This window comes from Berghia stephanieae, chromosome 3 (genome assembly GCF_034508935.2).
Source record: "Berghia stephanieae isolate SIO BIC M18660-M18661 chromosome 3, UCSD_Bste_1.3, whole genome shotgun sequence".
NCBI lineage: Eukaryota > Metazoa > Mollusca > Gastropoda > Nudibranchia > Aeolidiidae > Berghia > Berghia stephanieae.
Window position 1 is genome coordinate 67,430,804 of NC_088362.1, and position 72,089 is coordinate 67,502,892.

Here is a 72,089-nt window from a genome sequence, read left to right on the forward strand (position 1 = left end):
GGCAAACTTTCTCTTTTACAACATTAAAATTAGTCACATTGGTGTAATGGTATTAAAAGATCTGAGTGTCATTCAATAGTTAGTGAGAGTCCCACTAGCTCAGGGTAAAAAGTACTCACAATCAAAGGGGCCAATGTCGATCCCAGGCATAATTGAAATTATTTCTGACTACCCCCTCCCGTTAGATTTTGCGGTAGCTGGGTAAGTAATATTTGGTGGGAAATACTTTGTGATAGATTATCATCATATCCAATGGATTCAATCAATTTTTTTATACTTCTACTTTTATATACTTCGATATAACACTACAGACATCGGGATAAACTCCAGCCTTATGACTCAGAGGGGCTCCTTTTATTTATTCCAGTGAGTAGGTCATTCTATATGTGGAGCGTTTATGGAAAGAATGGATAACCATCCAACCTCATCATTGTTTTGTTTTCTCCTTTTACTTCAGGTGTTGTGAGAAGACGATGCAGGTGATGAGAAATAATGGGGAGTTGTTACTGACCATTGTCCAAGTGTTGATGTATGACCCATTGTCTCACTGGGCCCTCACCCCACAACTCATGTTGGCCATACAAGTAAGTATTTAACTTTTTGGCGGTTTTCTATAACTTTTTGTTTAGCTTTGTTGGAAAATGTAGCATTAAAACTCAGCCATAATTATTTACCGCCTTACGCGCAGCTCAATCACTAGAGCTCCTGACTCGCACATAAATTATTATTGATTAGTTTTGGACAGTGGCCTGTTGAACCTGGAGTCAATTCTATTTAGGCCAGACTGTTTGTTAAATTCAGAGTAGATCCAATAAGTACAATCACTCCCACCTGACCCAACGTTTTCAACCAATTAAAATGATAGTTACAGATTTATAACTCCAACTAATCATCTTTACCATAGCTATTTCTGCTGCAAGTAAATTCCATCAACAAGTAAAAACTATTGTGTCGTTGCTGACTTCAAATGGAGCAAAATGACTGGCTGCTCATGTAACACCAGGTCGGGTTGGAAGTGGTTCCCAATACTGTTGGATCTCGTCTGAATCAATACTGGCTGCTACCAGCTTTTGGCCTCTCATATTCTTGATTGAATTGATTTCTTGGGTAACTTTTTTTCATGACCTTTCTGTCCATCCAGCAGTGATTTGGTAGCTAGATCTAATATTGGATCTTGTTAAAAGTCCTAAGTAATAGCCTAGCTTCCGATAAGCTCTCGCTCTACGGCCTGTTAGCTCAGGACTATTTCACAGTAACAAATTTAATGTTTAAAATGTGTAAACAGTAGATCTGTAAAATGTGTTGTAAGAATGAAAGAAAAGAAGATAGCTACGATGAGGTTTTACTAAAAGTTACAGTGGTCACCAAATGTAATGTTGAAAATGAAAGATGAATCATTCTTATCCATTAAATATTTATGTAGTTATGTCCATATATATATATAGAGGTAGTAGGTGTCGTGTGGCTGAGTGAAGTAAGAAAAAAACCACCAAAGTTTTACCGCCCCAATGTTTGTATCTTATTATTTTTATTGAACAACATCCTAGCACTTATTGCACGCATTGTGCTGGCTCTCGCTTGAGTTATCTCAGTCTTATCATTATTTATTTTTTAAAACAAAACTTTCAACATGGAATTAGTAATAATAAAGAGAATTCTTTTAAAATTATTCATTTTCATTTTTATTCACTTTATTTTTTTCTTACTTGAAAAATGCTGGTATGTTTGTTTTCTTCAGAAAAAACGAGAACAGGCAGTGTCAGACAACCAGGACTCTGTCATGTCCAGTGGGAGTGTGCCTTCCAGTTTCCAGCAACGGTCTGGTACTGACATGACACCAAGGCCTAGTGGAGGTATGCATGTCAAATTTTATAAACAGAAAAATGAAAATGTGTGAGGAGCAGATGCTGATCTGTTGCATGTGAATAGGATCAAGAGTCTTATTTATAGAATGAACTCAAGTTCACGTTTATACAGCATTTCCATGATTTCAATGTAAACAATCCACTTCACAATATTTCATTATTTTTTAAAATCAGTAACTTTTCAGGCAATAATGAGGTTCTCAGTAGATTTATAGTAGAGCAATCACCTCTCAAGCAAAGGGACTGGAATTGTTAATGGAAGATGCTGGGGATATTTTTGGAACTTCCGTCCCTTCCCTTGTTTAACAAGCAGGGATTGGGTAGCTGGGTAGAAAATACTTATGGATAGAATAGCATCCTATCAAAAGGGTAGCAAGCATTTGCTACTTCTGTTTTGCAGATACCAGGATAGACCCTGTCAGAATGGGCCTTATGGCTCTTAAGGATTACTCAAGACAATAATTTTCACAGTTGTTTTGTCATAATGATATTGTCACTGTTCCTTTTTTTTTTTTTTCTTGTCCACGACATAGATGGCAAAGAAAAAGACAGTAAGATGGCTGAGAGAACTCTTCTACGCCTGAAGCAGAAATTAAGCGGTGTAGAGGATGGTGCCCAGCTGGGCTTAGAGGGCCAGGTCAATTGTCTGATACAACAAGCCAGTGACCCCAAAAATCTGAGTTGTCTCTTTGCTGGATGGCAACCCTATCTGTAGAGAAAAAAAAACTTATTAAACTGAGATTTTAAATGACTTTGTTGTCTACTTCACATTTGAGATATATTTTGCTAAAGCACGATGATTGGTAATGAGAAGGAAATCAAGGAAAAATACTCAAATGTGAGAACTATCGTTCTTATAAATACTGAAAAATGTTCAAAACACTTTTTTTTCTTCACTTTAGTCCTCCACTTGTCAAAAAGTCTTGATTTTTATTTTTATTTATTTATATATGATTTTTAAACATTTTTTGGGGGGACAAATTGGTGGTCATCTTAATAGTTTGATATTTGAAGTTACAGTTTTCTAGGCAAAATGGAAAAAAAAAAGTCTTTTGAGAAAATGGCAGAGTTGACTTATATTATTATATTATTATGCCTTGCAATACTAATTCCACCACGAATGGAATGTATGCTGTTAATGGTAATTATTCTAATCATTTTAGACTGGGAATGAAGAGCAATTATTTTAAATTTTAGTTATAGATATTTTTGGTCGAGCAAAACTAATAGAATATTGGATAAGGTGGCATTTCGGTTTGTGAACTTGTCTCCTCACCTGCAGAATGAAGGATAGTGCTGAAGGTCTCAATGATCTGTTCACCCTGCAGTAAATGTATAGCTAGGTTTTTTTTTTGATTTGGCGATAGTAATGGTGGCATAAAAATGAATCGGCCACTCTTACATATGTGACCACTGGCTCAAAGCAGTATAAGTATTTCCACTAAGCTTTATGACTAAATAAGATAAATGCCTCTTTCAGGAAAGTGAATTTGTTTCTTGAATCTGAAATACCTTAAACTCCTTAATTCTTATATTTTGACATTGAACTTAATTTCCTTCAACTAGTTGCTTCAATTATAATACCAGACTGATGTCGTGGAGTATATATTATGTCGTTGACCTTCGCCATTGCTCCATGACGCGATTTTCAGTGTATCTTTCTTACCGAGGTGCTCATTCTCTTTAAAAGAATTAAGATTGACACGTTTGACTATCAAGAGTTTATTAGCAATAGCTAAGAGATTAAAAAAAAGTGACTATTTTATTAATTGTTTTCTATTTGTCTTTTATTACTATTATTATTATATTGTTGTGGTTATTATTATTATTATTATTATTATTATTATTATTATTATCGTCGTTGTCATGTCATCGACATTATCATCATCATAATTATTATTATTTTGCTTTAGTTGTTTTCACAATCCACCCAATTTTCTCTGTATTTGTATATTAGTTTGGTAATGATTTTTATTTAGTGCTTGCCAATGGTTTTTATAAGTATGCTGTAAATTTTTATCAAACTTTGAAAAAATATCTAATATTTTTTTTAATTTTCCAAACTTGATATGACCTAAAATGTTAAAAGGCATATATAACTTCTCAAAATAGACTATGGATTTATGTCTTTGTAGTGTATGTTTTTCGTGTCATTACTTTTTAATTCCTAATGTATTTTCTCAGAGGTACTTGTTAAAGGTAATATACTTTAATGACAATAATGATAAAGATCATATTAATAATAGTGATTCTATTTCATTGATTTAGTGCATTGCCGAAATTTTAGAAGGCTGATGCAGTGCAGCCCACTTATAACTACATCTGTTATAGCGACATCCTCTCTTTAGCAACACAGAGTCCAAGTCCCGTTTTATTTTCTCTTATATTTCATTAGTAATCAAACACTTATCATAACAACATATTTTTAAAATAAAAACCCTGTATAGCCACATCAACATGGCGGTAATTGCAAACTTCAAATCGAAAGCAAAATTCTTTGCCAATGAAAACGTTTGCCTTCCAACCACTGAAATTCCACAGCTACGTAGCCAATGAAAACGTTGTTTTGGTGACCAATGATATCTAGTCCCCTTTTGACCTGTTGATGTCAACATTTTCTATAGATGAGGCAATGAAACAAAGATCTGACTTATTTGGTACTTCACATTTCTCAAGCATCTATTTGCCGGTCAATAGATTGAACATCATGCAGGCCTGTAAATCTTCCGTCTATTGTCGGATTTCTGACAGTACGATTTGCTCTACAAGTGCTAAAAATAAAATAAAATAAAAGATAATAGTAAAAATAAAATTTGTAACGCCAAAGAACAGAACCAATAAAAAATAAAATAAAAGACTTTTATTTCATTCCTCGAAAAAATTAGATTTTATTCCGTTTCAAATGCCGATTTAAAAAAAACAAAACAAAAAAACTTTTTATTTGTCGCATCAAAGACAAAACATGCCGTCTTTCAGTTAGCTATAATATTATCATGCCACCTACACGCTCCACTAGACGTTTATGTATTCACTGCCTGGCTACTGTGCCACAGACAGCGAGAGAGAGGTCGCGAAGTTCGCGCGAGTCGTCTTCACACACACACACACACACACACCTAGTCAGTAAATATTATAACGCACACACAGAAGTGTGTCGAACCGGACCGGAAGGTTTCTCTCTATTTTGCTACCGACACACATGCATATCTCCGGTTCTTATTTATCAGTCTCTATATTTCTTTGGTTCCGTGCCGATATGAGATGGAAATAAATAATGCGAAATAATTATTTTTCTTCGAAATATATATTCTTCTTCGAAAGCTCTCACACCACTGCACCACCTCCTCTTCTCTTCTTCTTCGTCGTCTTCTTCTTCTTCTTCTTCTTCTTCTTCTTCTTCTTCTTCTTCTTCTTCTTCTTCTTCTTCTTCTTCTTCTTCTTCTTCTTCTTCTTCTTCTTCTTCTTCTTCTTCTTCTTCTTCAATAAGAATGAATCCAAATAAACGAAAGAATCAGCGTAAGCATTTAACACAAACAGGAGCGAAGATACGCAGCTTCCCATGTCGAGCACTAGACGTCTAGATACACATCCTTCAAAAGGGTAGGAATTATTCTCTTCCTTTCATTTTACAACTCAGACCTGGGACCTCAAATAATTGGGATTTTTTTTTTTTTATATACCATAAAATAAGGACCTTGTTATAAATAAGTAGGGGAAAGTGACATGATTTGACTAGTTAATTGACGTGTCATATCTGTGTTGTGTCCATATTTTTGTCCTGTTGTGTCTATTTTCGCGTGTTCAAAAAGTTCCGACAATTTTTTCACCAACCATTTACAGGCCTGATCATGGCAGTCCACCAGCTAGCGAATGGTCCGTGGTGTTGAATAATGGATAAGCACTCACAAATATATATATTTCTTTTTCCTGACAAAGGAATGTCTCATACTCACATCAACGGAACACAGTTATAAGATACTGCACTATCCGTTATCTGTATCTCTGATCACTGATCAAGCACACAAATACTGGGTGGGGATCCTGACCTCCCATAGTGGGCAGGGAGGTACACACTGTCTTCTATCCCGTTATATCTGTTTTCCAACATGCTTTCTGTCTTTGTCTTGGAATGAGATTACTTGGTTTTGTACTGGCACTGGCGGGATCCTAGCTGGGAGGGAAACAGTCAAATGCATAGTTATTGTTTTGGGAGATGATATTTTTTTCCTTGTAAATCATCTCTCTGTTATGTATTATTATTTTTATTTTGAATGTATAATGTAAGCATTTGAGTGTGTTCCTCTTTGTTGGATTTTGTGCTTGTGTCTGGATGAGACTTGTAGGTGATTTCAAACTAAGTACATTGGTGGTATGCTCTTGGAATCTACATCTGATTCCTATTTGTTCTCAGTTCCCCTTTGTCTTACTTTTTCTTGGGTGCTTTAATTGTAATTCTAGAACTTTTTACTATACCATTTTCTTCCTTTTTACTGGCGCTGATATAACCTAAATGTGTTGCAAGTGCCGTAAAACCCTTAAAAACAAACAAACAAAACAAGCACACAAATATGAAAATGAATCATAATAGTCACTCTTACTTTTACTAGGATAAAGAGAAAAATGCGGACTATGATACTTTTGGTGTGCTAGCTTTTTTTCTTGCTTTGCATCACCGATGGAACGGCCTCTGGATGTCCCATAACTTGACCAAGATCATCAAGAACTGAGAGAAAATAGAACATGGGTTTGAACCACTGCTATATTTGGTTGCTTTGCTATAACGATAACTCTATAACAACATTTTTTTCATTTTTTTTTCTAGTCCTGACGAGAGGTTGCACACACACACACACACACACACACACACACACACACACACACACACATGTATATATATATATATATATATAAATATATATATATAATATATAATATATATATATATATATATATATATATGTGTGTGTGTGTGTGTGTGTGTGTGTGTAGTGATTTGTATTATATTGGCCCATTATTACAGAAAATAATTTTGCCTACAATGTCGGATGCCATACTGGATGACGGCAACCCACTGTTTGTATTTTCTTTTTATAGTCTCATTGTTTTTTTATTTTACTGTTTACATCAAATTTGTTTTAGTCTTTCACAAAGTGGGACCACCTGGAGAAATTCCCTCTCCCGTCCTCCTCCCCATCTCATCACCGCATAATGTGTTCATTTACTACTTAAGAATTTAAATTTAATACAATAGATGGGATTATTTTAAAAACCCAATGCCACTACCACCATAATCATTGTCGTCGTCATTTATCATTATCATTACAATTGTTATGATCATCAATGTCAACCAGATTTTGGTACTTATTTCTTTAATATGATGATTCTATTGAAATAATTTGTTTTTGTTGGCATGTTGTTACTGTTTACTAACTTGAATGAGTCACAATAAACAACTGTTATGATTCATTCCCTTGTGGTGTTAAATTTTTATAATATTAAGATTCCTCTCCATGGAGAGACTCATCTTTGTCTCACATTTAATTTTAAGTATAATCTCTATACCTTCCCCCATATATCTGCTCGTCACAGACTGGACAAGTTCTTTCGACCTCCCACAGTGGGTGGAGAAATCACTTTTGCTGTTTCTCCTATCCCCCTTCATCTTTTTCCCTTTCCATTTTGCTCTTTATCTTTGTTCTGGATTGATAATGCTCAGGTTTTTTCAGGTCGTGGCAAGGGTCCTTAGTTGGGAGGAAAACCGTCAAATTTACAGTTCCTTTTTTAGGGAGATGATAGTTTTTTGTCCTATTAAATCATCTCTCTGTTAACTACCCACTACTAGGATTATTGTAAACGATGAAAGCATTTGAGTGCATCCTTCATAGCATCGGCACGATTCTTTGCTTGTGCCTGGATTGGACTTTTTTTTAGGTTATTTCAAAATAGGCACATTGACGAATTGCTCGTGGAATACTATGTTCCTTATTTGAACCAGTCCCCACTGACATACCTTTTCTTTGGTAGTTTTAACTTCAGATCTACAAATTTCCCTCTATTATCTTCCTTTTTGTGATGCTGGAATGACCTTAATGTGCTGCAAAACAGACAGAACAACAAAATACAGGCTTACTGAACAGTATAGAGTTGGGGGTGGGGGGGGGGGGGGGGGGGGGGGGGGGGTTCAAATTAAAGATAGCAATTTAAACAAAAAAAATACGTATATATGTAGGTCCCAGATACGAGGGCTTTTGTAAAACGTTGTTATATAATGATTTCAAGCTGTGAAATTAGTGGGTCAATTGTTTTAATTGTATAAAATAACCGTAAATTATAAAATTAGAAAGTTTGAGTCAGTGTATCAGTTAACTGCTGTACTCTGGGAAAAAATTATAAATTTTGCCTGAAAACTCGCCCTTCAATTATCGATTGATTGAAGTGACCCTCATCTTGGCAAAAACTCTCAAACCGGGGATTTCACGAGTATACACCTCGACAGTGTGCCCTTATTTGGAAAGGCATTTTGATGACATATTCATCAACTTAATTAATGGAGATGAACTTTTAAGTCCAAGATCTCGGCCTGGTCCGTGGTGTTGAATAATGGATAAGCACTCACAAATATATATATTTCTTTTTCCTGACAAAGGAATGTCTCATATTCAAACGTTCTTCCGACGCAATGAAATAAGATTTAACTGATTCGATGTATAGAATTTTGAAAATAAGAAAGAAAGAAAAAAAACCCAACTCGATAAGGCAAATTTAAATCTAACTATACCCCCCCCCCCCCAAAAAAAAAATAATAATATTAAAAATAAATCAAGGCTAGTCTCATATATCTCCTTGTCAAAAGCCCTAGAAAGAAAAAAATAAATGTACTTCAACAATGAAATGAAGATTTAAATAAAAGTTTTCTCATATTTAGGTACTAAATGCAAATACATGATGAGGATAAATCTTTACTGAACTTTTCAGCCGCGATTGACACATCCCTAATATTCTTCAGACACATAAACTGGTCCCGCTCTACGTGGACTTATTTGCAGGTCTGATAACCCAATTCCTTATGGGCTCATTGCTGTAAAGGAAATCTAAAAAAAAAATATTTTTTTAAATGACGCAAAATATTGTCCATAACAACCATGTTAAGAAGGCGCGTAAGTTAAACTAGGCCCATCAGTGGGCTCGGATGTCAGACCTGCATATTTGTACACGTCGGTTCCGCTCCAAAATATGTTGTTTTTTTTAATGAATAGATAAACAAAATTTTTAAAAAAAAAGGAAAATAAAGACAAACAAAAAGATTATTATTATTATAAATAATTCGCCATACTATTTTTTTTCCAACGTCATATTATCAGAGCGAAGTTGATATTAGGGGAAAGCAGATAGTAATTAATTGTGGTAATAATAATTTCTACAAACACCGACGCCCACCCACTTCAGACCATAGGTGTATAAATTTAGGAATTTATGTATAAATCTATGCTTCCGACTCATGTCACTAGGTAATAAGTACTAATCGAGTTTACGCCCATGGATCAAGGGTGGCTGTGGGTTACGATTGGTTACTGGAATAACTAACTAAAAACGAAAGTAGAATCTTGGTTTATTTTCGCTTTCAATGTTTTTATTGATTGCATTCGGTATAGATAGTCTTCAGTTGAGTCACCTAATTCAATGGCCGTTTCTTGGTAGGACAGTGTTGGTCGTCAGGTAAAATGGTTGAATTATTAGATGCGTGTTATAATAACGATACAGACAGGAAAATTAAGTACCTACTATACTTGTAGAATTGTCAATTCATTGATATGGAGGCAGGGAACTCTAGAGTCTACTATAAGTTCTAGTCTAGGGACCCTAGCCTACTCTGTCTCTGTTCTGCTATAGATTATAATAGATCATCAGTCACTCTTCTTAAAACTCGAAGTGTTTTAATTCCGGTTGGTAGAGCATTTTCTTCACATGCAAAGGCAAAGGGGGTGGAAGCGATTCCAGGTGAGGATCAGCTTTTTTGGTAGGTACTCACTTTCCACTCAGCAGTGATTGTAGCTAGGAAAAGTACTCTGTAGCTCTGAAGGATTTACTTCACAGACACAAATGCACATACACACACAAAGAGGGAATATGGGTGTCTTTCTCTGTATATGAAAGTGTGTTTGTGTGTACATACAACTCAATTGTGTGTGTGTGTGTGTGTGTGTGTGTACATACACCTCATTTACTAAACACAAGGAACGATTTTTATTGCCTGCTCTCTTCAATCTCTCATGATTTTTCTATGAGAATTGAACTTTGAACCTATAACTTAAACATCGATAAACTATTCCATGAGATCTTCGTCTTCACGATTTGCACCTCAATGTGAGATTCTTCTGTAATGTTGAAATTGAAGGACAGCACAGTGTACCAGGGCATACATATACTCATGGACCAGTCTACGGGGCATGAGAATAGAAGGTAGATCAAAGAGCAATGTGGTCAAAGGCAACGGATGGTTGTGTAACATCAAAAGCCCCATGAACAGGGCGTCGTATCTTGGGTATGTGTGAGTTTAGCGGGAGGAGCTTACTTGACTTACTTTATTGATGGCTGACAGATGGACAATTAAAATTATCCTTTTTCAGCAGCCATTTGAAGGGAGCAATTTTAAGAGGGCCACCTCTATTCGTAGTAGTACTGTGATTTCCTCTATAATAATAGTAGATAGCGTTAGTTTTCATTATTTGCAGTACTATTGTGGATAGTAGATAGCATTCATTTTCGTTATTCGCAGTAGTACTGTTATAGTTTTGATAACGATGTGGAGGTTGCTGCGGTAGTGGTAGTAATGATGATGTGGTGGTGGTTGTAGTAGTAGTGGTAGTTTATTGATGGCTACTATTATTTGCAGGACCACTGAAAATTGAGTCATGCAGTCATGTGCAACGGCGAGAGAGAGAGAGAGAGAGAGAGAGAGAGAGAGAGAGAGAGAGAGAGAGAGAGAGAGAGAGAGAGTTCCTGGAACCTTTATAAGATATATTTAACTAACTGTAACATAAATAAAACAATAAACGGGGACAGAACTATTCTCATTAAATTAATCTAATAGATATAAGCTGATAGATTTCAAGATGTGAACGAATGATCAAGTTGGAGAAGTGGGAACAGGGAAATTTTCATGGATGGATTGGGGTAGTAAAAACAATACAAAACACAATCATGTCAAGTTCCAGACTTGAAGGAAAAAATTGAAAAGCGGGCGTTTAGAGTTGTGTTTTAAAGACAAATCATTCCTTTTTACCAAATAAGCCTAGCATCTCTGTTTCTTGCCATGTTTCTGCCCAAAACTTGCTAGTGGTTCCGAGTTCACTCCCCCATGGTTTCCACCTCTCTTAGCCCTGGGTTTATTCCCTACCTGTGCCCACCTCCCAAAGTCCTGGATTCACTCCCCACTGGTGTCCATTTCTGGTGGTCCTGTGTTCACTCCCTAGTGATGTCCATCTCTCATAGCCCTGGGTTCACTCCCCACTAGTGTCCATATCCGGTGGTCCTGAGTTCACTCCCCAGTGGTGTCCACCACTCATAGCTCCAGGCTCACTCCCCACTGGAGTCCATATTCATAAGGGTTCATTCCCCACTGTTGTCTATCTCCCATTGTCCCGAGTTCACTCCCCGTTGGTGTCCATATTCCATGGTACCATGTTCACTTCCCAGTGGTGTACACCCTTCATAGTCCCAGGTTCACTCCCCATTGGTGTCCATCATCTCCCATAGTCCTGCATTCACTCCCTACTGGTGTCCATCTAAAAAAGTAGTTACTACATTCCTCTCTTGTGTCCGTATTCTATAGTCTCGCGTTGACTCCCCACTTGTATCTACATTTTACAGCCTCCACTTCATTCCCCCATCGGTGCTGCCATCCATAGCCCCAGACGTACTCCCCACTGGTGTTCACATCTCAAAGTTCTGGGTTTACTCTCCACTTTTTATAAGTGCCTGGTTCACTTCCTACTTGTGCCTAAATTCTGTATTCTTGAGTTCATTGACCTCTACTGTTCACATCCCCTGGTCTCTCGGTTTCTTCCTCTAATATATATTGACCCCCCATTGTCCTTGGTACAGTCTCTACAGGTGTCAATCTTAAATGGTCCCTGGTTCAATCTCATGTGCCTACCAATCAGAGTTACAGGGGCAATCCCCAAAGTCACTTTGATATTGATTCGTTGTAGTGAAACAACACAAGGGCCATGCCTCTTTATCCTCTGATAAAAAAATGAGCAATCTATTGCAGTACAGCGGTTCGAAACAGCATGGCAATTATAGAGCTCTTTTTTATAAAAACAGTACAGTGAAAAAATTGCTTTCTTTATTTTAAAATTATTTTTTCTCTTTGTGTGTGTGTGTGTGTGTGTGTGGAAAAATGCGAGAAATTGCAGATTTTCCACAAATATCGTGTCTGCGAATCGTGGGTCACGGCTGCGAAAAATGCAGATGCTAGACAAGCAGGCATTTAGGCGAAATGGGCCCTAAGCTGGTGGACATTTAGGCCCACTGTATTTAGATTCATTCAGAGGAGTTTGTTGTGTGTTAGTTACTTTGCTTAAAACTTCTTGTCGTTCTTGTACTGATGTATATTTAAAGCATTTTAGGAATCATAATGTTTTTACATGAACATTATACCTGGTCTAAAACAATCATTAATAACAAGTGCACATGCACAGGAGGATAACTGTGTAATAGATGACAAGTCATGCAGTCATGTTTAGGGATACAGGCATGTAGGGTACAATGCTTTTGTCTTAAACACTGATGTTACAAGACATTAAAATATTTAATGTTATACATTCTTAACTAGAGGTAAATTATATATTCAAAGATAAAATCAGGGATTTTATAAACTTTTATTACTGATGTCTTGTTATTTCCAAGGTCATACAACGTGATCCTCTTCTGTATACATTGATTGGTTGGTTTTAAAGATGAGTTGGGCTATTTCCCATTATAAAACGGGTTAAGACTCAGGCACTTGTACTTGTATGATTTTCTTCAAAGATCATTCACTTTTTAAGAATAAAAGGTTTAATATAAAACACTAACATTGTGTGCTGAACAAAACTTGACTTGGGCTTAAAGAAAAAAGTGAGAAAAGCTGTCCAAATGAGTTTTGAAAAGTGATGGGATAGCCAACTTGTCCTTAAAACCGTCCGTTTGTCATTTTTCAATTTCATTTTCAAATTTAGCATAACAATTTTAAGTTTGTTTGAAATTGTAAACATTTGTTTACTTAACGATATTCTCCTCAAAAAGTTTGTTTGAAATTGTAAACATTTCTTAACAATGATATTCTCCCCAGAAAGCTTACTTTTTCTGATCTGCTGGTTAGACAGGATGCTTATTGTACTAAGCAACTTCCTGCTCTTCAGCCTTCGTTGGTTTTGTGACAGTTGGAGACAGGCCCGCTATACTGAAATCATGAACAGACTTTTGAATAGGACAAGTGTGCTGATACAAAGATGTCAGACTGCCAGATACACAAGATTAGAGGCTGGTGGCATTCTTAGGAATTCTTTGCCGATGCATGAGACAGAACTCTTGACATCCTCCAGTCAGTTGTTGATGAAAGACGACTTCCTCACAATGCATGAAATTAAATCTTGGGTAAATCTTCTTTGAGAATGTCAGAATTGTTTGGAAATTATGCCAGTTAACTTTTATTTATTTATTTATTTATTTATTTTTGTGTTTGAAAGTGAGCACTGACAAAAATACCAGACTTACCAACAGTCCTGTATTAATCAAGAAATACCTGAGTTTGCCCTTTTCCAGCTTGCTCCCGATTATGGTTTTTAATGATTTACCATTTAAAAAACAAAAACAAAACAAAAACAAAAATAATAAAAGAATCATCATCGTCATCATCATCATCATCATCATCATCATCATCACTTTCATCATCTTTTTCATCATTACCATGACAGATTTGCCCAACACTTTACCCTCAATTTGAACAATTAGAATATGAAAAACATGGCAGGTTTGATGATTATCTAGTACTCATCGTAGCTAATACTGTTGTTTTATATGTTAATGAAAAACATGTATTCAAACTGCAGTGACTTTAATTATCATCACTTGACAATGAATATATGCAATATGAATATCAAGTTGTATCTTCTTACATGAGATTGACCATTGACTGGTTGTTGCATCATGATGATTAATCTATCTCATTAGCATAATGAAGGGAAATGAGTATAGGTGAGATTTTATCATGGGATTTTCTCACCTGCCAGGCAACAGTTGACTTGTCTTCATGGGTTACCTACCCTTACAGTCGATATCAACCTGAAACCCACCAGGTGTCACTAGATTTGAGTCCAGGTACACACCTTGTATTACTGGAGGGTGGTTTGTGTGATCGTTCTAAATCAGCTAACATAAGTCAACCTCATCCAGTACATGATTTGTCTTACCACGTGAGTAGATACTAGATGTATCTTTTTGTTTTCTAATTCTTTGTTCTTTTACTTTTTTCTTTCTTTCTTTATTTTTTTTTTATCTCACTTTGTCTTTTTTTTTTAATTAATATTATTTTAGATATGGAAAAAAGAAATCTTACTCTTGTTTATTTAATTTTTTAGCTACACTCAAAAAAGATCTGTGTGTGTTGTGTGTGTGTGTGTGTGTGTGCGTGTGGGTGGGTGGGTGGGTTGATGGATGTTCCTTTTCAATTTCGATCTCAGTGGGGTTTTTTTTTCATGTTTCTTAAGCTCAACAGTAAATCTACTTTGATATATACTTTATTATTATTATTATTATTATTATTATTATTATTATTATTATTATTATTATTATTATTATTATTATTATTATTATTATTATTATTATTATTATTATTAATTATTATTATTATTATTATTACTATTATTATTATTATTATTTTATTTTTTTTACCTTGTTTTATTTTGTTTGTTCAAGAATCTTATAGTCCAGAGCCTCAGACAGTATAGAATGCATTTACTAATAGCTTTGTGCCTTTGTGTCATCACAGATTCTTACATTTGGAACTCCTGTAGCCTGGACAACCAGAGAACCTTACGGTGTGGTAATGAACTGTGACAGTAAGGACAGTTTAATCAGGATGGTGGATGCTTTTGGTCAGCAGAGACTGGTGGTCAGTGATGGTCTGGAAGTGACCAGTATTGGAAGTAAGCAATCTTTGCTCATAAGCTTTGGCCACCGATTTGTTTAGATAGATTTTGTTGACTATTTTTCACGTTTTTTTACTGGCCATTTGCACTTGACAACATTTCTTCTGTATTATTCAGTTTGTAATCAATGTCTTCATTTTTTCATTGTGTAATATTTAAAATTACAATAACATTATGATATGATAAATTATTGTAATACGTACTTGTTGATTTAGAGACAATGGCTTGAAGAAAACTAATCAGCGCTTGTTTTTTTTTTGTTTTTTTTTTTTGGTGGAATTTACTTTTCAAAAGTTGTATACCGTATATACTGCAGGCTTCATATTCAATAACAACAATATTGATGAGACACATGCTTTTACCATCAGAAGAGCAGCATAGTGGATTTTTAAAACGTCAATAAAGCTCAAAATCAGCTGAACCAGTTGCTTTGAATAAAGATGAATAATAATACTAATAATAGTAATAATAATAATAATAAGAAGAAGAAGAAGAAGAAGAAGAAAGAAGAAGAAGAAGAAGAAGAAGAAGAAGAAGAAGAAGAAGAAGAAGAAGAAGAAGAAGAAGAAGAAGAGGAAGAAGAAGAAGGAGGAGGAAGAGGAATAAGGAGGAGGAGAAGGGCGAAGAGGAGAAAGAAGAAGACGAAGAAAAAGAAGAAGAAGAAGGAGGAGGAGGGGGAAGAGGAAGAAGGTGGAGGAGGAGGAGGAAGAAGGAGAAGGAGGAGGATGAGGAGTCCATTGTTAGTTTGTTTTGTAAAAATGATTACAAAGTAATACTGTGACTATTTTGTTTCAGCTGTGAAGACCACAGGATATCCCCAGGCCCTTTCTAGATCCAGAAAAATTTTCTCACCAGCAGCTGACAAGGAACATGTCTCTTGTAAGACTCTGACCCCTCGATTTTTATCCTTCCCATTATATATATTTTTAAACACTTATGCTGGGTGGGGTTCCTGGCCTCCGATAATTGGCAGTGTGTCACTTACTAGGCCTTCTATCCCCTTATAGCTGTTTTCCAATTTGCTTTATGTCTTGTCTTGGAATGAGAGTACTTGGTTTTGTCTTGGCCCTGGCTGGACCTTGGCTTGGAGGGAAACAGTCAAATTTATATTTATTGTTTTGGGAGATGATATTTTTTTCCTTGTAAATCATCTTTCTGTTATGTACTGTTATTTTTTTTTTTTTAACATATGATTCTTAAACATTTGAGTGTATTCCTCTTAGTGGGATCTAGTGCTAGTGTCTGGATGAGACTTTTAGGTAATCTCAAACTACGTACATTGATAGTGTGCTCTTGGAATCTACATCTGTTCCCTACTTGTTCCATTCTCAATTCCTTTTAATTGTACATCTAGAATGTTTTTAGTATCGAATTTTCTTCCTTCTTACTGGTGCTTATATGACCTAAAATGTGTTACCCTTAAAAACAAACAAAATTATACACTTATGTCTTTTTTCAAAATAATGTGATTTAATTTTGATGTTTATAATTTAGGCAAATCGAGTAAAAATAATGAAAACTCATATAAAAATTTTAATTGTTACAGAATAGATTATATGGAAGATTATTTTTAGAAATTTTCTTTTTATGTTGTTAAATGAGCTTCAGGAACGTCTTGTCCAGTAGCTTATTTGACACTAGATCTTTATCATAAATTAATAAAATAACACGCCTGGAATCAAATATTAATAAACAACGAGCTCGAAGACTAAAACTTTTTAAATTAACCCACGGCTTCTTGGGATTGAAATTATAACATTGCAACATGTGAATCGAATGTCTTTATTTGCAATTTAAAAAATTGTTGTAGCAGACAATTTTTTTCTCTCTCAATTTCTTTAATTATTATTTTTTTTTTTCTTCTTCCCAGACACATCAATGGGAAAGGAATCCACTGATAAATCCCAACCAAAAACAATTTCACCAGATCTTACTTCATTGTCATCACACAAAACATTTGCCACTCCTAAATCAAAAATGAACGGCAAACCACCAAACCTTCTTATTTACTGCGGAGCAAAGGACACCAAGAGGAAGTTTGACGAGGCCTTGGAAAGCATCAAGGGCTGTGTTAATACTGACTCATACACAGTCTATCACTTAAAACACGAAGACTTCTTCACAAGTCCATGGCAAGAAAATGCTGCAGCTGTAATAATATCATCATGTCAGAGATTGCAACCAGATGTTAAACAAAAAATCTCTGAATATGTTTTTAATTACAGTGGAAACTTGATAAGCTTTGGGAGCTCTGCGGACAGTTTATTTGCAAATCATTTAGACATTGTGAAAAACGAAGTGAGCAATAATTTTACCACATTTAATTTTGGTGACTGGTCATCAGTATCAGCATGCTGTGGTCCATTTGTGTATTCAAATTGTCGAGATTATGCTAGAGTTATTGTGCCTGTCATAAAAAAAGAACCATCAGATGAGGATGCAGCTCATGTTGTAATGTTGAATTTAGAGAGAGGAGGGTGTGTTATTTTATCCCAGGTTAGTAGATTTTTAATTTATGAATACTGCCATATTTCATTTTGATGTAGAAGTAGTCCTCTAGACCTGCGAGGTTGACGTATACTCATTTGCTGGTCTGATAACCCAAATTGTTATGATCTCATTGTTGGAATGAAAATACTCTCAAATCGCTGCAAAATATTCATTACAACAATGTTAAAACGAGCCCATATTTGCATTAATTACCAGACCTGCAAATATGTTCACGTCTTTGAGGCCCATGGAGCCAGATTTTATCAATGTTATACCGAAAATAGCATGGATGATATTAATTTGAATATCTACCCATTTCAAGTAAAAAATGTGCTTTGTTGTTCTTATTGTTGTCGTCATCTTCACCATCATCATTATTATTATTATTATTATTATTATTATTATTATTATTATTATTATTATTATTATTATTATTATTATTATTATTATATTATTATATTATTATTATTATTATTATTATTTTATTATTATTATTATTATTATTATTATTATTATTATTAATACTATTATTATTATTATTATTATTATTATTATTATTATTATTATTATTATTATTATTATTATTATTGCTTACAATGCAAAGCGGATGCATCGACAACGCTTATATCGACATGGCATCAAGGTCCCATTTTATTTTCACTTCATAGCATTAGTAAATAAAGATTGCTTATATCGACATACCACGACAAGAGTTTAAGTCTCAGATGAGGCCATTGTTGCCGATATGGAGTCAGATGAGGATAGTGCACCATCTGGACCAGTTTCCAGCCATGCCATATATTAGCTATTGAAACCCTTCACTGCTTTGCACAGTAACTTTAGGAGGGCACTTCCCTATTTGACATCTTTGCCAGTGCTGAGGACAGGGTCCATAAAATGATTCTTGGCCTTCAGTGACAGGCAAAAAAACCCCCCAAAAAAAACACTCCAGAATTTTTAAAGTCAATAAAGTGAATTGTCATAAATTTCAAAAGAGACCCTTTTAAAGGCCACCAAATCATTAAGATTGACTATCCTTGTTATATCTTGCATTTTCTCATATGTTTCCCTTTCACATTTGGAAAGACTGATATATCGATATTTTGCCACTTATATCCGTCCTCGACTGTTTATTGTTCTGTTAGTATTGTGATTAAAGAAAGTGTTGGATGGGACTTTTGTCCTCCCATAGTGGGCAGGGAGGTCGCTTGTTGTGTCTTCTCTTTCCTGTATGTTTTCCAACTTACTTTTTATATTTGTCATGGATTGCGATAAATAACATGGTTTTGTCCTGGCCCTGGCCAGAGTCCTTGGCTGTGAGAGAAATAATCAAATGTATAATTATGGTTTTGAGAGATATTTTTTTCCCCTTGTAAATCATGTCTTCAATGTATTGATTTATTTTTTGTTTTGAATATTATGATTTGAAGGCATTTGAGTGTATTCCTCTTAGTGGGATCCTGTGCTTATGTCTGGATGAGACTTTTAGTGATCTCAAACTAATACACTGAATGTGTGCCCCTGAAATCTACATCTGTTCCCTATTTGAACCATTTCCCTTTGTCTTACTTTTTCCTGTGTGTTTTTAATTGTAAATCTAGAATATTTTGACCATCCCATTTTCTTCCCTTTTACTGGCGCTGAAATGACCTTAATGTGTCAAACATGCTGTGAAAGGCTTAAAAACAAACATAATATTACAAAAAGTGAAGTAGATCTTTAGAGACTTTAAGCCTATGGAGTCAGAGTTTAGCATAGTTTCTTTGACTTTTAATTGGACAACATATTTTGCTTGCTACCCTTTTGATGGGATGCTGTCTGTTGCAATGTACTTTTGCCAGATATAACAACAATCACTACTCAGTGGACAGGGAATTAAGATTAAATATCCCCTACACATAAGATTACTTGTGAAACGGTAACAGACCTGCCTACTTGAAAATTTTGAAATTTGTAGTTTTCAGAGTGAAGAAATAGAACTCACTATAATCAACTTTACAAAATTAATGTTACCCTTACCAGTATTAAATATGCCTTCAAAAAAATCATATTTTTACGAATTTTTCGTAGTTGTAGGCAGGCCTTCAAAAGTTATACTCTGTAAAACTGAATCAATATATTGTTTTATACAGCTTAATGACTGAATTTTTCAAAACATAATAATAAATGGTCACCAATTTTTGTCTTTAGTTGTTCCTAGAACAAGACCCAGTATCCCAGGCAAAAGACAAAGAAAGTTTTAACTTGTTAAAAAAATCGAACACGGCAAGGTTAGGTGTGTTACAGGAGTTACTGGCCTTGATTGGATTAAACACCAGACATGCAACTCCTCCTGCTCTCACCCCTTGTTATCTCTTAAGCAAGAAAAAGGTAAAAGGTTTTGATTTTGTTTTGTTTGTTTCGTTTTTTATCTGTTTGTTTTTAAAAAGTATTACTTGATCCAAAGCAGGAAGAGCTTGTGTTTCCCTATGCATTGGGGCTCCCAATGACTCAGTTGGTAGTGCATTTGCCTCACAAGTAAAGGAACCAGTCTTAGTCCCAGCTGCAGTCAAAGTTTATTCTGAACCCTCTCTCCAGCTAGCAATGATCAGATTGATGTGTTTGATTTGGTAGAAAATACTTTCTGATAGACTTGCAACCGATCCATAGAGAAGAATGCAATTGTTTAACGCTGCAGATTTCGACATAAAGTCTGGCTATATGGGCCTTATGGATCTAAGGGACTACATTTTTGCATAGAGTTTGAGTCTCAGGTCCTGGATTTTAAAAAATTCCATTTAAAAATAAGCAAAATTAAAAAAAATAATTAACAGTTAAGATAAGGTAAACTTTATAAATCCAAAAAGTGACAATTACATTGTGTTCACAAGATCCCCCCCATCCTCTCTCTCTCTCTCTCTCTCTCTCTCTCTCTCTCTCTCTCTCTCTCTCTCTCTCTCTCTCTCTCTCTCTCTCTCCCTCCCTCTCCCTCCTCTCTCTCTCTCTCTCTCTCTCTCTCTCTCTCTCTCTCTCTCTCTCTCTCTCTCTCTCTCTCTCTCTCTCTCTCTGAAACAAAATGGATTATGAAAGATTACTTTGGGGAAAATTCAAAATTTCTAACTGCAGAAGGAATGAAAGAATTATGACATCTTTGTTTTGTTGCTTTTTGGATTATCCATCCCCTTCTTTGGCTAAAGTTAATTTGGAGATTGAGGATATGGGATTCGTCCCTCAGAATACTGTTGATCTTTTTGTTACTAAGTTTCTGGTACAAATGCAAGGGGGGTTGGTTTCATCATTTTTGAAGCGAGTTATTATTATTATGAATATTGTTTTTATTATTGTTATTATTATTATTATTATTATTATTATTATTATTATTATTATTATTATTATTATTATTATTATTAATATTATTATTATGAATATTGTTTTTATTATTGTTATTATTATTATTATTATTATTATTATTATTATTATTTTATTTTATTTTTCACAGAATGCCAAAGAAAACTTCCTCTCGTCACTACAACCAAGACTTAAGGATGGTGTTTTGAAATCCAAATCCATGAACCTTGTCTTCTTGTCTTCCAACCAATCTCAAGTGGATGCTCAAGCCACATCGTTACCCGTCTTGACATATGGCACCACCGACAGTATTAAATTTGACCATTTTGACATGACAGATTACTGGCATCACCTTGAGACGTCAAGTTTAGGTCAGATTGTCATGTACACTGACGTCATCACAAGCACCATGACGGTGTTTGATGGGTAAGTTTTTTAGAGTATCTCTCATTTATTTATTTTGTGTCAACCTGGTTTACAGTTTTGGTTTTTGACTCTGAACACAACCTAAATTAGGTATGAGAATTATGTCTGTGGATTTGACTCTGAACACAACCTAAATTAGGTATGAGAATTATGTCTGTGTATTTGACTCTGAACACAACCTAAATTAGGTATGAGAATTATGTCTGTGGATTTGACTCTGAAAACAACCTAAATTAGGTATGAGAATTATGTCTGTGGATTTGACTCTGCTGAACACAACCTAAATTAGGTATGAGAATTATGTCTGTGGATTTGACTCTGAACACAACCTAAATTAGGTATGAGAATTATGTCTGTGGATTTGACTCTGAACACAACCTAAATTAGGTATGAGAATTATGTCTGTGGATTTGACTCTGAACACAACCTAAATTTAATTAGGTATGAGAATTATGTATATGGAATTTACTCTGCTGAACACAACCTAAATTTAATTAGGTATGAGAATTATGTCTGTGGATTTGACTCTGCAATGATATATTCTTAAGAAAAGCATATTTCATACTGTTTCCTTTGATTTCAGGGGGAGAAGGTGAGGGGGTGGGGGAAAGCTCAGTTGGTTGAGCAGTTGCTTCACGCGCAAAGGGAACGTGATTGGTCAGGGTGCACTCGAAATTTTTTCTGACTCCCTCCCCCCCTGTCCAGCCAGCAGTGACGGGTTAGCTGGGTCTGTTAGATCTGGCAAAAAGTACTTTGCGATAGACTATCCAAAGGATAATAAGTAATAATTGCTATTGTCCGTTTCATGTTACAGAAACTGGGATAAACTCCAGCTCCATGTGCCTAATGGCTCTGAAGGACTAAATTTAAAAAAAAAAAAATTTCCTCTGATTTCCCAGTAATTATTTGGGAGCTGGGTCTGTTTGATTTGATGGAAAGTGCTCTGTAATAGACAGTGTCCAAGTCAAAGGGTAGTGAATCATTTTTATTGTCCATCTAAACTCCAATTCCATGAACCTTATGGGTGTGACTGACTATTTTTTTTAAATTTTATGTATATCAGATATTTGAATGGACTAGCTCAACACAATTTGGGGTCATGGATTTTTATTTGTCCAATCAAGGGGCCTTAAGAAAAAGAAAACAGCTGGCGTAAGACACGAGTGAAACTATTTTCATATGCATGTGAGTGATTTCCTTAAGTCTAAAAGTAAGTTTTAGTTTAGATTCACAATTTTTACATTTCCTTTTTCAGGCTGTTGTTCTGTATTCCTGAAGGAGCATCACCTATTGCTATTGCAGGTCGCCAAGTGCAGGGAAAAGGTGGGATTTTGTAATTAAGATCCTTTTCCTCTTTTTGTCCTCTTCCTTCTTCGACAAAAAAAATATTGAAATTTACTTGTAATAAGCACTTGCCATTTTGAAAATAACTTTTGACAGTGTTTTAGTCCTTCATAGCCATATAATGGTTTATCAAGCTGGAATTTATTCTAGTTTCCATGGCGTTAAGAAGTAACAGTTGCTGCCCTTGATAGAATGCTAGCCTGTTGCAGAATTCTTTCTGCCAGATCTAATAGACCCAGCTACCCAACTACTGCTGGGTTGACAGGAAGTCAGAAAAAAAATCTCGATTGTATCTGGGATTGATTCCAGCCTCTTTCTTTGTTAGGTCATTGTTTATTGTTGAGCTGTTGGGACCTCCTTCTAGTCAGTGTGCAGCAGTGTAATTCCCAATTGTAGCTGAAGAGATAGTGGGGATTGCTAACGTTTGAGACCTTCTCAATCTTGTATTATGTGTGATGAACTAGATGCTTGCTTAAATCTGAATTTAAAGTTTCTATATTTTAATATAATGTGCTTTTTCTTAGGAAAATGAACATAATTTTATTTGAAAAAAAGTCCAATTTCGAAATTCTGTTCATTTGACTTTGAATCTAATTTTTTTTACCATTGGGTTTATTCCGTTGTAGAGGTGATCAGTTACATTTTGGAATCATTAACTACCTTGGGCAGGTAAGGATTTATTGAATCTTTTTCAATCCACACAATTACAAAGGCCCCTTCACACAAGCACAATAAATATGATGTTTTTTATTACGAGATAATCTCTTACTCATTATGATTTGTCTCTGATATTGTTATCTCCCAGGTAGAGCAGGTAATGCTTGGTTGAGTCCTGTAGGCTGTGCCATGTTTACCATGCCTTTGAAGATTAATCTCAACTCCACCTTGGGTCAGAGAATTTCATTTGTGCAACATCTTGTGGCTCTTTCAGTAGTCCAGGGAGTGACGTCATTGCCCGGGTATCAGGTCGGTAATATATTAAGATAAATCTAATTGTAATTTTCTCATTAAAACAAATATTGGTTGCATGGATGCATGCATGTTTTAATTTTCCACAATCAGAGTTTTATTATACTCTGGACTTACATCGTATTTGTGTAGCTTATGGTCTAATGATAGCACTGTCAGCTTGTGGCCTATAGGTTCCAGGTTTGCGTCCTGCTTTTGGCAATGCAAAATTGAGTCCTTGGAAAAAACTCTCACTCACATTTTCTCACCATATGCACAGTTATTCGATGGAGTGCGAGATTTTAAGGTAATGTGAGTTCCACAATAGGTTACCCATGAAGTGTTCATATTTTGTCAAATTACCGTATATTTGCCCTATGACTACAAATTTTTGAAATTTCAAGCAGGCGAGTCTGAGCACACCAATAAATTTATGGTGCTTTGTTTTTTCTTTGTTAAGCTAAATTAATAGAGAAATGATAAATTGGGGAGCAGGCATGATGTAAGATAAAGATCTGAAAAAGTGTAGGAATCAGTCCTGGACAAGATAGAAAGAAAAATACAATCATAAAAGCAATCATTAAAAAAGGTAGGGATCCAATTTCCTCAGCCCAGATTAAAAGTAGGAAAGGCGTCAATAGATATTGTTGACAAGGTAAAAAATCTTGGAGCATTCTTAGATTAGGAACTGTCGATTGACCATCAAATTAAGACAATTATTCAATCATTGATGTGTCATTTGAAAAAGATTGGATCTATTTGAAGGTTCCTTTCTGAGGATGTTACCAGGAATCCTGTCGTTTCTCTTTTATTTTCAAAGCTGGATTATTGTAATGCTCTGTTGTTTGGTGTCTCAGAAAATAAGCTCAAGCGACTGCAGACGGTCCAAAATAATGCTGCCAGATTGGTCTTTTGAGGGGGGAGGTTTGACTCTGCCACAGCTCTCCTTCGAAGATTACACTGGATGCCTATTGAGAAAAGGGTCAAATTCAAAGCATGTGTTCTAGTTTATCATTGTCTGGAAAACACTGCCCCTCCCTCCATCACAGAAGTCCTAAAGAAATATTCGACAACCCAACCTTTGCATTCCTCCAATGACAGCACCTGTTTGGCTATCCCATGCATTCGTACAAAGGCGGGAACAAGGTTCTTTTCTCATTTTGGTCCGTCTGTATGGAACACCATTCTACAGAGCATCCGAGAATTCAAATCATTGTCTGTTTTCAAGAAATCCTTGAAAACATTTTTTTGATGTCATATGCTTTAAATATTGTTTTGTGATGATGTAATTTAAAGCGCCAAGAGTCTCATTGTTGAGGATACAGTGCACCGCATTATTATTATTTTAAAAAAATTTTAAAAATTTTAATTTATTTTTTTTTAATTTATTTTTTTCTTTATTATTATTTTTTTAAAATTATTATTATTATTATTATTATTATTATTATTATTATATTATTATTATTATTATTATTATTATTATTATTATTATTATTATTATTATTATTATTAATTATTAATTATTATTATTATTATTATTATTATTATTATTATTATTATTATTATTATTATTATTATTATTATTATTATTATTATTTGATATTCTTTTCTTCATTGTGCATTTTACAGAAGACAATCTATCTGCATTGCAATGAATAGATTTTATGCAATTTTCTGATTAGTCTATCTAGATAGTTTAAAGTATTTGGACTTGCCTAGTATAGAGCAGTATAATTAGGTGCCCCAAACGTAAACAAAGGTCTAGAAGCACATGGCAAACCACATGTTCCTGTCTTGACAGCTCAAGTTCCAATGTAAATTATTTTAAAAAATAACCTTTAAAATTTGGCTGTTAGGTGGCAAAAGAAACACATATTCATAAATACTCGATCATGCATCAAATAATGTCTAGATATGGTTATTTTATGGAACAAAAGGTAAAATTTATCAAAAGTTACAGTCTATCTATTTTTAGACCAGAGCAAATTATTGCGCTGGTGTGAACAAACGAGAATTATTCGGAGCCTGATTTTCAGAATAATTTAGTCTTATATTATTATTTCTGCAACTGTTAGATTTTATGTTAACATATTTTCAATACTGAAAGTGTATTGCCTACAACTCAAACTACAAAATTGGGAGACCTATATTGTGCGTAAATTTTTCCGGTCCCTAACGAAAATCACTAGCAACTTGTTATTGTTTACGTTTGGGGCACCTAATTATACTGCTCTATAGAAGAAATTGGGGAGATCTCAATCAAGTTGTATAAATTCATCCGTCATGAGGTTGAATTAGAAAACTCTGATTTTTAAAAGAATGTTTTTGAGTACCAAAAATACCAGAGGAAACTGGTCCAAAATATTAATTGACAGATACAAAAAACTAGGATTCGGGGAATTTTGTTTTTATTAATGGAGCAATAAAACTCTGGAACAGTGTAAAGAATGAAACCCCCCCCCCCCCCCCCCCCCCAAAAAAAAAAAATGCTCCATCTATGATCAGATTTAAAGTAATGAAAACAGAGGGTATTTAAAGGGAGAAGTTCTTTCATCTTATCTTGTTGCAATAAACAATGTCAAAAAACTTTGCCATTGACTATCCCGATAAGACACGATTTGACCTCCTCTCTCCACTTACTGTATTTGATAAAAAGTATTCCCATTTCAATTGTTGTCTTGTTTATTTTTTTTTTTAATGGCTGGGGAAGGGTTTTGAACCCAAAATATTTTTTTTGGGAAGCTGTTATATTCATATTTGTTCAATACTTTTTGATGTCAGAGCCTTCATGTGAATGGTGAATTATTTTAATTTTAAAATGTACGAGTGATTTTCAACAACAAAAATATTTTGAAATTAGTGTTACTTCTACTTCTACATTTGAAAGAAAAATAAATTTCAATATTTTTTTTAATCTGCCTGTCTTTTTCGTTGATATATTCTTCTACAATCCTGTGTCTATTACAGTTTTCACATGTATAAAGCAATATGGAGATCTTTGCCAATATGCCATGCCTTTATTTAAAGGATTTGATTTGTCTTTCCCAGGACCTAGACCTGCGATTAAAATGGCCCAATGACATATACTATGGAAAGGAGATGAAGCTCGGTGGTGTTCTCGTTTTATCAAGTGTTATGAGTAACACCATATATATCACTATAGGTAACGTTTACAGTTTACTAAATTACAATCCACAAGAAATTATCACTTTCCTTTTCAAAAAGTTGGATTTTGTATGAATGACATTAAATGTGGTAGACATACTTGATAATGAATTATTGTTGTTTGTGGTGTCAAAATATGTATTGTGCATGGACAGTTCTTGGATGGGTGATGCTATGACCCTGGTGTTGTGTCTTGAAGTAAAACTGTATACTTATCACTCTTGACTCAGATATGAATGAGAACCAAGCAGACGGCAGTAATAGATCATGTTATTATATCAGTTCAAAAGGGTACCTAACTGCTCACTTGTACTCTATGGGCTAAAATATGCCTGTGCTAGTACTAATGTAGTGTAGTAATGAAGCATTATAAAACCATTGTGTAAATTGAGAGTATACAATCAAAATGTTTATCTTTATTTATTTATTTTCGAGTGACATAAAAAGACATATAGATACCATTCTTTCAAACACGAAACTAATCAAATATTGCCAAAATAAATAAATTAGTCAATGAACTTACATTCCTTATAACTATTTCATTCATCATTATCACAGGATGTGGTGTGAATGTGTCAAACAGCGATCCCACCATCTGCATCAATGACATCATTCACCAATATAACACCTCCAACCGTAATCAACCACCTCTGTCAACACTGACCACAGGTCAGGTCATTGCACAAACAATGAATTGCTTTGAGAAACTCATCAGCGACTTTGAGTCCAAGGGACCAGACTATGTGTCTGAGATTTACTATAAATATTGGTTGCACGGGTATGTACATGTTTTAATTCTCCACAGGTCAGGGTTTCATTTAACTCTGATCTTTCATCATAGTTGTGCAGTCGTGAGATCTAAAAGTATCACTCATACCGTGGCCTTCGTAAAGTTATGGCCTGACACTGACCAAAAAATGACGTCAAAATGCCAGTCTTTTGCCACAAAAGAAAACAAATCGTGAGTTGTATTCAATAGTTCAACCAATGAAATTAACTTGTTTCCATGAGCTCTACTAACGACAACTCACTAGGCGGTGCAAAAACCAAATAATGACGTCAAACTGCCAGTCCTTTTTGGATTTCAGTGTCAGGCTATAACATAACGATGACTACGCTCATACTCATAGCATGTGGTCTGTTTGTCCCAGATTTGAGTCCTGCTTCGGGTCCTTAGCAGACCTGCCAACCAGTAAGATTTCGTTTATGTTAGTATGATTTTGGGACCCAAATACGTATTTTTGAATATGTATGTGAATGATGTTGATGATATGTTTGATGCAATGATACACACATGTCGTACACCAACTATATATATATATATAAACTGGCTCTCTGTCTGTAGGTAAGACACTTTTCACATGCATTAACTCCTTAACTTTAGTGTGAATGAGTTCTCAGCTGTAAGCAGTAATGGGACTTGTAGGAATGCTTTTTTAAACAAGAGATCCTAATAGGCAAATTGTACTGTCTGAAATGAAATCATGAGGTCATTATGGAGATAGAAAAGCACTGTAAAGTGCGTTGACCATGGTGTAACTGTGGAAATCATTATTTGTAGAGTGGCCCAGAAACATAGGGTATAATGTGAAAAATTAATTTTCTTTATATTTCTTTGTTTTTTTTTTTTTTGTTTTTTTTCTTTGCCAAAACTCTTCTGACGGTTCTCTATCTTAAAGAGAAATTTAGACCATTCAAAAAAGAATGACACGACGGTCAATAATAATAAACTAGAATTTTAGTCAGTATAACGAATCTGTACCTTAAGTAAACAATGAAAGAATACAGTGTTTATAAGTGGTTTCAAGACTAAAGTGTGAAAGATAGATAATCAAGGAACATTGTATTAAGAATAAATTATTTTGGAGGTTTTGCCCCAAAGCATTGAAAAAATATTCTAACAGTTTTTCTGGTCTCAAATCAGATTTTCCCATGTCACCACACATATAAATGTGCAAAGATGTTTTGTTCAACTAATTTGAATTAACTATGTTTTGAATATTCTCAAGATTACGATTTATTCTGATTTTTATTATATTGATAAGGTTTTCATTTATTTTTTACCAGAGGATGCAAAGTAAAGATTGATCTTGAATTGAAAACGGAAGGAGAGATTGTCGGTCTAGATGAATTCGGATTTTTGTCTGTGAGGACGACAGATGGAGCCCTAATCAGTGTGCAGCCTGATGGGAATTCGTTTGACATGATGCACAATTTGATCTGTGTCAAAACAAGTTGAATTTAATTCAATGAAGTTTTAGTAATAATGTAGCTACTTGTATTTTCACTGACAATGAAAATAGTGATAGAAGTATATCAAATACTGTAGAGGCAAATGATATCAATTTTTTTGATAACAATAATAATAATATTAATAATAATAATAATAAATAATAATAATAATAATAATAATAATAATAATAATAATAATAATAATAATAATAATAATAATAATAATAATAATGATGGTGATGATAATAATAATAATTTAAATAATAATAATAATAATAATAATAATAATAATAATAATAATAATAATAATAATAATAATAATAATAATAATAATAATAATAATAATGATAAATTAGACTTGTAATTCGCCCAACTCCAAATAAACGGACTCTAGGCACTTCTTACAATAGAATGGACCAAATGACAAAAACAACATAACACACACACACACACACGTACACACATACACATTCAAATACACACACTCACACACAAATACATACATACACAAACACTGATTAATAAAATTCCATGCTGAATTATATGTCTCTTTTATCTTTAAGAAGGGAATTCCAAACAGGGAGATTTACAAAAATAAAAGATTGGTTTCAATTTTTCTGTTTATTTTTTGAGAAGATAAGATTCTACTGTTCTGGCTTGAAAGCAAATTTGTTTAGTTATGTAAGAATTTAACAGTTTTTTTCTGCATAGGGGGAGGTAAACACAAAGCTATCTCATATAAAAGATCAAGAAATTGACCTGGATTACAAATACGTAAATATGACCAGATTAAATTTTCTTAACTGTACCGATTTTTAAATATGACAATATTATGTAATTATTAATTATTATATCCAATATTGTCCAGTGTGGCTTTTACTGTAGCAGATTTATGAGGTCTTGGGTGTAAATCTACGATAGACCAACTGAGTTTGTCAAGTGCTTTGCAGGATAAACTCAAAATGACATATATGTCTTATTTGATTTTACTATTTTTACAAAATGTCACTGCCTTCTTATTTAGAATTTTTTTTTTTTTTTGACATAGATCATTTCAAGTTTATAGAAGTTACTAGATATTATTTTCAAATAAAGGTAAAAAACATACCTGTTTTGGGAGGTCATTATTTTTAATTTTGAAAAGAAAACCACAACTAGTCGTATCTAACAAACTAGATACGTTTTTGGATGATTATTAATTTGGATAACTATTCTTGTCTTTGTTTATTTTTTTGTTTTGTTTTGTTTTGTTTTGTTACTTCCACTTATAGTCATATTATAATTATAGCATGACAGTCCAAAAAATCTGGCGAGTTGTTTAGATAATAGTCTTTTGCTAAATGTTTTACATAAAGATTATAATATTTATATTGTTATTGCATTTATGTAACCTTTTTCTGTACAGAACACTATTAGTCTTATAAAGTCAGTCATTGTATTTGAGGAAGGAAACGAAGAAGAGAAAAAAAGGAGAGGGAGGAGGAAGTCTCCATGCTGCATTTTAGGGGGAGGAAGGAGATTGAGACACTCATCATGTAAGTGTTGAGTAGTTTGCATGATTTGCCAGGACCTAATATCTCTCAAAACACATGGTATAATACAAGATTTCCTTTAAACAATGCATGTTTGTATTTGTTGCAAGAGTCATCAGTAAGAGCCATTTGTATTTCGTGTTTTCAATAACTATGTTGTGTAAACCACTTCCTATGAAAAGCAACCCGAGTTATTTCTATTATGCAATAGAAACCAGAATGCTGTTCATGGTTGTTTAACAATAATGCTTTGTGATAAATTGTTTTGTAAATTGATGGCGTTTTGATTGCTATTTTAAAAAAAATGTAAATGCTATTATGAAAACAACTAAATGGTGCAGAAAGATATCAAGTGATTATTCTGAATTTAATGCATTTTGTTTGGCCTTGTGATTATTGATATAACCCTATTTTATTGCAGTCATTTTTGCCACAGATACACGCACATGAGATTTTGTAAAAGTTGAAATGAGTGTGTTAACTTACTAGCAATATGTGTGATTTAATTCCAAGCAGCAAGGTAAATATTTGGGTGAGTCTTCTGACCTCATATGATGGTTAGAGAAGTCACTTTTGCTGTGTTTTCTTTCCCCCTATATCCCCCTGTTTTCCCTTTCCAATGTTGCTTTCTGTCTTTGTTCTGGATTGAGAATGCTGTTTTTTTCCCTGGTCCTGGCAGGGATCCTTTGCTGAGAAGGAGGCAGTCATATATATAGTTGCTTATTTTAGAGAGTTTTTTTTTTTTTGGTATATCTCCTCCCTTTCCCAGTTATACCACCAGGTGCTCAGTCCCTGAGTGATGTTTGACCTACTGCCAGTCAGAGCTCTCAGTAGTTACCAGGATACAGTTGGACTACTAGGAAGTGGTCATGCCTATCATGAATTCTGTGTCAGAGACTGTAAATCAAGGAGGCTCAAATCCCTGAAAGCTCCTTAAAACCCAACAAAAACAAAGGCAAATATATTGCTTTTCATCAACATTTTTGTCAAATGCAGTTGATTGATTGCAGACTTTTGCTTTTTACTCCTCTATCTCAGCGCTGTGGACAGGGAATGTTTTTCGATTACTTTTTATCATAGTCAGAGTATGATACAGGGGACATGTATGATTTCTGAAAATGTTTGTATGATACAGTGCTACAAAACAAAAACAAAAATACCGAAAACTTTCATCACAAAAAAATCAGCCTACCAGATTAATGATGAGGTGGATGGCACAATCTCCATTCAGGCATGATTTTTAATCTGTTTTTTTTTTCTGCTGGGACTTTCATTATATCATACAAACCTTTTCAAACTTTTAAGGAAATGATGTAAATTCATGATCATAAAAGATTTCCTTTCCAGAACGTGAAAGATGTTGCACTATGATAGATTTCATTTTGTTGTTGTTGTTGTCGTTGTTGTTTGTTGTTTAATTAAAGATAAATTTTGTATCTATTCTATATGTTTAAACTGTTTAAAGTTATGCTGATTTAATTTGTAAGTTTTAGAGAACAATATGGAAATATTTGCATTTTTTTTTCTATACAATAAGGAAACTGTTGTTTTAAAATTCATTTTAATATTGCCTTTTGCATGTCTTTTTTTATTCTTTGATGTTATAAGGCAGCTTATAATACCGCAATGAAGCCTGCTGAGGAAACCTCACAATATAGAAAAGGAGGAGTATGGTGTAAAAATTAATTTTACACAGCTAGTAAAATATTTATACCCTTTGTATACAGCTTTAATAGAACTTTTGTCATCAAAGCTGGTTATACAAAATGAATATTTAAAAAACAAAAAACAAACAAAGATAAAACAAACAAACAGAATAAAAAAATAACAAAACAAGCAAAATGGAGAAATTTTCTCGGAGTGTATATACTGATATTTAGGCAAGGGATAACAATCTTTTATTTGTGAGATGAAAATGATTTCCAAACGTTACATAAATCCGTGCCCAAATTTGAAATGTCATTATGTGCCTCTGTTGTATAATTGTATTTTGTACGTTGCTTGTGATGTTTGAAATACAATATCGTTTTATTTCTCCGTTGTGTAATTGTCTTCTGTGAGGTGCTTGGGATATTTGTGTTACAGTATTGTTTTATTTCCTTGTTATATTGGATGTGAGAGAAGAAGACCGAAAAGTTTAGAAGCCTGTAACTGCCAGACCATAACTGATGCCAGTCTGACATTTCAACACAATCAAACCTATCTATTGAACTCTATGTACACAATCTTTCAGGAAAAGGTATTGAAAAATATTAATTTGACAATTGTTTCATTAGACATTCTGCAAATTTGCCACATCGAAGATTTTGACGTAATTCTCAAATATGTCGTCCCACTTTGCTTAGTCTTTTTTCCCATGATCCAATTGATTTTCTATTTATTGTCTTGAATTTTGATTTCATCCTATGCATTTTGGATTGACTCTTTTAACTCTGCATCTGTGTAAACTGTTGTACGAAACTTATAAACCATATTGGACATCAATGACCAAATGTTTTGATCCATTGGATTCAAGTCAGGACTGAATGGAGGCCATCCATCTTTAGAAATAAATCGAATATTATCTGCTTGAACTAAAAATTATGTAGCATTATTAGAAGAAAAAGAAAGTTATTCCAGACTTGGTTCCCATCGGTCATCTGATTTTTAACCAGAGGAGGCAACATCTTCAACTAATAAACTGCACGTCTAAAACAAGATGCAAGTTTTGAAACTTTTGATATTGTGATTTTTATACGACTTTGGTATAACTGCATAGTTTCTTAACCAATAGAGCATTTTTTATTAACTTAGGAAAAATTAACTTAAGGTTTTGTTCTTGTTGCTTGTAAATTTTTGTATATTTCTGATTTCAACTTCGAATTAAGAGCGTCATAATTTTTTCCTTTTTTTACTCTCGTATCCTATATAATTATCATGCGGCTCTGTGGTCTTGTAGTATGACACTCGCTTTCAGATCGGAAGTTCCAGGGTTCGAGCCTTGTTTGGCGCATAGTTGAGTTCTTGAAAAAGGTTCTTTACTTACATTCTTTCACCATACTCAGATGTAAAATGAGTACCTGACCGCTAACAGCGTTCTCTCTGTATAAAAACAATTGTAATATCGCCAAACAGGCGTCATGCCCCATATGATAAGTGTTGCTGTTAGCCAAGGACCTAGCGCTTTGAGCATGTTAAGTAGATATTATGCTATATAAAAGCTCAATTAAAAAAATTATAGCTATGTTGCTTTTGATATTTTTTTATCCATTATTGTTTTATGTATCTCTATTCTGTATCTTACTTGTAATAATTGTGATACAAAGTTATTTTATCTCTGTTATATTATTCTGTATGTTGCTTGTAATCTGTGTGATATTATAGTATTGTTATATTTCCTCGTTGTAAAGCAGTATTCTGTGAGGTGCTTGTCATATTTGTGATACAATATTGTTGTCTTTATTTGAAAAAAAAAGTTTTGTCAGAGTCAGATAATTGAATCAATCCTCCTGTGTTATTTTGTTCGTGCCATTAACACTTTCCCATGATCACTTGCTTTGCCTTCTATCCCGATAAATCTGTTTTCCTCTATTCTTGCTTTTTGTCTTTGTCCCATAATTGGACAATTTAATTTTGCACTGGCCCGTAGAGGAGAGCAATGAAATCCTTGTTTTTTGGGGGGTTTTTTATGGGTATGAAATTATTTTTTTCCTTGTAAACCATCTATTTGCTATGCAGGGTAATTCAATTAAATGTGAAAGTATTAGGTTTTACCGTGTATTTTTACAATGCCACATAATAATGGTGTGTACTTGTGGTCATATAACGTCGAGGTTTTATTGAATTAGGCTGTATTGATTGATGTTTAGTTTATTGATACCTTGTTATGATTATAGATTTTGAGTTTAAGCTGCTCGTGTCCTGGTAGAATTTGTAGGTGGTCTCAGACAAGACATATTTATAGAACGCTCTTTTGGACTTGTTCCCTTATATTACTTCCCATGCGTTTTATTTTTTAATGTTTTTTTTTTTTACTATCCCATTATCTTTCTTTTTTTCCACAATCTTTTCTTAAAACGATCTTAAAATATCGCAAGTGCTGAAAAATTCACAGAAACCAACAAAAATAAAATAATAAAAATACATAAAAACAAAAACAAAACAAAACAAACAAACAAAAATTCCCATTTATTCTGTTGCTGCTATTGATTGTTGTATATCCCATGACTTTATTATTTTATACATTATAACTTTACAAAATAAAAGTTCAATGGATCTTTAGTTTTTCCCATGCCAAGACTGAATTCCTTTCCTATTTCCTCTTGACAATTTCAGTGCATGCCGCTATTTCAAATGATTAAATATCTAATTCATAAATATGTGTCACAGTCAAGAATCAAATGAACGTATTATGTCCATTTGTGAAGCACTCTGTATAACTGTATATGAGACAGAACCACCACAGTTACAAGAACAAAATCACAATACATGTATCTCCACTGAAATGTGAATTTATGGGAGATGAAATTCCCTTAGGTCAAAGGAAAGTGGATTATTTATGTCAAAAGCCTTTATATCTCTTTTATCCCTCTATTTTGTCCTTCCCATGTGACTTTGTGTCCTTAGTCTAGAATGGAGCCATTTTGATTTCATCCTGGCCACCCCTCAACTTTTTGCTGAAAGGAGAACAGGTTGATGGATTTATTTGTGAGAGATATTTTTTCCTTGTAAAAATAATCTACCCATTATTTGTCATTATTACGTTTTGAGATAATGCCATTTCTTGACTATCTGAGTGTGTCCCTTTTGGCAAAGATCTTGTACCAGTCTCAATGTAGACTTTAAGGAGATTTGAGACATACAATAAGGATACACTATTTCTCTAGGATCTTCTTCTAACATCTTTTTTGTTGAACTAGCCCCCTTTATCTGTTTTCATGAGTGCTTGTTTGCTTGATCTGAATCTTTCGACTGTTATGTCATCTTTCTTTTTTCTGAGGAGAACAAGGTGGTATGGTTTTTGCTTCAATGCATGGGGTATTGAGTTCGAATTCCTCCGCCACGCTGTGTGGCACAAGCAAGTCACCCCGCCTTAGCTCACTTTCCAATGCTGCAACGCAGATAACGCTTTGCCTTAGAGTTAATCATAAAGAAAAGTTCCTTCCTGGAAATGAATACAAAAATGATTTATTAATATATATTATTTAAATGACAGAAATATTACAAGCGCGTAGAACTCTTATAGTTGAAAATAAACAGGAATACAGACTTCCCGATTCAAAGACGAGTTAGTTATGACTGCAACACAGGATTGCCCCTTACATAGTTTTCATTGGGATCAGTTTAATGTCCATAATAGAACAAAACCTCAGCTGTTTCGAAACTAATATTCATTTTATCTGAAAAATGAAAATGAAGACCATCTGCAGGGTAGCGTCAAAGCTCTTAGTCTACGTATTTCTTGATGGGATATGGATATTCCATCCAACAAACATCTTATCTTAACAGGAATCAACCATGTTGTCAGAGTAAGAAATTTTGAGTTGGTACTCCAGATTACTCAGAAAAATAATACTGCCAGAAGTAATGTTTAAACCTCTGGAGTCCCCAGGCTTCTATTTAATGTCCAATGCTCTCGGCCACCATCCCCTTTTACATTACTTACGATGCTAATAATGCGCTTGATGAGTAAATACATGACCTTTTCAATGAATTTGTCAATAGGAACAAAGTAAACATTCAGATCAGCAAAATCTTTATTGTTTGTGAATAAATTCTGATACAACGTTTATAAAATCATTGATCATTAAACTGCAATACTGCACAATCACAAACATCAAAATCAACATCTTTTAAATTTCATAATACATTAATTTGCCTTTTATGAAGTTTTAAACAATAATATTATCATATGTATATCGAATGCGCTCATGTCCACTTTCGTCACTTATAAACCCATGGTATTCTGAGTAGTTTCACTAAACATCTTTTTCATTTACGCCAGAGATCTTTTTCTTAATGAATCACAGATTAAGACGACAATAAATCTGTTTAATGTTATTTAACCTAAGACTTCTTTGGAATCTCAGGTTAAGGACAAATTTTCTTATCAATTAAAAAAAATTTTTATTTATTTATTTTTTTTTTTTTGGGTTGTTTTGTTGTTGTTTTGTTTGTGTGTGTGTGTGTTTTTTGTTTTTTTTTTTTTTTTTTTTTTTTTGGTATATATTTATTTATTTATTTTTGTTGTTTTTGTTTTTTGTCTTTTGGTCACATAAAGGTAGCATTGATCTCTTCTTGCCCCTTCCCCCCCCCCCCCCCCTCCCCCAATCTTTCTTAATATTTCTCCCCTCCTCTCTCTCTCTCTCTCTCTCTCTCTCTCTCTCTCTCTCTCTCTCTCTCTCTCTCTCTCTCTCTTTCTCTCTCTCTCTATCTCTCTCTCTCTCTCTCTATTTATCTATCTATCTATATTATATCTATCTATCTATCTCTAGCTCTCTTCCAATCGATTTTAATACATATTCATAAAAGTCTGCTAACTTTTGCATCAAGGACAAAATAAATAAATTACATACATATCACAAAATACTGAAAGAACAATTGAATCTAATATCACTTATCTTAAGGCGAAACATGCCCTCAATTCTGTATTCACCTTTTCAAATCATAAAATTATATGACCCATCGTCTCAAAGTGGTATTATGTGGGAGTGAACCAGATATGATAAGTATTTTAAAATAGAAAATGAACAGAAATGCGACATTTTACTTTTCGTTACTTTAAGTAGAACTTTTGTTCATGTTCCTCAGTAAAATAGTAACACTTAATCCAAGTCTCATAATTTTCAAAATGAATTTATTTTTTTTAGTATAAAGTGATACTAAGCTGCTAGAAACTGTAGACTGTAAAAAGTAATTAACAAATATAAATATAACAGCTTAAAAAAATAACAAATTACCAAAGATTAAACGTTTCGGGCTCAAACCCCATGGTGCTGTTTGCTGGAGGACCCCTTATAAAGCTCTTTGACTTTGAGCACGCATATTAGATGTTGTGCTATATAAATGCTCACGTTTTTAAATTATTAAAAAAAAAACTGAAGTCATCGTTTTCAGAATTAAACGTTTTCAGGCCGAAATGATAAAAAAAATCATGATTGTTTGTTAGAGTAAAGGAGATGCTTTTTCTAAGTTTGATTCTATTTTGTGACTGATCGATACCCTACAAAATAAATTTCGAAACAAATGAAATAAATTAGTTTCTGATATGGTACCCGTCGCCAAAATTTGTTATTAGAGAGGTTTAACAGACCATACGTCTCACGCATTACGTATCTATCATATTATGATCATTCTCATTATACTTAAAAATAGTCCCGCTATGCGATTTTTCGATTTGGTGCCACAATGTAAACATGTCCCATACAAAAATCGCATAGCGGAACTCAAGTTTATGTGTAATGGGAATGGTCATGTGACAGTTACGTGATGCGTGAATCATACATATGATTTGTTTAACTGCTCTATTCTGACCGGTTGAACCAGATTCCGAAAATCGAATCTAAAATTAACCCTTTAAGAATCACACAATTTCAGACATATTATGTAGAAAAGACACTCGTTTTTTTTCTTATTTGGGCGGATTGGTTAAGATAAAATGTCATAATTTAGACCTTTAAGGTAATCAATACCTTGCTCCCCCCGAGACAATATCGTTTTAAGATAATTGGTCACAAATTATTTGATCCATCGTTATAGAACAATATCATATCGGGGTATTTCAGATGCTGATAATTAAAGTCAAATCCAAAATAAATAGAAACTTGCGTTAATTACAAATGTTTTATTAGGTAAAATGAATTGTAGTTGAAATCCCAAATTTTCTTATACCTGACCATTTTAACTTTAAATTCATTTCTTGCATTCGCTTCATCCCGACATAATACTGAATTGAGACGATGAGTTACATATAATAAGTATAAATGAACCTCGGACAAAAGAAAAGCTCGTTGTGTAGTTTTACATGGAATATCTCTCTAGACGTCCTCGAACTTTGCTGACAGCACGTGCTTCGTTCTAAATAAATGAGTTGAAGTCAAAGAATAGGTGAAAAACAGTCACTGTCCAATAGATCAGAACGCACTAAATTTGCTTACTTGTCCAGGCAGTTAATATACGTACATAACAATACTTCAATGGACAGACATGACATTACGTCAATTCAAAAAAACGATGGCACTATTAATATTTAAACTGATGAGTCATGACTTTTAGCAAAACGACCGCCACGCTGTTAAAATCACGTGTTCTGTTTATAAATTGTGTATAATTCTAACAGAATACGTGGCTTTAACGTCAAATGTATCCGCGTTGTCAAAGGCCATTAGCGTAAACGTCTCCAATAGCAGAGTCATTGGAATATTGGAAGTCAATGAATGAATTCTCTAAAGTGATGATTGTCTGGTATAATGGCATAACACTTCAGCCACGTGGCTATTGTGGTGGGGATAGAGTCAAATAAACAATGAGATCTCGTGAGAAAAAAAATATAATTACTACCACTACCAACGAAGAAAATGATAACAAAAAAAAAAAAATCAGATACACTGCGTGAAAATTAAACATACTAATAATAACACGTGAAGTAAACGGTTGATGAAAATCTCGATTTGATTTTACATGATTGATGTGACCCTTGGACTCGGAGTTCACAAATGCCAGAGGCAGCACCGCACAGCACAGAATTACCAGCACTACACAACACAATACCACCAGCACCAAACAGCACAAAATCACCAGCACCACAGAACGTATATAATATTCAGCACCAGTTTTACATGCATGACACATATTACTCGTGTTGCTATGGTTGCAAATACTGTGGGTCCGGACTCTTTTTCTGTCCATGCGAATGGTGTCTGACTCATGCGACCTAATGTGAAGTATGGCCATGTTGTGTCCAATATACCATTACTAAATTATAGTGACTTAGCGCGCAGCCATCGTAAACTTCTAGCCTGACAAGTCTTTTGCCATAAATGAAAACAAATCGTGAGTTGTATTCAATCGTTCAATTGTATTCAATTGGATCACTTGTTTCCATGAGCACTACTAACGACAACTCACTAGGCGGTGCACAAACCAAAGAATGACGTCAAAAGCCAAGTCCTTGTGGGTCTTTCCGTACCATTGTTAACATAATATACACAAGAACCCTCTAGGACTGGCAGTTTGACGTCATTTTTTAGGTTTGTGTAGCGTCTAGTGAGTTGTCGTTAGTAGAGCTCAATGAAACAAGTTATTTCATTGGTTGAACTATTGAATACAACACGATTTGTTTTCTTTTGTGGCAAAAGACTGGCATTTTGACGTCAGTTTTTGGTCAGTGTCAGGCTATAACTTTACTACGATGGCTACGGTCTTTCAGGGTAAAACTTAACGATGGCTACGCTTAGCACCAGATTGCTTACTTCCCGTCACCAGTCGGTATTCGATTGAATGGCGGGAGATGACCACTGGTGCGAATGCATATTTTAGTGGGGATAAATAAGATGAGGACGTGACCAAACTTCATATTGCGATGGGTCACACGAGTCGAGTGTCGTTCACGTGAGGAGACGGACCCACAGTATTTGAGACCAAACACACCATCAAAATATGCACGAAAAATGAACTTTATTTTTTTTTTTTCATTTGGTAAACCAGAAGAGCACACTTATAACAAACATTCTTATAGTAATTGAGGGGAAAAAACGAATCTGTTGGATGTGCCCAATTCCCCCTCCTCCTTACCATTAAATGAAATCAATTTTATTTTATTTTTTAAACTGTTGATATAATTGAACTGTTTTCTGCCTGGAAACGTTGTTTTGTATCCGTTCTCTGCTGGAGCTATAGTATGGATTTCAAGAAAGAGATCAAGTGAATATGCAAATTTCCTTTCGTTTCATTTTCGTTTGTGAGTGTCACACCAATATCGACAACAATTTATTTACATGATAAATATTATTGTTATAAAATGGCATGTTTACCCGATATTGTTCTTAGCTAAAGAAATATTTTTAAGCTTTACTAGGATTAGGATATAAATATTCTTGTCCGTCAAATGAGTTCATATCAAGAATTTTCTTTTTGGGTTTTCCTACTTATATGATTCGTTTTATTGAAATTATTTAATCCGTGTATCGCAAGACGCGCATCGAGATCTTAGCATAGCCTCAAATATAAAGGCACAGGGACATATAATTTTCTGAAACATCATCATCAACAAACATGGGGAAAAAACCCTACAACAACGAATCTCATGGCCTTTTTTCCTTCTTCATTGAAAGTGAAAACATTGATGGCCAATGAAAGCTTTAGATTTTTAAATAATATGTCTAGTACCAGTCGGAAGCTGAGATTTATTTAAAATGTACTAAATAGTGTTTTAATTATTTTCTTTTAAAACTACAAAGACTTGTTGCTTTAGCCCGTCAAAATACAGACAAAACATGCCGTGCGCCACTATGAAGTCAAAATATAACGAAAATATCATCGTGCTTACGTTCTGACACGGAACTGACAAACTACCGTAGTAGGGTTTGTAACCAAACATAAATCTGGCAACTCTATACTGGGCAAAAATCAAGGGATTAGTAACTTCCATTTGCTTAATGTTCAACTTTCTGGTCGAAACACGTCAATCTAAGATATCAGATATGAACATTTTAAAATCCCATTTAGTAGCAGAATTTTGAAACGCGAAAAATTCTCACTTACAAACAAACATTCTCAAACTTAGGCCTACTTCATTGCGTGCACTTTAAACCAATAATGTTATTATTTACATGAAGGTAATAAAATCTATTGCTTGACCTTCAGTGAAAATGTGAAGAGTTAACTAAGATATCGATGTGCTTAAGAGTCAACAAGGCGAATTGCTCTGCCCTATAGAGGGTAATGGAGTGGCATTGTTAGGAGTTGTGCTCGGGCCATGGATGGTTTTAATCTCTGATGACGGTAATAAATCTAACGTCACGCATTGGTCTACGTCTTGGATCACATGACTATCAGGCAATGAAATGTCCCCAAGGCGATGACGTTTGATTAGCCTCCGCCTGACGACTGGAGGGCGATGTGGTGACCCAGGTCGCTTTGTTGGAGAGTTCATATCATCATCTGCTGGGAGAAAACCGTTCATCATCTTTCCTTGTAATGTTAAGCCATCAACAGACCTTGATGTGCGATCTGAAGGTCTGACAGCTGGAGCAAGGAAATTTTTTGAGGCTTTATTGGTAGATGTTCTGTCCTGGGAAACAGCAGCTGTACGAAATGGAACGAATTGTTTAGGCGAAATTTTTCTTAATGAATGGTCGTTGTGGGTGTTTGCTGGGTTGGGGGGGATTTTACCACTGGTGGTGTTCGATGATATTAAACCATTGTTAGTAATGTGTTTGTTTGCTTGTTTCTCCTGGCTGGACTGAAGTAGGTGTGTAGTGTTGTTATTGTTGTCATGTGACCTATCTACAGATTGTCTAATCAAAGCTTTTCTGTGTTGTGTAAAGGGATTTCCGTGCTGTGGGAAAGCATTGCGCGTAGTCGTGCTGTTGTTAGCACTGTCTATTAAAGGTTTTGTAATGTGCTCCGCAATTGCCGATTGGAAATTCCCGTTTCGTCCCGCCAGTTTTGCAGTGGTAGAATTGGCTGAGTGGTTTCTTATCCTTGATCCATCAGGCATATTAGAAGTTCGAACATTTGTCAGACCACCGTTTTGTTTAGAGGTTTGGGTTCCGGTAATGATAGTAGTGTTGTTATTGTTGTTATCGTTTGAGTTGGTTTTGTTATGGTCCACATTACTCGTATATTCTGTTAACGTTGTTGCCGCCGTGGCCGTGGCTTTTTCCATCACCATTTTTCTATGTTTCTCGTCTTTGCAGTCGGAAGGCTTGCTATGTGTTGGGATAACGCCAAGGGCCGTGTTGCCCTTGATTAGGGGTTCGTTCCATGGATGATTGGGATGCTGGTGTTGTCTCTGACGAGCCCTGGCCTCGGAAGATGTGGTACCCGAGTCAGAGAGAGACGGAGATTCGACATGTCGAGATTGAAGTGTGTCCAAACCTCGTTTTGGTTTCTGATTTTCTTTCCGGTCTTGAGAAGTTTCGCCTGAAATAGCATAAATTATAAAGCTATTAGTGACTTTGAGATCTCTCTCTCTCTCTCTCTCTCTCTCTCTCTCTCTCTCTCTCTCTCTCTCTCTCTCTCTTCATCCACTTACACAAAGACACAAACACACACACAGACACACACACACACAGAGAGAGAGAGAGAGAGAGAGAGAGGGGAGAGAGAGAGAGATAGATAGAGCGAAAGAAAGAGAGAGAGTGAGGTATATATATATATATATATATATATATATATATATAAATATATATATATATATATGTGTGTGTGTGTGTGTGTGTAGTAGTAGTAGTAGTAGTAGTAGTAGTAGTAGTAGTAGTAGTAGTAGTAGTAGTAGTAGTAGTAGTAGTAGCTATATTATAAACATTCAAAGTTCAAGAAGACACAAATGGTTGTTTTAGAATAGCTGTTTTATCAATTTGATGATGGTGAAGATGATGATGACGGTGTTTATGATGATGATAATGATGATGATGATGATGATGATGATGATGATGATGATGATGATGATGATGATGATGATGATGGATAATCAAAATCTTATTCCGAAACTTACGGCCAATTTTACTGTTTTCCCTTTCCTTGAGACCCATTCCTGTGGCTATGTCCGCCGCTCGAGTTCGGGGTGTGGATTGTCCAGTGGTGGCTGTTGATGTCATCCGTTGAGATGAAGGTTTAGGTAGGGCCTTTGATCGGAGTTCCTGTGGAATTCATTGTGTTAAAGAAAGCTATTGGTATTTACTTTATGATTTGAAAAATATAATTGCTATATATAACAACTTTTATTTTGCTTCATCCTCGCTCAGTCGGGAAGATAGAGGTTGGGAAAATAATACACACACTCTCTCACACACACACACAAACACATACACACACATATACACACTCACACACACACACACACACACACACACACACACACTGATTGGTGGATGGAGGAAGAGAACGTTAGAAATCGTAAAGGATCAATTAGAATGAAAATCAATTTTAAAAAGTCTCAAGCATACTTCATTCAGTGTTGAGACTTTTTGACAAGTTTCTAAAGTCGACGTAATTCTGAATATTATATTCGAATGTTTCAAATATTTAGGCTTCAATGTAACATCCAATGGAAAATCAGATTGTGAAATAAAGAAAAGAATAGGTATGGCGAAGAATGCATTCAACCAGCTGCATACAATTATGAAAAACAGGAATATTAACATGAAAACAAAAATCAAAGTCCTGGATTGCTATGTACTGTCTGTGCTGTTAAATGGTTGTGAGAGCTGGACCATAAACAAGACCATGGTTAAAAGACTGGAGGCAGCGGAAATGTGGTTTTACAGAAGAATGATGAGGGTGTCATGGGTGGAAAGGAAAAGAAATGAAGAAATTTTAGAAATGGCAAACAGAAAAAGATCACATAACAAAAATCATCAAACGCCAAATGGAATTTTTAGGACACATTATCCGCCACCCTGGTTTGGAAGTACTCGCCTTGACTGGAAAGATGAATGGAAAAAGAATAAGAGGAAGACAAAGAATAACTTATTTGAAAGGGATAAGAACTTGGACAGATGAAGCTGAGAAAGGCGGCGCTGCTTTAATAGAATTGGCAAGAGATAGATCAGCTTGGCGGAAGATGACCTCCGACGTCTGCTTCAGATATGGAACTACATGATGATGATGATGATATTCGAGGGCGGAGAGAGTTGTTGAATGTGACAGCCATTGTTGGTGTTTAGGCTGAAGAATTTTGATAATCTTCGTTTGAATGTTTTTAAATCTGTTGTGGTCACACATGATTCGGGAAGAGCGTTCCAGTCTTTGATTGTGCGGGGTGCAAATGAATGTTTGAAGATGTTTGAATTTGTAGATTGGTGTTTTAGTGTTTTTGAGTGGGGTTTACTTTGAATGTGTGAATTTCATTGTATGTCTAGTTGTTCTGGTGAGGTGGCCGTCATTTTGTTTGTAATTTTGAACATAAGAGTCAGTCGTTGTTCTTTCCGTCTGTCTTGTAAGGGAGTTCATCCAGGCCGTGTGATCATGTCTGTTGCACTGCTATGGGGGCTGCAGTCATTGAAGGCAAATCTTGCAGCGCGGCGCTGGACAGCTTCAATTGCTTTTATGTCCGATCGTAGGTGTGAGTCCCAAACGGTACATGAAAAGTCTAAAATTGATCTTACGACTGTTATGTAGGCGACTTCTTGTAGGTTTGCATGGCAAAATCTGATGTTCCATTTGATAATCAATTGATGAAATTAGGTCTTTTGAATCGATCGTTAATTAAATGAAAGTTTTCAGATCAAAATGAATAACAATTGTTGTTTTGTCAGCTTACGACGGTACTGAAAATCCCAGATCGAGTGGATATATATGAGAATGATGAAATATATAAAACAAAATATGAGTATGAAGAACTATTTTTACAATGATCGCTCCGGTTTTGCTTGGTTATTATATATATATATATGAGTATGATAAAATATATAAAACAAAATATGAGTATGAAGAACTATTTTTACATGCTCGCTCTGGCTTTGCTTAATAAAATACCGCAAATGTAAAAGTGCGGTCGCGGTCATTAAAAGATAGGAATTGAAGAACTTTATTGAACTGTCCCAACGTTGGCACCACACAACTACGAGTAGTTTCAATAAAAGGGAATTTATAATCTTCAGTTGTGCACTCATAAACAGACGACCGCTGATGACTGTGTATATCTATATCAATTTATATTTTAACATATTTTTTGATCGATTTCGATAATAATACTCACTCTAAGATGTAACGTTATCTTTCCCGTGCCGTCATCTGGATTTCCCCTACCAACCAATGTGGCTGGCACTTGTCCGGTGACCCGCATCTCGGCGTTGTGGCGTGTCAGTTTTTCAAGGAACAAATGGTACGTGGAGCAGGCTAGACGAGTGACGCGTTTGTAAAGATGTTGGGAAGGGGGGAGAGGGGGTTAAAGAAAACGGTTACTCGGGAAATAAAATTGTCGATGGACTTTTAAAACTATACCTTTACGAGGAATCAATAATAATAATAATAATAATAATAATAATAATAATAATAATAATAATAATAATAATAATAATAAATAATAATAATAATAATAATAATAATAATAATAATAATAATAATAAAAAATAATAATAATAATAATAATAATAATAATAATAATAATAATAATAATAATAATAATAATAATAATAATAATAATAATAATAATAATAATAATAATAATAATAATAATAATAATAATAATAATAATAATAATAATAATAATAATAATAATAATAATAATAATAATAATCATAACGATGATGATGATGATGATGATGATGATGATGATGATGATGATGATGATGATGGTGATGATGGTGATGATGATGATGGTGATGATGATGATGATAAAAAATAATAATAATAATAATAATAATAATAATAATAATAATAATAATAATAATAATAATAATAATAATAATAATAATAATAATAATAAACGTTTAATGCTGTAGTAATGAAGGATCAATCAAACTCCATGGGCCTTGTGACCCCAAAAGCATAAAATCATTGTTTTTCTTACCAGGGCCCGGGGTGTTACAGGTGACAAACTTGATGACCTCTCCCATTCTGAACCCCAGATTCTCCGACATATGACTCAGGATATCTGGGTCAAGGTCCGCGGTTCGAATCCTATTTGGGCATGGAACTCGTTGGACGATTGATTGACCTGTGGATATACAACGTGTGTATTACTTTTTATCGGATATTTACGACCAAAATGCGAGTTTAAAACATATGATATTTCAGATATAATGCTATATCAAATAAAATACATTGTGCTCAATGCGCTTTACATGGGTCCAAAGCTAACAGTATTACTTGAGACGAGACAGTATTATGCTGTTAAATCAATGTTACAATTTTTTTCGACAAATATAGTTCTTTTATCGTCCAGGTAATTATTTTACACCTGAGAAAATGTGTATAAAGATCCTTTTTCAAAGATTTATGTTTTTGTGGCCCACAGCAGGACTCGTAAGCGAAACATCAAGCCACGATCCGAGTGGCAAACCACTAGACTACAAAGCCACACAATTAATCATTCATGAAATAATTGTATACGGCCTTTTTCAAGGTGAGCGTTATTTAAATCGATCTATATTTGAAGGATGAGTTATCTAGTCAAATTTCTAAATAGGCTACAAGTTTTTCCATACTACGATAGTCAACTCACTCAATCCTAAAGATTTTGTTACTTTTTAAAATTGGAAAAAATGTATTAAAAATGAGCATGTGCATAGATAGTTTTATTATATTGAACTACCATTAACATGTAAAAATGAAAAACATTAGCTTTGATACTACGCCTATAATTTGTCTCATAAAAAATGTAATTAATAGGCATGGGGTAAAAGTAACCCGTGTAAACTACGGATATAGTCGGTGTTAGGGTTGAGTGAGTTAACTGGTTAAACTTGGAGGGCAGGCATAAAATGGTGGCCGTGATTTTATTCTGCTCCCTGTCGGATTATAACGCTGTCGTTGAACACATTATACTCTGCGAGTTCATCGAGTTGAGAATACGATTTAATAGTCCGATGTCACGCCACCCGGCAACGGCGGCCATCTTGGTTCTAAACAAAGAAAATCATTACTTTTTATTTTTCATGTTGGCTAGAACTTTTCATATGCCTTGTGATCAGAATGTGTAAAAGTCAAAACATGATCATATTTATGTGTTTTTTTCCCCTCTGGATACCCTTTATGCTCGCCGGAGAAATATTTCATACGGGCGTCCGCCATTGTTCGGATAGTTTAGAGCCAGTGTTACTAAGTTACCATGCGTCATTAGGAAGGAAGTGACGTTACGACAGTTGAAGAGTATTCGGACACTCCAGACGCACAGGGAGGGCATGAACCATGCAGGCGAGCTCGGTTGATGTCAGTTAATGTAATGGCAAATTTAGATGTTCCACGACCGTACGGATATCCATAAAATGTTGGCGAAGTGAAAATAACTCACGGAAAACCGAGCGTGTAAACAAAGAATTTAACTGATGTCTGACTGAAAATTGTCAGACACCAGATCAGTTAATTTCTTCGTTTAGATGCTCAGTTTTCATGAGTTGTTGTCACTTCGCCTACAGTTTCTAGATAATCGTCCAGTCGTGGATGAATTAATTGATCATATATATAAATGGGCCAATAATATGGATAATGTAGAGCGACTACCAAGGTGTTTGCTATGCATATATAAAAGGCCATGCCGTTTCTTGTATGATGGATATCCTCTGTAAATGAAGCAGGTACTTTAGAAAAGACGTCTCTCAGAGCCGTTAAACTCATGGAGTCGGAGTTTATCCCGGTTTCTATAGCGTGAAACAGATAATAGCAATTGCTTGCTACCTTTAGATAAGAGGCTAGTCTATCGCAAAGTACTTTCCACCAGATCTAACAGACCCGGCTACCTATTTACGGCTTGGTGGACAGCGGGGTCGGGAAAAAATCTCGACTGTATCCGGGATCGATCTTGGTCCCTTTGCGTGTGAAGCGAGTGCCCTACCAAATGAGTTACCGGGGTCCCCGAAGCAGATACATGCTACACTCAAACTTGCTTCAGTTCTCAAAGGGAGGCATTTTTTCTCTTGTATTTTTTTTCTTTTTGCTTTATCTGGCACAGCTTCACAGAAACCTTTTATGTTTATATATCTTAAACCAGTGCCCGCTCTCAAATTTGTCATCTTGATATTTTGAAATCTACTCACCCTGATTAACCAACCAGGGATGCGTCATTGCCTCTCCTATTGTCACTCGCCTTCCAGGGTCAGGGTTCAGGAATTTACGGAGCAAATCTCGACAATCTGACAGGAGCAAAACACAGTAAATGAAAGATAATCACCCTTTATACACTTTAAAATTTATGACCAATCACTTATAAGCGGTGTTATATCAATATGGACACGAGGCTTAAAATCAAATTCATAAATTTAACAAATCTGAGCTTAACCAGATGTATTCATTGAGGAAAAGTGACACGACAGTGTTATTATTATTATTATGTGTTTTTTTTGTTTTTGTATATTTTTTTTCTTGTAATTTTGTCTTTGCTTTGTCTGGCACTTTTTAAGATCATTGCGCTTAGTAATGCAAACTTAAAATTACTTGAATTTCTTAATTTTGATTATTATTACTTAGGTTATATTTTCTCTATCTAGTCCATTTCGTTATAGTACCAGATAGACACTGAGGGTCACAGTAGAGGTCAGTTTCATTTCAGGGTTCGTTTGATAATATATATATATATATATATATATATATATATATATATATATATATATATATATATATATATATAATGCTCAGATTAAGTTTTTAGAATTAAAAAAACAACAAACAAAAAACTACAAAATATTACATAAGAAAAAACAAACAAACAAACAACCCCCTCCCCCAAAAAATCAAAAGAAAACACAAACAAACAACTATGTATGGCAGCCCTGATGTATGGTTATACCAAAATCAAACTCAGCCAGTTATAAAAAGCACTCACTACTTGACTAATCCATAGCCCAAAACGAGACCCATCGTTTCAAAACGCCATTATTATGTCGCAAGGTGACAGGTTTGAGAGTTATTGCCAATACTAGGGTAATTTTAATTGATCGATATGTGAAGGAAGAGTCTTCTGGCCAATTTTTAAAAATACTTGTCTTTCCAGGGTAGAGCAGTTAACTCAATAAGTAGACAATTTAACATCTCACCTCTAGACAAGTCATCTGGGATGGGATTCATTAATCTGTCTCTCATCTTGGCGTACAACGCTTTGATGTTGAATGGTTCCACTGTAAACGGGAGACCTCCGGTCAACATAGCGTACATGTTCACACCTCTGAGGAAAACAAGAGCAACAATAACATAAATCCTTCTCCACTTAATAAATATACACATGTCTTTTAAAAATAAAATCCAGTAATACATCTTAACATACGTGCAATACGTTTGATAACCGAATTGATTATGGACTTGTTTCAGCATTGTGCGGCTATGTGGTCTTGTAGTAAGACACTCGCTTTCGGATCGGAAGGTCCTGGGTTCGAGTCCCGCTCGGCGCATAGTTGAGTCCTTGGAAAGGCTCTATAATCACATTCTCTCACCGTACTCAGGTGTAAAAAAATGCATTATCGCCTTACAGGGCGTCATATCCCGTCCTACATGTTAAGTGTTGCTAGCTGGACAGGGACCCCAAGTAAAGCGCTTTGAGCACATTTAGTGGATATTGCGCTATATAAAATCTAAAAAAGAATTGTTGGGATGGAAAATGTTTTTGTTGGTTTGAGAGTATCTTCCGTCATGACAGCAACGATCCCATAAACAATTTGTGGGTCATAAGACATGCACATAAGTAATCATCGATTTTGACCACTAGCTACCTATCATTCATTCTCGTAACAGAAACAGAACCAAGAAAGGAATGGTAATTTATACTCTTTTAAACCGCGAATTGGTGAGGTTTTTTATGACGAAGGCCAAGAACTGAGACGTCATTCGTTTTTTTTGTGTTTTTTTTTTTTGACTTGTTTATTTTCTGATGCCAAAATATCTCTCTTGCCTATTTTTGAAAACAAACGTATGTGATTCATACGCAAACAAACTGGGATAATCTTTGGCTTTCTAGATAGAGCATGTCCAGAGTGGGTTTTTCTTTAATGAAGAAAAAAAACCCAGGAAAAAATGACCTAACGCTTCAATTTGGTATCTCATCAGGATGGAGCGGGTGTAAGAAAAATAGATTTAAAGTAAAAACTAACAGAAATGCGTATTATAGTTTCTTGATGACCAAGAACTTATTATTTTTATTCATCATTAAAGCACATTAATGAAACACGTTTTATATTTTCAAAACATAGATTCATTTTCGAGCATTTATTCAGTCCGACATACCACCAGTTTGAGTCTACTTACATACTCCACAAATCAACTTGGAGTCCATACTTTTCGTGATTGAGGAGTTCTGGTGCTGCATAGGCTGGTGACCCACACTGAGTGACGCAAAACTCCTGACTTCGCGTACCCTCTGGTGACGTCGTCACTTTGATGAAGTTGCTCAGGCCAAAATCTGAAAGTGAACAAAGAAATATGGAATTAACATTTTAAAAATGCAGTAATTGGAAATTGTTTATTGACGTCGATATTAGAAGTTGCTTATATTAATATTAAAATTGTTTATGTCAATGAAGAAGTTGTTTATCTCAATATTAGAGGTTGTTTATTATGTCAATGTACAATCTTAGAGATTGTGTAAATCTATATTAGATGTTGTCTATAATATGTAAATATTGAAAATTGTTTATGTCTATGTTAGAAAGTTTTTCAGTCAATGTTAGGCATTATTTATGTCAATTTTATGTCGACCTTACTCTGTGTGTGCAAAGTACCTTCTTTGAAAAATATATCGAGGTCAAAGTTTTGCAGTAATTGTTGCCCATATGGTTTCTGATTAGCCTCAATGTAGATTGAATTCCCTTCAAGAAGGAAAAGTGTAGCGCTCGAGGATCGGTATTAAGAAGGTTTCGATCAAAGTCGTTTACTGATGCCATGCAAAATGCTATACCCAAGGACAAAACACCTTGATTAGAGTTCTGCGACGTGTCACCCATCTCATACATTGCCCGCTTAAAATAGTTTGATTCTTTTTAAGCGAAGAGACATCGTTCCATTGAGCTATATTGATGTCATTTAAACATAATCAAAACTTGCCTTCCAAACATACTTCCACCCCACCCCCCCCCCCCCCCCCCCCCCCCGAACAGCAGTTATCGAGTGATTGGCTTCTTAAATTCATATCAATGGGAAAGAAACATGTCCATTGATTTATTTCCTATTATAGCATATATCGGGGTTCCATGGACTGCATAGCTTTAAATAACTGAAGAACTACAGATAAAAAAAAGTTGTAATTGAGTTTTGATTCATCTGACCAATGACTATTTGAGTCAAAAGTCATCATGTTACAACATTTTCAAAAAACACAAAAATATTACTTACCTATTAACTTGATGTCTTTATTTTCATCCAGCAACAGGTTCTCTATCTTCAGATCTCTGAAATTTATTATTATAACAAGTATCATAATAATAGCTGAGTGGTCATTTAGTCGACTTTTTTTTAAATCACAAGTCGTAACAGTTTACAATCCTCATGTAAACCACTGTGACAGTAGCAGTCGTTGTCGTTGTCATCTTTGTCACCACCACCGCCGACATCATCATCATCATCATCATCATCATCATCATCATCATCATCATCATCATCATCATCATTATCATCATCATCATCATAATCGACATCATCATCATCATCATCATCATCATCATCAACAACAACAACAATAACAACAAACAACGACAACAACAACAACAAACATACAACATTAACGCAACCACGATACCAATACCTTCTAATACAACACTATTATTATAAGAAGAAGACGTTACTCTAGCAACAATCTCGACAACGAAATAATCAAAACATCATTAGTACTGCTGCTGCTTTCTCAAAAATAATCAGAGGCCATTAATTATCAAACAACGTATTTTGATTGTCAACATGGGCACACCCAACAACTCAACAACTAGCAACCAAAATCCATCAGTTCATCTGTATTCTAACAAAAGACTTTTTTTCATTTTTGGACATAATAATTTTTACTTCAAATATCAATCGAATTGAAATGACCCCGAACTTGCCAAAAATTCTCCAACCTGACACTTCTCTGAAACATTCTCCCGTAGTCCCAGATTTGAGACTTTTCAACATATTGAGAATCATTAAAGTAATAAATTTATAAGTTGATATTTTGAATTTTCAGGCCAAAATGAAAAATGTGTTTTTAAAGAGTTCAACTGAGTAAGTGTCTGAGCCATCAAGTTCGATACGTCCTTATCTATTATTTCTGAAGACAGGCCAGAGGCATTTCTACTTCGGATGGTACACATAACGATTGGAGCATAATATGTGAATGTCTTGAGAAGCGTTCCGTTAGCAATCAACTGCGTGCGAGTGCATTTTCCTGTCTGTCGCGTTGGTCAATCGATCAAAGTGCGGTGAATTTTTCAAAATCTATATTCAAAAATCGAATCCTGATTAGTTAGAGTTAGACGGAAAAAGTTGAGAATTCGAATCCGAGCTGGGTGAGCAACGTTAAAACCTTGGAAAAGGTTTAAAACTCATGTTTTTCTCAACATAATGTTTGAAATGAGTACCTGACCTAAACAGTTCTGTCTCTGTTGAAAGGCAATAATAATTACGCCTTACAGGCTACATATCTTGTCCTACATGTTTCGGATTGCTGTTGGAATGAAAGTCTTTGTAAAGCGCTTTGAACACAGTTAGTGGATATTGCCCCCCCCCCTCCCCCCCCCGCCCCCTCAGTAAGTGGTCAACTCTGGCGCTTTGTCAATTTTCATGTTTACAATATCAATCACAGCGCTGATTTTGAATCGATTAGACAATATCTGAAAAAAATGATTGGTTTGGTTTGCAAAACCGAAAGTAATGAACAATGCTAGTGGTCGACAGACCTCCGGAAATTTCCTCAAGACGAACTTATACGTTCCCCATGCACGCGTTTAACAACACGGCTTGATTTGCGTGACTCAATCCTGGCTGCTGATCTTTCTAGTCGTTAATATTTCAAAGACGTAGGTAGAGTGTTATGGGGGGGGTAACGGGTCACAGCAGGACGAAGGGCTGAATAGAGAGCATGCATTATAGATGGGTTCCTCCTCTTATGCCATTGTGTATCGTCCTATACACGATAGATACATACCTACGTAAGTACACGCCTTGCATTGACACTACCGTACTCTGAAAAATGACAGTTCATCATAATTCTTGCCACAAAGTTTTTACTGCAAAAATCCATCGATTAAAATGAACTTAAACTTGTCAAAAAAGCCTGCGTGGTGCGGAGGCTTGGTGTCTCGTCTTGTCCCAAAAGTCAAAGCAATGTTAAGTGTGATCAGTGGCCAAAAGATGACATTGTTATTGCAAAATCCTGGTCCCGACATTGTGTCTTTAGGTAAGGCATTTTACAAATGTTACCCCACTCGACTCAGAAATGAATGAGTACCTGGTTACAGTCATTGATCGATATTCTAAGAGGGTTACGACAAGAAAGACGCCTAACAGGCAACTGGTACTGTATGAAATGGAAATAGGATTACATATTTTGGCCTGCTAAGGAATAAATAAAACATTGTTAATCCACGAAAATGCCTTGCATAAGCGTTCATATTTACTGTTAATTAATTAATTAATTAATTAATTAATTAATTAAAATTTGAGACTAAATTTGAAGTATCAGGTTCTGTACTTTTGTCATGTCATTATGAGTGTCATTTTAATCGATCGATATTTGAAGAATATTATGTGGTCTGGCCGACATGTCCTTATTTCCAGGTCTGATAACCCAAATCCTTATGGACTCATTGTTGTAATGGAAATCTCAAAAAATGACGCAATATAGTGTCCATTACAACAATGTTAAACTAGGCCCATACGTGGATTCGGATGTCAGACCTGCATATATGTACACGTCGGTTATAGAAAGAAAAAAAAAAAAGAAAAATGTTTTTGTCAGGGTGAGGTAATGAAGGATAGCGACGGAATCAAATGATAGCCATGACTTGAAAACAGATACAACAACAACAACAACAACAACAACAACAACAACAACAACAAACCCAACATAAAGCAAACATACCAACAAACAAACAAACAAAAAAGAACGAAATTAATATCAATCACGAAACAGAAAAAGAAAGAACAAGTTGTAAACAAAAGAATTGAATTCTCTGGCTTGCTTTGTTGATTTCATTTAAGTAAGATAGATTCAATATTATAATTTGTCAGTTCTGGATATAACAAGCTTGTTAAAAAAAATATTCCCTGATCTCAGCTTTAGTTGAGGTCCCGATTGATAGAGCACTAAATAAGAAGCAAAGCGACCTGTACCGATCCCGGAGTTTTATTTACATATATAAATTGTACAGGTTCACGCCACAAAGTCAGTAAAGCGACAATGAGCAGGACTAATGATTGAATGGATGGAAGTTCAAATAGTGAACGGAAATGTGAGATTTCAGTTTTTTTTCACCTGCAGAAACCATGTCTATTGTCTTCAATGTTACATATAAATCAATTTTTCATTCTTATTTTTTTTTAAACTACAAAATCGATTTTTGATAACGACATCATCCCGATCTACCATTTTGTGACGGTGGGTCACAATTTACTCTTTCACATTTAGAAGAAGCAAAGTTGACGTCACTCAGCTCTTTGTTATTGTTTTTAGACAGTTATTTTTATGATAAGTACTCACAAATTTCTACCAATCAGACTAAAAACGCTAAAGGTTACATATAGTTTTTTTTTTTTTTTGTATTGATACGTTATATCCGGCTGGCGGGTTTTATGAGCTTTTTTTTAACCTGAACACAGTGCATCAATAGTAGAAGTTGTTTGTGCTTGTGCGTTGTCCTTTTTGTACTGCCGTTTATAACCAGCCTATATTCCAAGTTAATTTTAGTGAGGTTATATTTGTAAAGTGTCCTATCCAAGGTCACAAAGTCAGATAACGTGCTTACAAAATCATCCATCCAATCATTCACCCTGCTCATTGTCGCTTCAGTTTTCCATCAACGACCAAAACAGCAAAGGGATAACATTTCATTTAAGTTCCAGATAAATCAAACTGTTTAAAATTAAATCATAGACATTGAGCTTAAAAAAAATAATAGCTTTTTATAAAGAGCAATACCCACTAAACGAGCTCAAAGCGCTTTACAAAGGGTCCCTGACGAAAAGCAACATGTAGAACGAGACATGGTGCCAGTAAGGCTATATTAGACTTTCTTCCGACAGAGACAACGCTGTTAACGGCCAGCAACTAATTTTACACCTGAGTACGGTGAGAGAATGTGAGTAAAGAGCCTTATCCAATGACTCAACTTTGCGCCAAGCGATGCTTGAACCCAGGACCTTCCGATCCAAAAGCGAGTGTCATACCACTCACAAGACCACGTAGTCGCTATAGCTATATATATATATATATATATATATATATATATATATATATATATATATATATATATATAGAGTTGACGCACACAAACACACGTGTATACATACACACAGGAGAACGCTCAAGGACTAACTCACCCACGCACATAAAACGCTGGAACCAAATGTATTGAACTGATGGACATAACTATCAATATTTAATGAAATACATAGAAGCCAGGGCAATACTGTGGTACGTTACTTCAGGCGTGGGTGAGATGATGTGTGTGAGACTACCAAAAGGCCATTAGTACTTACATAGTATCAGCCCCCCCCCCCCCCCCCCCCCCCCACAAACACACCCCCACCCGCCCTACAATTCACAGATGATTAGGTTGTCAGGGCCACTGTAGACATTACCAAACCTTGGATATAACGGAGCTGTTGTGGATACAAAATTATATCTTTCTCCAAAGCATATCAGCCAGAGAAATCATTCAAACTCTAAGATTAAATAGAATACTGTAGAGATGGTAACAAGCATCTTTGGCCTCAGTGATGACTCTTTAAGGTTGCTTTCAATCCTTAGCCGGGAGATGTTTTTTTTTTTTACAAAATTTATGTGACTCCTCGACGCAAAAGGGTGCTATGTGGGGATGAATGGGACCCCGAAAAGTGAATTTATAATTGGAATGATAAGAAATACAAACTTTGAGTGTTATCAAAAGAGATTACATTTACTGTCCAACGTACAGGAAGGAAATAAACCCCAAATTTCAAATTTGTGGCTATACAGTATCCTGCAGTCATATAATTCATTCCGACATAATACCGCTTTGAGGTCATGGGTCATACTTTATGATTTTCAATAATGAGCACGAGTATAAGAAAAAAGCGTTGATTTTGGGAGAACATTACTCGTTACCCCTAACTTACTAGAAAATCATATTATTCTTTGTAAAAATAAAATAAAAACTAGCTAGTCTAGACCTAGACGTGCAAGAAATATTGATCCCAGAAGACATCCCGTCTCGGTCTGCTGAATAGGTCATTGGCTAACGCATGATGACTTTTGGCAACATCGACACAGATAATTTTTGAGAGCAAACGGTCAAGCTCAGTGAAATGATAAAAGAAAGACAGAAAATAGTACTTTAATCAAAATAAAACAAACAAAACAAAACATATATTAATCTATTGGAAAGGTATAAGAGAATTCTTGCACGCTTGTGTTTTAAATTTTAAACTTGGACCTAATGCGGCGATTCAAAGGTCAAACCACAGTTGAAATTAGCTCATAATCTTTGGTCATATGAATATAACAATGAAAACACCGCGCCTGGTCTCAGAAACAGCTTTCATTAATTTATTGCATAGTCATGTGAAGAGAAGAGAAAAAAAAAAAACCCGGGGTAGGCACTAAAACAATATGGCAGTCTGGGAGTTGATTGACGCTATACGTCAAAACTTTCTAATGAAAGAGAGAGAGAGAGAGAGAGAGAGAGAGAGAGAGAGAGAGAGAGAGAGAGAGAGAGAGGGGGGGAGAGGAGAGAGAGAGAGAGAGAGGGGAGGGAGAGAGAGAGAGAGAGAGAGAGAGAGAGAGAGAGAGAGAGCATCTAGATTTTCTACAGCAATACCCCCCTACCCGCATACACACATCAAGTCAACTCATCTCTCACCTGTGAATGATGCCCAGTCTATGAAGGTAGTCGACAGCAGAAACAATTTGACCAATGTACTTGACCACCTCCTGTTCCTGGAGACGTTTCCTGGCAGTGATGTACTCCATCAAGTCACCTCCCCTTTAATAGTAATAAACAAAGCATAATAATAATAATAAATAATGAGTATCACGAATAGATCGACGTTAAGTTATTAATACTTCTACTACTTTAATTACAATCTTGCTAGTAGTAGAAGTAGTAGTAGTAGTAGTAGTAGTAGTAGTAGTAGTAGTAGTAGTAGTAGTAGTAGTAGTAGTAGTAGTAGTAGGAGTAGTAGTAGTAGTAGTAGTAGTAGTAGTAGTAGTGGTAGTAGTAGTAGTAGTAGTAGTAGTAGCAGTAGTAGTAGTAGTAGTAGCAGTAGTAGTAGTGCAACCTGATTATCATCATCGTCGATGTTAACGTTAACAACACCATTATCATTATCATCCTCATCAGCATCATCATCAACAACACAACCATCACAACTACCATCACCATTCCCAACCACAATATCATCCATCAAATTTTCTATCATTATCCTCAACACTTTAAGAGATCAAACCAAGAGTTGAATTATTGCGAAAGTGAGATTGTTATCAATATGTTATCAGGTATCGATCAGAAATATAATAACCACAAGCACTAGATCCAAACGATAAAACCCAAGTACAATTCAGCCCCCCCCCCCCCCCCCCCTTCCCCCATTCAGTTATTTACTTGTCAAGTAAATGGCTTGCTAGTGTTAAGCCTAAGCGGAGTCAGTAACTTTTAAAAATCGTATTTTATGACCGTTTTCTAGCTCCTGACTAGCTACACTTTTGCCTAGAAGTGGGCGTTGTAAGGACAGTGACTATTCGGCTATTTTGTGCAGGTAACATCAAGCTCTCTAGTACACGATGACAGGTAAGATACCAGCCTTCATGCTTTCAACACAAAAGCTTTCCAAAGAGGAAATTAGCAACACATTCGGTAAAGATAAAATTTCGTTCCGTTTCATATTTGAACTTACTTTTGCCATGATGAATCAAATCACGTGACATTGACTATCGACTGATCGGACTACAATGATGTCCATGGTCGACTGTCAATTCTATATTTAGGCCAATGAAAGTTTAATTGAAACTCAAAAAAATTGAACCAAAACAAACAAACAAACAAACAAAACCTCAAGTGTGTTCTGATGTATCACATTATTTCAGTCAGTTACAATGCCAGCAGAATAACGTTTGTCTCCACTATACTTTCTAATTGTTTTTTTTTTTTTCTTTGGTTGTTCTTTGAAGCGAACCTTTCCACTTCGAGTCTCCGTTCACTTGCAACTCGCGAGCCGATTAGATTCGCGTTTTGTTTTTTTAGTTTTTACCCACAAAAATGTGTACTTTCGACGATCTGCACTTATCTTACTGTTTTTTTTTTTTAAAGCCAGTGTCAATAGCAACAGGACACTTTTAGCCTCTGTCATTCGTAACCGACTCATTTCCCTTCCGAATCGAAGGAATCTAAAAATACTTCTATTTATTTATTTATTTATTTATTTATTCATTTTAACATATTTGGCAAAATTTGTCGGGTCTTTTTTCTCCTCTTAACTCAATTTTACAATTATTACTCCTTTTCACTTACTTGCACAACTCCATGACCAGGTAATAAGAATTGTCTGTTTCCATGACCTCAAGAAGGGAGACAATGTGCGGATGTCGAACCATTTGGAGTAATCGCCCCTCGCGGCGGAGGTTTTTCCGGACATAATTGTCGGTTTTTGTCCGTTTCTTGTCAATCACCTTAATGGCCACCTGCAAAAATTAGAATATAAACAAAAAAATTAATATAAACCGTACATGAGTACATTTACAAAACGTCTCTGTATATTTTAGCCAGAAAACTTTCATTTCATTTATCCATTGATTAACGTGATCCTCAATCAAAAAAAAAAAAATAAAATAAATAAAGTTAAACTCTAGACTTCAAAGAAGATAACCACTTCCGATTTTGTCAATTGAAGCTTACTAAGTAAACTCAATCACAAGATGCACAGGTGCATTCTAACCCACAAACCAAAGTGGACATATTTGCAGGTCTGATAACTGAACACAATTATGGACTTTTAAAAAACATTGTTGCAATAGACAATGTTTTTTGTTGGTATGAGAGTATTTCCATGACGACAATGAGACCATAACGATTTGGGTTATCAGACCTGCAAATATCTACTCGTTGCCTTAGACGTTTTTGATTAAGATGAATCTGATTGAAAAAAAAATACCAAAAAGATTTTAATGTTGCAACTTATCTGTCTGCCATATTTTAGTTAAATATACGGCTTGACAGTTTGACATCATAACTTGTTTTCGGTGAATCAATACCAAAGTCTTATCTGTCTGCCATATTTTAGTTAAATATACGGCAAGAAAGTTTGACATCATAACTTGTTTTCGGTGAATCAATACCAACCTGAATTAACTAATTTGCAATTTTATGTGCACGTTGATTTAACCATTCGGCATTGCTTGTATAAGAAGGGTTGAATAAATTGCTTCTTCTACTCTTTTTGGCCGCATTCTTTTGAGCTCATAATGCCAAAGGAGATAAAGAAAAAACAACGAAAAAAAAATAATTAAAAAACCCCCAACAAACCAGCCCAAAACAAAACAAAAAAAATCTACACAAAAACCCCAATGTTTAATAGAAAAAAAAATGCTCAAAGCTCACCCTGTTCTATACACGTATTTTTCCGACGTAACACCAGATAAAAGCAAAAGGCCCCATGTATTCCCAAATCCTTTATTTAATATGGATTTAAACACAATGTGTTTTTTTTTCACAATGGACCTTTGAAAGTCTTGTGCAAAACAATAAAAGCATTCCTAAATTGTTAATTTTAATGTTATTTAGAGACAATTGTGCAAAGTCGAACTCTGATATAAACTAAAGCAAACCCAATCAAGCTAATAAGACAAAGCTAAAAAGTCGGTCGTACTCTGAATAATGCATTTAAAAAACTGGCCATAAAACTCTCCTTCAAATATCGATCGATTAAAATGATCCACATCTTGTCAAAAACTTTCAAACCTGGGACTTCTGGAAAGTCTTCAAGAAGCTCTCAGACGATATTTTTTGACAAGATAAAGGTCATTATAATTGATCTATATTTAAAGGACGAGTTTTCTTGCCAAAATATTTCAAATGTGTTTTTTTCCCCAGAGTAATGCATACATTACTTTCCGGACATTGAAAAGTGCTTTTGGCCAGAAAACTTGTACTTTATACTATATCGATAGATTAAAAGAACTAAATTTGAACCTCCTTTATAAAAAGTCTAAAAGCCCTTACATTTCTTGAAAGTCCCATGTTTGAGATTTCTGATATGTCGTGGATATATGGTGAAAATTATTTCTGGCTAAACTGGAAAATGCACTTTTTCAGTGTACGGTACTATTGCACTGCGGTTTCCAAGACCTTCTAAATTACAGAGAATGTTAAAAATGTATTGAGTTGATTTTTATACGAAAATTCAGAATGAACGAACTGACTCAATAATAATGCTTCTAACTCTGATCTGACAAAGAACTCATTTTAACATTCTTGTAAAATATGAATGGCATTCTATGCATTTGACTCCTATGAACAATGTGGTAATGTGTAAGGAAATGTTTTTATGACGTCGGTTACGAATATTATGTCATTGTTCGATATTTTCATTTCCATTTGTTTTTGTTGTTTTTTGTTCCAAACGTGACGGCAAATTTGAAACAAGTACTACCGTACTCTGACAAAAGACATTGAAAAATAATTTTGGTTAGAAAACGGTTGCTTGATATTATAAATATTATATCCTAATGAACTCAACTTTTCAAAAAATATCTTAATTCTCGGATTTTCTCATGAAATTTAAGTCAGGTCAAAATGTCGAGTATTTAACTGAGCTGTACTGCTCTACTTTGTCATTAAACATTATTTGCATTTTGTCTAGAATTTAAAAAAAAACTTAAAATCAATTAATTAAGTCAATTCTCAACTTGTCAATTAGTTCCAAACCCGAGACTTCAATGAAGTGTAAAGCTTCATACTTTTTCACAAGTTGAAGGTCAGTTTAATTGGTTGATATTTAAAAAGTCTACGGTTATGTCCAACTATTTTTCAGAATGTCCCTCGTTAGAGCATGGGAGATTTGCCAATAATACATTTACGTATCATTAGCCTTCAATATCTTGTTCTTTTTTTTTTTTTTTCTTTCTTTTTTTCTTTTTGGAAAAAAGGGGGGGGGGGGGGGTCCACTTGTAAATGACGCATATTTTCTCTTTGGGTAGATCTAATGATAAACCCAACCCCCCCCCCCCCCCCCCCAATCACACACACACACACACACAGACACACGCACGCACACTCACACACACACGCACACACACCAACTCATAAACCCAAACACTAATACTGTCGTATCATGACAAAACACGTTTAATTCACATAAACACAGCACTTTTATTTCAAATATCGATCGATTGAAAGGAGGCTTTTTTTGTTTGTTTTGAAACGTCAGATTTGAACCTTTTTAAAAAATAAAATGTGAATCATTTCAATCGATTGATATTGAATTAAAAGTTTTCTGTTCAAATTGTCAAAGACGTGTTTTGTCATATTGCTGTCGTACCATAAAAAAAGCACATTTTAAACAATTGGCCAGAATACTCGTCCTTCAAATATCGAAGGATTATTATAATCCTTATCTTGTCAACAACTCTCAAACCTGGGACGTCTTTGAAGACTTCCCTGAAGTCCCAGGTTTGAGAGCTTTTGACAATATGAGGGCCATTTTAATCGCTCGATATTATAATTGAAGGTAGAGTTTTCTGGACAAAATGTTATAAATGTGTTTTTATTCCGAGTACTAAGTTTCGGCAGCATAGATCATTACAACGATATCATAACTGAATTGACGCACAAACACTTCACCACCCATAAACCAACAAAAGGCTTGACTTTAAGTACCCTACTACATATCAAAGTCAGAGACTTTATGATACTCTCACGTTTGCACTCCCCTCCATTAAATCGTCTTCGGTCTGATCTGAAAGGCAAGCTAGGTTGGACATGTCTAATATTCTGATGGGTAAATTGAGTTATATTAGCAAACCGAAATATTACACTTTACAGAAGATCTGGTGCGACTCCCCTGTCGACTGTATAGCTAGGTCTACTAGATCTGGAGGAAAGTACTTTGTGATAGACTCGTGTCTCGTAAGGTAACAATAAATTGTCATCGTCCTAAGATGCAAAGAAAAAACCCCGGATAGAATCGCGGAAGCGAGGACGAGAGACGCATGCGCACAACCAACATGACGTTCTCTCTCTAATAACTTTTCCGCCGGTGACGTCACAGACTATGGGTGACGTCCAATTAAGGGACGCTACTCTTCCGCTAATCTCATTCCCTATTAGTTAAGATTCAATATGACAAGGTTTAATGCAGACCATAATATTATAAGACTAATGCGATTAAAATGTACTATTTTCAGAATATCTGAGCCCATGAAATCAAATTTGTTTAAAGGTTACAAACAACACCAATCGTGTCAATCTAGTGTTGTGTCTGGGTAGGCAAGAAGACGAGAATTGAGTTTAAAGACAAAATTATCAGATTTGAGGGGTGGGGGTTATCAGATTTTTCAATAAACCTAAAACAATACAAAACAAAACAAAAAATATTGTATTCATTCGCCTAGTTGAAAGCATTTAATTTAATATGGCTGGAATTTTTTTCGGTCGCCATGCTCACCCAGGCAATTTACCAGATTGATTCAAAGCGTAATCAATTTAGTGTTGTTTTGTTAGCAAGAATGGGGAAGAGTTTAACTGGGCCACATATTATAATCAATGGGTGTCGCGGTGGTGTAGCGTTTTAAACTCAAATTACGGCCTACATTAGATCTTAGGGTTCGAGCCTGCAATGTGACACCTCGACTGTATGCCCCAAGAAGAATCATTTTTGCACATTTTCCTCTATCCACCCAGGATTGGGAGGCTTGGGTTGTTAGTCCTGGATACATGTCAGTTTGTCACAGGTCTAGTATGTCAAAGACCCAATTTGTCACAGGCCCAGTGTGTCAAAGACCAATTTTGTCACAGGCGACCCCGCCTCGCCTGTGCCCTGTGTGATGGATGTTATTACTGCCTCTTTCAAAAGTAGTAAATGAATGATTGATTGTGTGAATTGAACTTTGTTTTTCAAATTTTATTTAACGGAAAAACTCTCATTGTTGAAATTTTACAGAGTAATTTTCTTTGATTTGGATACAAAAATGAAGAAATTAGAAACAACACAAGCTGAATTGACATTGTAGAGGGACTATATCTACACACCCATTTTGACTGCCATCAATGATTAAATACGTATATAAAATAACAAAGCGATATCAAAGATGATATTATATCGCACGCAATTTAAAACTAGGTCTATTAAATTATTCAAAAGTCAAGCAAGGACGACAGAGAAAAGAGAAGGAGATGGTTCGACAACATCAAAGAGTGGACGGACATTAGCCTATCCTCTTGGTGCATTTTCATGGTGGCCTGTGACAAACGGGGTAGCCCCGATTTTTTTTTTTACGATAAACTTGTATTTAATTCAACAGTTACTATCAATTTCTCTGTTGCTTATTACGCTAGAGAAAACCAGATAAAATCCGACTCCGCGAGCTTATGCCTGTGAGAGATTACTAAAAAATATTACTTCAGACACCACAAAATGGTTCTGAAGTTTTGGAAAATCCAAATCCAATGAATTATAAGAAATCAAAATAGAACAAAACAAAAATAAAATAGAACAAAAGCGAAACAAACAACAACAACAACAAAAAATAGAAAGAAAAAAATAAAAACAAATAAAACAAAAAAAAAAAAAAACAAGACAAAGCGATCGATCTAACTGCCTTCGAATCTGTCAATAAATTCAGTTTTCTATCTCCCTGGGACGCAAGACAGGCAATTTGACACAGCATAAAATAGGGAGTTGATTGATTCTGAAACCACCTTTCCTTTGTAAACACGTGAACTCAACACCTGCGATACAATTTTTACGAGCAAGGGCTGAAATCAATCGTTGTCGGCTCTAAAGCGATTATTACTTGCACCGGCTTTTAAAATGTTGGATCAAATTGTGAAATTACTTCATTATGCTTGAAGAATAACAAGGAGGTGGGTACGAAGAAATGATCAAAAGTAGGTTATATTGGGCAGATTAGATGGAAAGGAGGGGGGGGGGGGGAAGAGGAGGTAGACTACTTCGAAATTCTCGTTCCAAGTCATAAGCTCACTTACTTATTACTGGCAAAATACTTTTATGATTTCGGAGAAAACAATTGTAGGCTCATTTCTGTGTGCATATTTATTATGTTTTGTCATGAATGTGTTTGTTGTTTTGGTTGGTTTCAATTATGTAAAACGCCGCAGAGCACGATAATTAATTGTTGTTTTTCGTGCTAGATAAGTTTACTATTTATTATTCATTCATTTTCAAAATTGTGACGTATCATAATAAAACGGTTTTACAAATCCAGGTGTGCACATTAGCAGGTCTGATAATCGAACACAGTTATGGGTTTGATATAACTTTGTTCTAATGGTGAATTCTTTGCGTCAGTTTGAGAGCATTTCCATAACAATTTGGGTCATCAGAATTACGAATAAGTGCACATCGTATCATGAATTTGATGTTTAAAAATGATTGACTTTTAATTTAATCTTACCTATAAAATACGGGTTTAATGAATATGTACTACTGCATAATTGAGAAAATAAACCAACCCCCCCCCCCCCCCCGCCCCCTCCACCGAAGGGAAAATCCCTTAAATTTCCATCTCTGGCCATTTAGACTTTAGCAAGGACTCAACTTTGAGACGTCTAAGATAAGGATCTGACAAAGTGTGTTTGAAACAGTGCTAGGTAAAGCAAGAAAGAAAATACAAGAAAAAAAAAGCCATCCCAAAAATTCAGTCTTTCCCAACTCGAGACCTCAGACCTTATGATGATGGGATGTTTTTTTCTTCTTGTATTTTTCATTCCTGCTTTGTCCACTGTTTCATACACACCTTTTCAGATCTTTATCTCACACAAGTAATAAAGAGGCCCGAGCATACGCTCCAGTAGATTTTATATTATTTTAATGAGTCAACGGGTAACCAAATCATCCTTAATTTATGGTTTGCAAGTTACACATCATCATCATCATCATCATCATCATCATCATCATCATCATCATCATCATCATCATCATCATCATCATCATCATCATCATCATCATCATCATCATCATCATCATTATTATTATTATTATTATTATTGTTATTATTATTATTATTATTATTATTATTATTATTATTATTATTATTATTATTATTATTATTATTATTATTATTATTATTATTATTATTATTATTATTATTATTAATTATTATTATTATTATTATCGTTATTATTATCATTATTTGTATTCTTCTTCTTCTTCTTCTTATTATTATTATGAATGAATGAATGAATATGGTTGCCCTGTGTCTATGGACGGTTGCTATGAACAATGTATGTGTTACTTCGAGTGTGTGAGTCTGCTTCTAGTATCCAGTTAGTAATTTGTTTCCATACATCTCTGTCCAGTGCAAGTGTTCTTAGCTTTTGAAGGTGATCATGTGCTGCTATGTGGTCTTGTGGTATGACACTTTCGGATCGGAAGGTCCCGGATTCGAGCTTCGCACAGCGCATAGTTGTCCTTGGAAAAGATTCTTTACTCACATTCTCTCACTGTAGTCAGGTGTAAAATGAGTACCCGGCCGTCAACAGCGTTGTCTCTGTCGGAAAAAAAATTGTAATATCGCCTAACAGGCGTCATGTCTCGTTCTACATGTTACGTGTTGCTATTGGTCATGGGCCCTTTGTAAACCGCTTTGAGTACATTTGTGGATATTGCGCTATCTTAAAGCTCTAACTCTAGGTAAGGTGCTGAGGCAGTTGGATGTTTCCTTGTGTTGTTGAAACCAGTTCCTTAGTTGTTGTTTCTAAAAATATTTGATATTTTTTGAGATCTTGATTCAATGTTGTTGGAAGTGAAGCTGGTGTACGCCCTCTGTATTTGGCTCCTTGTTTGAAGTAATCATCCATCAAGGTTTGTGTTGGAATATTTCCATCTTCTTGGAGCACGTTTCCGAACAGTTCCCATATTTGCTGCGTTATTCGCGTAATGACTGGTTGTAATCTGCATCTGTCATATCACATCATCATTACTGATTTGTCTGGCCAATGTACCCCAATAACTCGTCTCAATTGTTTGCGATGAAGAGAGTCCAGGGTGTCCAATTTCCCTTTTTTCTTTTTAACAACCCACGTACCACAGTTGTACATAAGGATTGGCAGCACTGGTGCTTCGTAAAGGTGTATTCTTTTATTTTCATTATTAATGGTCATCCTGTTCCAAACATTGTATAGTTCTCTGAATGCAGTTTAAGCTACCACTTTTCTTTGTTTGTTGTCTTCATTCTCATTATGGCCTGCTGTATCAAATGTGATATCAAGATCGTCTGCGTAGATCAGTTTGCGGGTAAGGAATTGAGGAATTGGGAGTTTTGTCTTAATTCTTTTAGTGCTGCTTCAAAATATACGGTAAAAATAATTGGGCTCAGACTGTCTCCTTGGGGAGTTCCCAGCGATGTTAATTGTGCAACTGTTTCCGCACCAGAGGTAAATGTAAGTGTTGTGTTTGCCAACAGTGATATTATTAGTCGGATATGATTCTTTTGAGAAATTAGTTTAGTACCTTCTAAAGCTTTGTTCTGCATTTTGTAAGCTTTGTATCAAAGGCAGAGCTCACAGCAATGCCAAATATAGTGAACTCTTCTTTGTATTTTCAGCTTTGGCTTTCAACGACCTATGAGCCAGTACAACGTCACTGGCCCTCTTATCTTTTCTGAATCTTCTCTGTGTCGGAGACAGATATTCCTCCAACTTCGATCTTATTCTGTTGAGTGTTATTATGCTGAGCAGTTTTCTAAGTGTTGAAAGAAGAACAATTGGTCTTAGAGTTTCTAATGGTCCCTTTTTCTTGTTTGATTTATTCAACAGAATTAGTTTACCGGGTTCGAACATTCCATTAAACATATTAGCAATGGCGACTAGGTGTGGTTCAGTTAGATATTTTAGCTATGCTTATATGGTGTCAATTCCCGGGGCCTTGAGTTTGATAAGTTGGTAAATAAATAGCTGTCCTAACCTCAAGATCGTTATTGGTTCTTCCACTGTTGATTCGGGGTATTCGAATGGTTCCATCTGTTGGTCCCCTTTGCATTTATTCTCGAAGAAGGTTTTAACAGCTTTAAATATTTTCATGCTGTCTGGGGCTATTTCTATTCCCATTGCCATTCTATTAATATATCTTAAACTAATTGATGTTTTGAAAAAGGAGATTATTATCCCTGGACAAATATAGACTTGTATATTGATATTTCTACTAGCAACGCATATACATCAACTAGTATGGTGTACAATGACCTGACACATTATCTCATTTTAGCCAGAAAAAATTACTTTAAATTTCAGATATCGATCGATCAAGATGGCGTCAAATTTGTCGGAAAAAATTTATGTCTTAAATCTGACCGAGACCTCAAAGAAGTCTCAGGTTAAAATTGTTAGACACTCTGAGGGACACTTTAATCTATCGGTGGGTGATGTAAAAGTTTTCTGGCCAAGATGTCCAAAAAAGTGTTTTATCAGGATTTGTCATTACAGTAGGGAAACTACACACTTTCTTTGTACACGCAAGCTAACGATAAATGAATGGAGCATTGCACCAATGAATGGGCACGGAAACAATGGAACGCCCTGTTTTGTTTCGGGGGGAATGTGTTCCATAAAAGAATGGAAAGCAATGCATTGTTTACAAAATTACATTGATCCTTTACATTTTTTGGTTTGGTTCTACTCTAACTTGATATAAATTTTACATTTTTCAACATGAGACCAGGGATAACATGCTTCCGTGAAGCCGGGGTTGAAAAAAATCTCAAATATCGATCGATATAAATAACCCTCAGCTTGCCCAAAAATCTCGAACTTGAGACTTCCTGGGCTTTCAAGGTTTAAGAATGTTTGAAAGAGGGGTGTCGTTTTATTCGATGCCTATTTGAATGACAAATTTTTGGCCTAGAATTTATAAAATGTGTTTTTTTTTCAGAGTTACTATCTATCCCTCGGTGAAAACGATTGGTTTGAATATAGAACCTGGTACAATCTGGAAAATAATAATTTCAAAGCGTTCACTTTCGTTTTTAAAGAGTTAACGACCTTCCGTCTATAATCAGCCAATAAATAACCAACTTATGTCAAAACTATGCCATTATTCTATAAACAATAACTCACTGCCAGCTCAATATCCGAGCGAAGCTGCCTCTTAAATATTAACCAGTTAACTGCTGGGCTCTTAAAAGACATGTATCTAAAAATTTGGCCAAGAAAAGTCGTCCTTCAAATATTAATCGATTTAAATGACCCTCATCTTGGCAAAAAAGTCGCGAAAGTCCCGGGTATGAGAGTTTTTGTCAAGATGAGGGTCATTTAAATCGATCAATATTTGAAGGACGAGTTCTCTGGCCAGATTTTTAAATACATGTTTTTCCAGAGTACGCAGTTAACTGGTTAAGAAAGTCAAGTTGCAAAGAGCTTGGTCCGTGATTTGACGGACCGCAGCGAAATAATATGATGGACATACATGCCAATCTTAGATTTGCGGCATGTAACTGTGTTCCTAGTTGAACTAAGCACGGATTTGAAGGAATATACAACATCTAGGGTATTGATTGTTCATGAACTTGCTGTTTCTGTTTCTTGAGACACTTTGTAAAAAAACAGATTTCAATTATCTCAATTAGTTACTTTTTTTTATGAATGAATGAAGATGGCAACCCCCGAAACTCACGACCTGAGAAAAAAAAATGGCGATAAAGATTGATAAAGCTTTTCTATGGCTTGCGTCTTATCCGTGCTTTCCCTATGCAGGTTCACAAATTAATATTTTACGAAAGGTCACACTATTTATATTGAATTGAATTGGTCTAATTTATCTACGTGGCCAATGATTTTGTGCAGCTTGAATTAACACTAAAAACCAGCGAATATTTTCAGAGCCACTTGTCCAAAGGAAAACGTATTATGTAACGGATTACTATTTAGAAATCTAATGGACGGTACAGAAATAGAACAAAGTCTCTTGAACAGGGATTTTTAAAAAACCAACAGTAAGTCCTATCGTCTGTTTCTTCCAATAATTGAAAGTATTAAAATCTACGTGTCCTTACTTAGTAGCCTAATGAAAATCCAAATTGTTATTATATCCTCATTGCTGAATATACGAGGCGCACGAAAAAAAAAACCCAACAAAAAATATAATCCATTACAACAATATTAAATTATTGAGGCCATAATTGCGTTTGGCTATTAAACATGTAAATATTATTTACACGTAGATTACCTCATCCAAAGTATACATGACTCAATGACAAAACTTGATTTGATTTGACTTGAGCTGCTATAATATAGTGCAATATCTACTAGATATGCTCAAAGCGCTTAACAATGGGACTCTAGCCAACAGCAATACATAACATGTAGGACGAGACATGAGGCCTGTTAGGCGATATTACAATTTTTTTTTCCGAAAGAGACAAAGCTGTTAATACTCAGGTACTCATTTTACACCCGAGTAAGGTGAGAGAATGTGACTAAAGAGTCTTTTCCAAGGACTCAACTATACGCCGCTCAGAGCAGGACTCGAACCCAGGACCTTCCGATCCGAAGGCGAGTGTCATACTACAAGACCACATAGCCGCTCAACTACTATTGATTACAATCTACGGATTTAAAAAATATATATTATCTAGTTATTCAAGTTTTCATTAATTTATTTCACAGCCCATCGGGTTATCAATCATCCCATTCATTTAATCGGTCTATTTGAAATATAAAGACTGGCATATCGGGCCCGTGACTATTTGCATATCTTTTTATAATGTGTTTACTCAATTCAATTAATTATGAACACAGCCCCTCTTTCAAATACTTTCTCTTTCTCTCTCCCTCTCTCTCTCTATCTCTCTCTATCTATCTTTCTCTCTCTCTCTATGTCACACACACACACCCACACCCACACACACACACACACACACACACACACTCTCTCTCTCTCTCTACCTCTGTTTTATTCTCTCTCTATATATATATCTATGTCTCTCTCTCTCTCTCTCTCTCTCTCTCTCTCTCTCTCTCTGTGTGTATGTATGTGTGTGTGTGTGTGTACTTATCTCTCTCGCACCCAAACACACACACACACACACACACACTCTCTCTCTCTCTCTCTCTCTCTCTCTGTGTGTGTGTGTGTGTGTGTATGTATTTGTGTGTGCATATGTGTGTATGTGTGCGTGTGTTTGTAAATTTGAACCGCCCAATGTTATTGGGTCTATTATTTATCCGTCATGATACTCTACCGCAGGTTGAACTTTTTGGTTGATAATGGTTTTAAATAAATTTTTTTTAAATCTGAAAAATAATTTTATCATTAAAGAATAAAACATCGGTCATTATTTTACAATCAAAAGATTGTGCTCCTTGTTTCAAGATTTGATAAAACCGGAGCTGGTGATGGAGTACGAAATTATCTATATTTTGATAGATAGTATGCGCTTGGCTAAGAAACTTACAACATTGCCATCCGGAAGTATAACGGACCAATACACAAAACTATGTGTAACCATGAAATTTTTAGTCTGGATATTACAGTTTAGTGAGAATTACTCATAAACGCGGATGGCAAAGAGCAATAACAAAGACCCGAGTAACGTCAACTTCATTCTATCTATATGGGGAAATTAAAATGTCAATTTATAAAATTAATTTTTACGTTTACAAACAGGGTTTGATTTGACTCTAACATGGCATTATAATTTACCATTTTCACCGAGAGAGCAGTAACAGCGATGCGACTCTGGGTATCGTGTGTCTGCTCCTTTGGTGAAAAAATTGTTCGGTTTGCAGTTATAACTAGATTAATAATGGGAGAATTTATGATTTAAAAGGAATTAAAATCTCGCTGCAAAAGGGTTAAAAACCCTCTTACCAACAAACATACTAGAAAAACAAAAAAACAACAAAAAACAAAATAAAATATGAAAGAACAATAGAAAAAAAACCAAAACCAAGAAAATGAACTAAAACACACACACACACACACACACACACACACACACACACGAACAACAACAAAAACACACCAAAAAACAAACAAAGAAACAAAAGCAAACAAAAAATAATAACAAACATGTTCCTAAGATTAGCTGGATATCAATTCTTTGGTACAATGACAAAACGCGTTTTCCTATTTGGCCGGAAAACTTCTACCTCACATTATACATATAAATAGATTAGAATAGCCTCCAAATTGTCTAAACAGCTGAAACTTCTTTAACTCCGAATTTTTCACAATTTTAAACCTGAGACTTAAAGCTTCGATTGAAAGGTCCCGGCCTCTCTCAACTCAGTTGGCAGAGCACTGGCTTCATACGCAAAGGGACCGAGATCGATCCCGGGTGAAGTCGAGAATTTTTTTTCTGACCACCCAATCCACCCAGCAGT

General features: G+C 35.0%; 3 protein-coding genes across 9 annotated transcripts in view; 2 read left to right on the forward strand and 1 right to left on the reverse strand.

The window, feature by feature from the left end:
• LOC144968262 (serine-protein kinase ATM-like) overlaps positions 1-2,709 on the forward strand; it is a 72,043-nt gene extending 69,334 nt beyond the window's left edge. For both annotated transcript variants that reach the window (XM_078906442.1, XM_078906443.1), the window contains exons 60-62: positions 458-584; positions 1,739-1,853; positions 2,399-2,709. In XM_078906442.1, the coding sequence (XP_078762568.1) occupies positions 458-584; positions 1,739-1,853; positions 2,399-2,580 (424 nt within the window). In that variant the 3' untranslated portion in view covers positions 2,581-2,709. The remainder of the gene's footprint in view (positions 1-457; positions 585-1,738; positions 1,854-2,398) is intronic.
• A 6,788-nt stretch (positions 2,710-9,497) lies between these two features.
• LOC144968264 (biotin--protein ligase-like) lies at positions 9,498-29,086 on the forward strand. The gene is made up of 13 exons (XM_078906451.1): positions 9,498-9,581; positions 13,201-13,505; positions 14,141-14,323; positions 14,899-15,055; positions 15,854-15,937; positions 16,929-17,554; positions 19,739-19,918; positions 21,027-21,301; positions 22,557-22,624; positions 23,451-23,611; positions 26,642-26,756; positions 27,317-27,536; positions 28,826-29,086. The coding sequence occupies exons 2-13, from the start codon at positions 13,236-13,238 to the stop codon at positions 28,995-28,997; spliced, it is 2,511 nt and encodes an 836-aa protein (XP_078762577.1). The 5' UTR covers positions 9,498-9,581; positions 13,201-13,235; the 3' UTR covers positions 28,998-29,086.
• An 11,089-nt stretch (positions 29,087-40,175) lies between these two features.
• The window catches only part of LOC144968263 (uncharacterized), a 71,036-nt gene continuing 39,122 nt past the window's right edge, over positions 40,176-72,089 (reverse strand). For all 6 annotated transcript variants that reach the window (XM_078906448.1, XM_078906445.1, XM_078906447.1 and 3 more), the window contains 10 exons: positions 59,046-59,215; positions 57,399-57,521; positions 51,703-51,758; positions 50,620-50,773; positions 49,419-49,546; positions 48,423-48,518; positions 46,238-46,384; positions 45,425-45,564; positions 43,220-43,364; positions 40,176-42,645 (listed from right to left, as the gene is read on the reverse strand). In XM_078906448.1, coding sequence (XP_078762574.1) covers positions 41,408-42,645; positions 43,220-43,364; positions 45,425-45,564; positions 46,238-46,384; positions 48,423-48,518; positions 49,419-49,546; positions 50,620-50,773; positions 51,703-51,758; positions 57,399-57,521; positions 59,046-59,215 — 2,397 coding nt within the window. In that variant the 3' untranslated portion in view covers positions 40,176-41,407. The remainder of the gene's footprint in view (positions 42,646-43,219; positions 43,365-45,424; positions 45,565-46,237; positions 46,385-48,422; positions 48,519-49,418; positions 49,547-50,619; positions 50,774-51,702; positions 51,759-57,398; positions 57,522-59,045; positions 59,216-72,089) is intronic.

Excerpts from the sequence above, each read along its gene's own strand:
- LOC144968264 (XM_078906451.1), top strand. The coding sequence starts at position 13,236 with ATGCTTATTGTACTAAGCAACTTCCTGCTCTTCAGCCTTCGTTGGTTT. Across the intron at positions 13,506-14,140 it reads TGCATGAAATTAAATCTTGG|GCAACAGTTGACTTGTCTTC; the intron begins GTAAATCTTCTT and ends CTCACCTGCCAG. Across the intron at positions 23,612-26,641 it reads CGTCATTGCCCGGGTATCAG|GACCTAGACCTGCGATTAAA; the intron begins GTCGGTAATATA and ends TGTCTTTCCCAG.